This window comes from Podarcis pityusensis (assembly GCF_964106645.2).
Source record: "Podarcis pityusensis genome assembly, chromosome: 5".
Classification (NCBI taxonomy): domain Eukaryota; kingdom Metazoa; phylum Chordata; class Lepidosauria; order Squamata; family Lacertidae; genus Podarcis; species Podarcis pityusensis.
The window spans coordinates 25,854,730-25,910,823 of NC_138032.1; the positions used below are offsets into that span (position 1 = coordinate 25,854,730).

General features: G+C 44.2%; 1 protein-coding gene across 1 annotated transcript; it reads left to right on the forward strand.

Annotated features, from left to right (window-relative positions):
* Positions 1-23,683: 23,683 nt before the first annotated feature.
* LOC308478468 (phospholipid scramblase 2-like) lies at positions 23,684-47,933 on the forward strand. The gene is made up of 9 exons (XM_081008284.1): positions 23,684-23,852; positions 30,553-30,585; positions 34,276-34,425; positions 40,223-40,380; positions 41,373-41,415; positions 43,284-43,504; positions 44,768-44,929; positions 45,335-45,496; positions 46,443-47,933. The coding sequence occupies exons 2-9, from the start codon at positions 30,573-30,575 to the stop codon at positions 46,500-46,502; spliced, it is 969 nt and encodes a 322-aa protein (XP_080864410.1). The 5' UTR covers positions 23,684-23,852; positions 30,553-30,572; the 3' UTR covers positions 46,503-47,933.
* The last annotated feature ends 8,161 nt before the right edge of the window (positions 47,934-56,094 follow it).

Sequence of the window (56,094 nt, forward strand, 5' to 3'; positions counted from 1 at the left end):
AGCTGAAAAGGAAAAAGCAAAAGAACGAGGTTTATTATTATATCCCAAGAAGCTTTCAGATTTAGAGTTCAATTAACAGTAACTAACAGAGACATCATCCACTGGGAAAGCTAAAGAGAGATGTCTGAAGGGACGCTTGTGGGTGATGGTGTTAATTGTTCAGATTTAAGAGGTACTTAAACAACATAGTTAAAATTTATGGGCTCACTGATGGCAATTGTCTGTTTCCTGCAACAGGTGATGTATCAGAACATACCAAGCCAAATCCTTTGAAATGCATACGGCCGTGATTGATTTTAAAGCTGGGAGTCTGAAATAAGCTTCCACTTGCATTCATGGGCTACATGCACGTGATATTTATGGCTGGATTAGGCCCTCTGAAGTTAGGGGGGCAGCTCTTCCCTCATTATGAAAGCGGTTAGCTATGGTTAATGGCTAGCTGGGCTTCACCTTACAGATTTTCTTCCAGTGACTATGGCAAAGGCATTAAAGTTTCGCTAAAGGAGAATTAAGGAGATTGCAGAAAAGCTGAGTGATAATAATATTACAATAACCATCAGTGCTTTTTTCTTTAAAAAAAAAAAGGTCTCATTAAACGCTCGCTTCCATCTGAGACTCAGGAAACACCATGACAGGAAATGAGGCTGAAATTGGGGGTAGCAACAGAACTGACGATTCTCTCTGCTAGAGAATTTTTTTTTTAAAAAAAATTAGTTTCCTCTCCCATTAGATTCACAAAATGTTTAGGTCTATGCGTACCCCTGCATCCCCCCCCCCCCAGAAAAAGCACTGATGATAATAATAATTTATTATTTATACCCCGCCCATCTGGTTGGGTGAATTCCTTCCATTGTGGAAGATGCAGGCTAGATCCCTGGGCCTGAACCTCCTCAGAAAGGGAGTTTGAAGAACAGAGATATATAGTGATAACAAGTGACCAAATTCTAAACCGTATTATGTAGACAGCAGACCTCTGAATTACCAGTTAATGGACAGTGATGGCGGGAGAGGGATTTTGCCCTCACATCCTTCTTGTGCGCTCCCTGTAGGCATTTATTTCCTTTCTGAAAATACAAGCAGAGTTTAAAATGGAAACAAAAATGCCTGGGTAAGGGGGGGGGGGATGCCTGGCTCCAGGAAGATTGAACTGCAGGTTATCTGAGGGGAGGTCTTCTATATATGAGGCTCAAGTACTTTAAAAAAACAACAACCCTCTCCCTCGTGATTGAATTAGGGATGGGCAAATTGGTCAATTATGGTTTCTCTCAGTCTCTCATTTTTCCAATCTTGTTCAGTTCTCCAAATTTCTGCATCAGTTTGATTTTTCTTTTTTCTTTTTAAAAAAAGTGCTCCTGAAAATCATTTCAGTGAAAATTTCTCCTCATATGACATACATCCACAGATACATATATATTGGCAGGGAACTTCCCTAATACACACATTTTTGCACATCTCTAATGTAATGTATTTTGTATGGTATTGTCAATGGTATATGCATTTTTATGTATACTTTTGTATATATATGCATTTCTGGATGCATTACAGTGGTACCTTGGGTTAAGTACTTAATTCGTTCCGGAGGTCTATTCTTAACCTGAAACTGTTCTTAACCTGAAGCACCACTTTGCTTCTCATCCTGAAGCAAAATTCTTAATCTGAAGTACTATTTCTGGGTTAGCGGAGACTGTAACCTGAAGTGAATGTAACCTGAAGCGTATGAAATCCGAGGTACCACTGTACTTGACTGGAGAACTACATTACAAAATTCACATCTGTACGAATTTCAAAGGCTGAATTTCACTTCCCATTTTGTTTCGGAAAGGTGAACTACACCAAATTTCTCCCCCAGCCCTAGACTAAATAGCACACTGCTGATAAAGAGACTACCCAGATAAAGGCCTCAGAAGATTTTAAATATGTATAAAAATATTGGACATGGTTTGCATGCCAATTAATTCTTGTCCCATCACCTCAAAAACTAAAATGTAGCTAGAAACAGTATGACTGACATTTTCAACAAAATTCAGGAAAAAAGCCTTAAAATAGTCAAGGCATTTATTTATTTAACAATGACTTCTGAAAACATGACAGAGAATTGTCCTTGCAAATAAACACACAGAAACAACCCAAAGGTTCAAATCTATAACCATACAGTGGTGCCTCGCAAGACGAAATTAATCCGTTCTGCAAGTGTCTTCGTCTAGCGGTTTTTTTGTCTTGCGAAGCAACCCTATTAGCGGCTTAGCGGATTAGCGCTATTAGCGGTTTAGCGGCTATTAAAGGCTTAGCGGATTAGCGGATTAGCTGCTAAAAGGCTATTAGCGGCTTAGCGGCTTAGAAAAAGGGGGGGGAGCGGAAAAAAATCTCAAGACTCGCAAGACATTTTCGTCTTGCGAAGCAAGCCCATAGGGAAATTCGTCCTGTGAAGCAACTCAAAAACGGAAAACCCTTTTGTCTAGCGGGTTTTCCGTCTTGCGAGGCATTCGTCTTGCGGGGCACCACTGTATGTTTATCTAACAGTGTGGTGTGCATTTCTGAGCATGACCACCAGGCGGCAGCTTACCTTCATGACTGCAATATTGTCTATGTCAGTACACTTGGATCTCTGCTAGCAGCGTTAAGAAACAGCAGCAAAAACCCAGTGTCAACCTAAATTTGGTTCTTATCAATATGGGGTCCCGAATTCATACAAAGCTGGCAGGAAAATGTGAAATTGTTTTGTCGCTGCTTTATACTGAAAATTTGGCACAGGTTTTGGAGTGTCTGAAAAGCTCTTCCTGGTTCATCAGTTATCATCGTGTATACCTGACCTTTACGCAATTCCACTGTTTGCTGAAGAAAAGGAGATTCAGCCAACAGTTAGCCAAGTGACCCTAGCCTTTTCCTAAGGCAGTGCTTAGGCACAGAACATTTGCTATGATAGCTGATGAAAGTCCTTCTCCAGAGCCAACTAGTTGCATGTACTTCTGCAACACAGCAACAGTCACAATGTTGCAAAGATTTTTATAAAGGTACCAGTGACCAACTCAAATAGAGTCCAAGAATTGACAGACGCAGCAATTGGAGAAAAAGAAGGTGAGATTTTATTGCTGAGCAATAATTGACCCAGCTGGAATCCTTTCCAAAAGACTGGGCCTCGAGCCCTATTGCCCAGGGGCTTTTATACCTGAGTACATACATCACAGATCATGACATAATAGGATGCAATTGCAAACAGCAGCAAAGTAAGCTAATGAGCGCATTCAAGCCTTGCTCCTGGCCGTACTAAGAGTTCTTCTCCCAACTTCTGCTTTTTCTAGTTTGAACATGCAGTTTTGAGGCAGACTTGACCTTTCTCCTAGATTTACTGCAAGAAGAATAGAAACTTAAAGCAAGGAGTAACTCTAACTGTACTCCCAGTGACCATCTGTTCATTTAAGGACATTTGCACTTAGCACCTTCCTGTTTCTCTGTACAGACTTAGTCTGGACGGGGGGGGGGGGGAGAGATGTACCAGCATAACAGATTTATCGCTTCCTCTCTTGTAGAGAGAGCAAGAAAATACTAGGGCAAAGTTCTTTTAAGACTTTGCAGATTCAGGCAATTTGCTGTTAGGCTAAGCAGAGGCTTTCATGATTCAAACATGGATTATAAAATCATTGTAAAAATCTCTGGTTATATGTGAATATATGTGAATATATTGATAACTGATACCTGATTATATGAAAAGCATAAGGGTAAAATTCCTCCAGAACTTGCATCAACAAAGAAGAGGAGAGCAGGACAGAAAGGTAGAGAAAGGGGAGGAGAACCAATAAATGAACAAATAGAGCTGTGCTAGCTTATGACTGCTATAGATCAGGGATGGGGGAACCTGTGGCCCCCTAGATGTTGTTGGACTGCAATTCCCATCAGCCTCAGACAACATGGCCAAGGGTCAGGGTGAGAGGAGCCAGAGTCCAGCCCTTTTTCAGGGCTTATGCCAGTTTAAGATGCAGAATGATGGAGGTATGCCAGCGTAGCCTGGCTGAACCTGGAACCTCCCAGCTCAGCCACAAAGTGCACTGTGTGTGTACATGGTATGTACTGTAGCTGGCTGCTTTTCCTCTGAAGATGGCTAAACAATTCATTTTTTTTTTCATCCCTCCATGGACACTATGGAAATATAGACAGGGTAACTGGAGGCCCTGCGGTTTCTATAGTTATCCCTGCAGTACAGGGACGCAGGTGGCGCTGTGGGTTAAACCACAGAGCCTAGGACTTGCCAATCAGAAGGTCGGCGGTTCGAATCCCCACAACAGGGTGAGCTCCTGTTGCTCGGTCCCGACTCCTGCCAATCTAGCAGTTCGAAAGCACGTCAAAGTGAAGGTAGGTAAATAGGTACCGCTCCAGCGGGAAGGTAAACGGTGTTTCCGTGCACTGCTCTGGTTCGCCAGAAGTGGCTTAGTCATGCTGGCCACATGACCCGGAAGCTGGACGCCAGCTCCCTCGGCCAATAAAGCAAGATGAGCGCCGCAACCCCAGAGTTGTCCGTGACTGGACCTAAGGGTCAGGGGTCCCTTTTTACCTTACAGAAAAAAAGTGTTTGAGCTGACCGGCCGGGTCTGGTTGGCAAAGGGAAATGTCCAGTTGACCTGCTCACTGAGCATTCATCCTAATTTGTTTTCAGGGAGATTAGATGGTTTGGGCTGTTTCATGCACATCCACTTTGATTTGTCTGGAGGGGAGTTAGATGACGTTGTATCGAAGCAAGTGTCACCCCACAATTTCCAGTCATTCCCCCCTCCCGTTACTTCCATTACCATGCAAAGCTCAGTCTTTTGGAAGGAAACGGGTTTGCTGCACAAGGCCTCCCAATTCACTATAAATGTGGGACCTGAATTTGCTGGTATCTGTCTGAACCCCACTCGAAAATGGCAAACATTCTGGAACTGCCCAAGGCTGTGCTACAAAACATAGCTAGGCTGCAATCCTAGGCGTTCACTTACCTGGGAGTATGCATCATTTAACGCACTGGGGATTTATCTTCTGAGTAGACGTGAGTTAGACTGCACCGTAAGTGGCCTTGAATAAAAGCTTGGAAGTGCCAAAGAAATGTAAAACACGAGAAATAGCTTAAAGGCACCACGAGGTGGCAGTGTGAGAGTATTAAATAGGAATACTTCCACACATTTCCAATAAACTGTGGATACCAGATCCACCCAGCAGATGAAAACAGGATGTAAGATTTACATAATTTGTTGTGTATATTCTTGAAGTTTGAATAGGCTGTGGAAAAGACACAGTGTTGTAGCTCATTCTCCTGCTTCACACCGAGCTTAAAATATAATGTTAAATTTAAGGAAACAACCCCCCTCAACTTTTCATACCTTTGCCTTCTATTCAAAAGGGCTTTCACTGTTCTACTTTTGAGCCTCCTTATATTATACTGGCTTGCGTTGTTTGTGTATTTTCACTTAGATAAATGATCTAAACAATGCTGCTTGCTTTGCTTACAAGGAATTCTGGGGACTTCATTTGCTGGGCCATGGGTAGGCAAACTAAGGCCTGGGGGCTGGATCCGGCCCAATCTCCTTCTAAATCTGGCCTGTGGACTGTCTGGGAATCAGCATGTTTTTACATGAGCAGAATGTGTGCTTTTATTTAAAATGCACCTCTGGGTTATTTGTGGGGCATAGGAATTCGTTCATTTCCCCCCAAAAAATATAGTCTGTCCCCCCGCAAGGTCTGAGGGACATTGGACCAGCCCACGGCTGAAAAAAATTGCTGACCCTACTGCAAACAATTCTTTCTGCATATTTGTTTACTGAGTATGCATCTCATGAAGCCAATTCCCATTATTGTAGTGTCCTCTAGGATTGCCAGATTAAAACTTGGAAAGGAGACTTATTATATACCCAGTAGTGGGTGGTATTATTTAAAGGAGGGAGCCCAACATAGATTTTATTGGACACCACTTCCTCTCACCCCAGGCAATGGTCATGGATGACAGGAGTTGTAATCCAGCTACCTTTGGGGGACCACAGGTTCCTCTTCCATGCTCTAAGGAAAAGTGGTTTGTAGAGCAAACAGATGACTAATCATGGGAACAAAGTCCCATGACGGGGAGGGAGGGCGGCAGAGAAAAGAAGGGGAAACCCCCATCACCGGGTTTAATAGCCAGTAAATGGAAGAACCTCTCTCCACTGGGAATGGCAGGGGCATGGCTCCAAAAATTTCCACCACAGAGTCAGTTGAAATGCTATATGAGTTCATTTTGCAAGTTTTGTTTGCTTCCAGCTGTAGCCACTCTCCATTCCTCCATCTTGTGTGTGCGCTTTCCCCTCATTCTTTTCTTCATCTCTTCCCTTCCTATTTCTCCTTTTCCTTCTCTGTCTCTCTCCCTCCCCCTCCCCTTCTTCTTCTTCTTCTTCTTCTTCTTCTTCTTCTTCTTCTTCTTCTTCTTATTATTATTATTATTATTTTATTTTTACCAACCACCAAAACACAAACAGTGAAACCCCCCAGGCAGCTGATACATTGGGTATACAATATTCAATAATATACATATTCAATAATATTCAATAATAACATATTCAACCATATTAACCATATGTACACTTCTATATACCTTAACACTCCTCCTTCCACAAGGTTTATTTAACTTTTAACATTTTAATTGTCCCAAATTGTTCAAACCTGCTCAAATAATTCAATATCTTCTCAAACCAATCCTCCTCTTTCTCACTGACCTTAAACCCTTTCATTCTATGTATTTAGGTATTATAAAATTATAGTATTATTCAGTTTTTTCCTCCATTGGTTCACCCCTAGGCTCTTCTGCATTTTTCCAATTACTCGCTATAACCTGTCTGGCTGCAATTACCATCAATTTTACCCATTTGCATTCCTCTTTTGTTTTTAACTCGGTGCTACTCAGGGTAATAAGAACCATTAATTTAGTTATTTCCACGTTCCTTCCCACTATTCCCGATATTTCTATACCAATCTGTTTCCAAAATTCATTAACTAATGGACGATCCCACCACATATGACTGTACGTTCCCATCACTCCACATTTTCCCCAGCAATTCTTACTTCCAGATTTTGTAATATGATATAACCTTACTGGTGTATAATACCATTTTTGTACCAGCTTCAACCCCTGTTCCTGGATTATCCTAGAGGTGGCAGCAAAGGGTGGTTGTCAAAATATTCTTTCCCAATCTTCATCTAAAATTTATCATTCCTCATACTCTCCCTGGTGTGTACCACCCAGCCTAGGTTGTGTTGGAGTCTTTCCTTGCAAGTGGGGCTCCTCTGCTGCTCAAACCCCACCCCCCAAAAAGGTGTTTGGGGCAGTCATGGAGCATTTTGCAAAAGACTCTTGAGAAGACACAACTTTTGCCTTCTGTTGCATTGCTCTTTGTCAGAAGTGGTACGGGGGGGGGGAGTGGGCAAAGTTTAGTCTAGGGCAGGCATAGGCAAACTCTGGCCCTCCAGATGTTTGGGACTACAATTCCTATCATCCCTAGCTAACAGGACCAGTGGTTGGGGATGATGGGAACTGTAGTCCCAAACATCTGGAGGGCCGGAGTTTGCCTGTGCCTGGTCTAGAGGGCACTCTGTTTTTCTGTAATGGTTGTTTTTATTATAATACTGATACCAATGATAATTGATGGTCATTCCTTTTGGAATCTAGTGGTAATTTTCTTGGAACTCCCACTAGTTGTCGTGTACATGCTGTTTTTCTAACCTGATTTGCAGCATAAAGAACAGAAATAGGGCAGGTGGGGAAATTTATAGTCTGTGTACCTTTGCTGGCTTTGGATCCTGGCATTTTAATAGAGGGGTCTCTGGCAAAGCCGAGTTGGCTATCTCTTCCCAGTCAGGCTTCCATGTATGGTGGTGTGCTCCTGTCTCACCCTTAATCTGCCCAGCAGGGCATAAACTTCCCAGGCTAAAAAAAGGTGTGGGGTAAACAATTGAACGGCAGGAAAATGTACAACCTCTGCACAGGCAAATCCAGATGGATGCTCTTGGTTGAATCACATCCCCACAAACAGATCAGAATGAAGGCTCACTAAAGAATGGGGACCATACAGCTTTCACATAAGCTGTGGGCAAGCAAATCTGGATAAATGCTCAGATAAACATGTTGAATGGCTGTTGTGTTTTGGTCTCTCCCACAAACACGAGATGGCTCTGGCTGTTAATTATTTCAGATTTATTGCTAAAACAACAAACTAAGATGGAACTTCTCGACTCATCGTCTCTGCCACTTTTGAAATCCTATGAGATTTGGCAGAGTGTATTTCCTGCATTCCAACATCTTGCCCACTATCGTAGTTCTCAACATCTGTCTGTCCCCTTCGTCAGAGCTCAGATTACAGCTGCTCTCCCCCTTCTCTCTGTTTTCTGCTGTTAACTGTTCTCTCCCTGTGCTTTCTTCTTCTCCTCCAGTCAGCATTTGAGCTTCACTGACAATGGCATAGGAGATAGAATAGACCCTTGTAGGACCCAACAACTTAAAAGCCACAGGGCCCAGCAACCATCTACTACTTTGTGATGACAACCCTCCCATTAGGAGTGGAACCACTGTATAACATGCCTCCAGCTCCCATCCCACTTGAGTTATTCCAGACATGATCAAGGGGGTCAAAAGCCTCTGAGAGACTGAGGATAATCTACTGGATCACACATCCTGTCTCTCTCCCAACAACCAGGGCTGTATATGATTCCCCCCATCTCTTTCTTTTTTCCTGTAAGTCCTGTTCTCTCTTTATAATTTAAAATTCAATAAAAACTATCTGGGCGAGAACCCCTCAAATGTCTGATTTTTGCAGGGGAAGTAGGTTTCTTGCACAAGAGTGGCAAGTCAACTTTAATTGTGCAGCCTGAATTTGCTGGTAAATAATTATTCATTAAAGGTATCCCACCCCAAACAGTGTTGGTCTGGAAGTGATGGCTGTCAGAGACCCAGCCATCTTTTGATTTCATTTTTGAGTTTTGGATTTGATATCCCGCTTTATCACTACCCGAAGGAGTCTCAAAGCGGCTAAGAATCTCCTTTCCCTTCCTCCCCCACAACAAACACTCTGTGAGGTGAGTGGGGCTGAGAGACTTCAAAGAAGTGTGACTAGCCCAAGGTCACCCAGCAGCTGCATGTGGAGGAGCGGGGAATCGAACCCAGTTCACCAGATTATGAGTCCACTGCTCTTAACCACTATACCACACTGGCTCTCCTGGCAGGTCTTCTGTGATATTTCCCTCTGGGTTGCTGCACAAGTAATGGCCACCGTCCTCGGTCCCCATGTGATGGACAGTTTCCCTCCCACGCATGGTTAAGAACTTTGAGGAAGAAAAGAATTTCATCAGTTTGGGCCTTCAAGAACTTGACTTCCCCTTGTGACTAAATGTTCTTTTATCAGTGCCCGCACAGAGGACTGTTTTCGACGTTGAAGAAGCAAAGCTTCGCTGTGAAACAGGCCAACGGTCAGGAGTTGGAAGCGACTGGATTTGGGACTGTATATCTTGGGAGTCTGAACTTGACTATAAGCAATGTTTACCTGGTTCCAGAACTGAGATTTAATCTGCTGAGCGTGTCGCAGATTGCAAAGAAAGGACTGAAACTGTCCTATGATGCTAAAAGCTGCAAGATCTACAAAGATGGAGAACTGTTTCTTACTGCCAAAGAGAAAGATGGACTGTATTTGTTGACTTTTGATCAAAGTGATTACATGAAATGTACTTCTTCTGATGTTTCTAACGAAATCTCTCTTGCAGGTGTGACCAGTGTGAGCACCAGGAAGGTGACGAAGAAGGTCGACAGAGCATTTCAGCGGGTGTATGCTGATGTGATTGGTCCTCTAGAACCATCTAGAGGCGGTGCAAAGTATTACCTTGTGTGTGTGGATTGTTTCACTAATTATTCTTGGGTTTATATGATGGAGAAACCGCAAGAAACTTTAGAAAAGTTTCAGGAGTTTTGTGACAAGGTTAAAAGTATGCATGATGCTAACATTGATTGTCTTTTCACAGATGAGAAGCAAGTTTTTCTGTTACAGAAGTTTCAGAAGTTCTTGGATGGAAAAGGGATAGACCACAAAGTGGCAGTTTCGCAAGAAGCGTGGAACAGGGGGGTCTGTGTAAAAGTGAACAAAGAATTGCAAAAGGGAATGAATGCACAATTGCTGAGTTCACATTTGCCACATGAATATTGGGCCGAATCGCTAGCGTCCTATCTTCATGTGTGGCTGAGAAAAGTCTCAACAGAGTTGGGATGTTCTCCTTTTGAGAAGCTGTTCAATAGAAAACCTTCTGTTGCCTATTTTAAGGTTTTCGGGTCTCAAGTGAGAACAGAAGCTCCAGGTGGAGTAAAGAATGCCAGAGGCATTTTTGTGGGTTATGAAAAGGGTCTCTACAGAGTAATTTTGTCTGAATCTGGTCAGGTGATTCTCACAAAGTTCCTAGAGAGTGCTCCAAAGCAAGAGCGGATAGTACAGACATTTCCCACAGGAAACGATTCAGATGATGATGATGAGTTTGATCTTATTGAGTTCAGTAGTACTGATGATGACAGCGATAGCTCAGACAGCTCAGTTGTCACAGTCATTGAGAGGAAATCTCACATAATGACTAGACCCTCAGAAGAGGAGGATGAACCACTGATTGCTACTGGTTCTCAACAGAGTCCAAAGGTTGAACCAGTGAGCACAGAGGATCAGAACCTCATACGTAGGTCTGAGAGAGCAACGAAGGGTGTACCACCCAAGAGGTATTCAAAGGAGTTTGCTAACCTTGCATATGTTGCTATTGTAAACGACCAAGGACAGATTGAAGCTGTGTCTGAGTCAGAGACAAAGGCACAACAGAGAGTTGTTAACCGAGGTAATGCGAAGTCACACAACCAGAGAGGTACATTGTTTAAACCAGTGGTGGGTAGTTCCAAGGGTGGAACTGAAACAACAGGGGAATGTTATAAATATAACAACTGTTTGTTTTCTTCTCTGGATGACGCTTTGCTCGCAGCACACATTGATACTTTAGGGGGAGTATGTTACCATAAAGCACCAATGCTGCAGCAAGCAAAGGCTTTAGCAGCTCAGCCAGCTGCTTGTGGCTGGAAAGCCAGACAGGATGTTTGTGACTGTTGCCATGGGAACAAAGGGGCAGTCCATTCTGTACTGAGCACCGGATGTTAGCTCAGTGTGTGTGTGTGTCATATGACCCGTACTGGATGTACTTGGGAGGAGTTTATTCTTGCTGTTGTTGAGTGCAGACATGATTCTCTGTACTGATGTAAGAGGCAGAAATAAATGATGTAAATAGTTTTCTGTCTGCTTCTTTCCCCTCCCTGGGGACACCAAAGGGGAGAGAGGAAGAACGGTGTGTTCCTCTCATACATCTGAGAAGAATCGCCGGACCTCGCCTGCTTATCAGCAGAGGTTGGGAGACGCGGGGAGGTCGACAGGAATATCTGCCGGTGCCTGCTTGTGGCACATTCCTCTGACCCAGGCAGAATTCCAACAGTTCACCAGATTATGAGTCCACTGCTCTTAACCACTATACCACACTGGCTCTCCTGGCAGGTCTTCTGTGATATTTCCCTCTGGGTTGCTGCACAAGTAATGGCCACCATCCTCGGTCCCCATGTGATGGACAGTTTCCCTCCCACGCATGGTTAAGAACTTTGAGGAAGAAAAGAATTTCATCAGTTTGGGCCTTCAAGAACTTGACTTCCCCTTGTGACTAAATGTTCTTTTATCAGTACACGCCTACATGGAAGAGATTGTAAAGTTGTATCATGGGCTGTACTGGCTCAGACCAAAGGTCCATCTCAGGCCTGGTGCCAGCATGCAGTATACTAGGACAACAGCTGATCTGAGTGCCACTGCCATAGGGCCCAACACCATCACTGTCCCTGCAGCTTGCCACCTCTGGAAGCTAGGACATGAAGTTAAAAGAACAGAGATGTTGACTAAACACCAGGAAGAACTTTCTGACAGTAAGAGCTGTTCAACAGCGGAACAGACTCCCATGAGACTCCCCTCCCTTGGAGGTTTTTAAGAAGAGGTTGGATGGCCATCTGTCATGTATGATCTAACTGAGATCCCTGCCTGGCAGGGGCTTGGACTAGATCCCCCTGGGTCGCTTCCAACTTTACAGTTCTATGATTCTATGAAACATGAGTTGCGGTAGAAGAATAAATAATGCTCATCATGACTCAGAGTTGCATGAAGGTCACGTTACTCTTAATAGGTTGATAGCCACTATAAAAGCTCAACGTGATGCTGCTGACATCATATTTCCCTCTCAGTTCTTTGCGTGCTTTTGTTGCACCTTGTAAGATAAGGGAGCTGTATGTTCCAGGGACAGCTGGAGCCCTTGAGCACAGCTGATAAGCTGCTTTTCTGCAGCTAGGTTGAAATGGAAGAGGCCCATGCTGTCCACTCCAGATAGGGTGCATGGATATCTTCACCCGATGTGCATTACCTGCTTGGTTTCCGCAAGCCTGCAACTCCCCAAACTCCTATTCATGAAGCTGTTGTCTGCACATTCACTATCTGCACATGTGCAATGGCTTTCTTAAATGTACACACCTCAGCTTAACTGCAAAGTGAATGTGGCTTACAATTTCAAATCAGATAGAAGCTGATTTGAGGGAACATGCATCAAACAGCGGTATTTCTCAACAACCTACAGGATCCATATGGATTGTGACTAACATCATGTGTACACAGCTGCAAACATGAGCAGTGGGAGCACACTAGAGCCACAGTAAATGGCAATGTGTACGCAACCACAGACCCCCAGAGAGCTGAAGGCCCTTTGAAAGAAGCGTTGTTGCTTGCGGGTTGCATGTTCACCTCTCTTTGGCCTCTTGTAATAGGGACGCGGGTGGCGCTGTGGTCTAAACCACTGAGCCTAGGGCTTGCCAATCAGAAGGTCAGCGGTTCGAATCCCCACAACGGGGTGAGCTCCTGTTGCTCGGTCCCAGCTCCTGCCAACCTAGCAGTTCGAAAGCACATCAAAGTGCAAGTAGATAAATAGGTACCACTCCTGCGGGAAGGTAAACGGCGTTTCCGTGCACTGCTCTGGTTTCACCAGAAGCGGCTTAGTCATGCTGGTCACATGACCTGGAAAAACTGTCTGAGGACAAACGTTGGCTCCCTCAGCCAGTAAAGTGAGATGAGCACCGCAACCCCAGAGTCAGGGGGTCCTTCACCTTTAATATGGTCTTATAGTCTCATTTCTATTGCTTACAAAGCTTGAGAAACTTGCTATGGTATGAAGTTTACGGCATGTAATGCCCTAAGAGAGAATATTATGAAAATGATATACAGGTGGTACATGACCCCAGTCAGGCTTGCAAAAATCTATCATTTGCCCGATAATAAATGCTGGAAATGTAAGGAAACTGATGGTACATTCTTTCAACTTTGGTGGACATGCCCAAAGATTAAGGCTTTCTGGGAAATGATATATAATGAATTGAAAAAGGTATTTAAATATACCTTCTTGAAGAAACCAGAGGCCTTCCTCCTGGGCATAGTCGGCCAATTGGTGTTAAAGAGGGACAGAACTTTCTTTATGTATGCCACAGCAGCAGCAAGAATTCTTATTGCAAAGTATTGGAAGACACAAGATCTACCCACCTTGGAAGAATGGCAGATGAAGCTGATGGACTATATGGAATTGGCGGAAATGACTGGCAGAATCCGAGACCAGGGAGAAGAGTCGGTGGAAGAAGATTGGAAGAAATTTAAAGATTATCTACAGAAATATTGTAAAATTAATGAATGTTAGAATGATGTTCGATAAAAACTAAGTGGTTCTTAGCTGAAATGTTATAAGGGAAGATGAAAAAAGGGTTTACTATGTAATATGTAAAAAATCTAAAAGTACAATATCTTTATGATTATTGATTGGGATATTTAAAAGAGGGGAGGGAACTGTTGAACAAAATATGTGAACTGGAATACAAAAAAGGGAGGTGCGAGGAGGTCGAGGAAACAAGTAAATGAAGGATAAGACATAGAAAGACTAATCTGTTTGTTAAACTGCTTTTATTTTGTATTTTGTATTTTTCTATTTTTCCATTTTTTTCTTTTTTATCTGTTTTTCTTTTTCTTTTTTCACTTGTTTTTGTAATATGTTGAAATTTTAATAAATATCTTTAAAAAAAAGAGAGAAACTTGCTTGAATGGGGCAATGGTGGGAGTTGAACAAATCAGGTTCTGTTTACACTGACTGCAGAAAGGAAGTGAGACCTATGAAAGCAAGGTCAGAGGCAGTAATGCTTCTGAACAGCCATGTCTGGAAACCACAGGAGGGGTAAGTGCCTTTGTGCTTGGGTTTCCCAAAGGCATCAGGTTGGCCTCTGTGAGAACAGGATACTGGAGGAGATGATCAGGGATGGTGGTGGGAGTTGGACTAATAAGGTGCTGTGTACACTGCATTGCAGAAGGAAAGTGAAACAGACTGAACACAATCCTTCTGTAACAAGGCAGGTATAAATCTATAGCTTAGCCCTAAGTGCTGTTACTTCAATGCATGTCTCACCAAATTGAAGAGCACATTTCCTGGTAAGAATGCAAACATGGCATTGCCTCACAATGTCAAGGACACAGCTTTATCACTGCTGTCACATAATTTGTTGCTTCATTCTGGAGAGGCAAGTAGATTATAAAAGTGCATGCAAGAGGAAACTGTGACAAAAATGGAAAATACCAAAGCATATGAGTAATTATGCCTGTTCAACATTTGGGTTTACTCTGTATCTTCCCTTCACTAAAGGCCCAGTTTTGTTTCTGCGGTCTACTGTGCTTGTATTTAGAATGATCCTTTTCAGTTTGGAATTTACCTTCTGTGAGGCAATGGAATGTTGTCATTTTGGCTGGTCGAAAAGAAGAACCAATGTGAAATCAGAACAAAACCACACAGAGGGCTTAGAAAGGGAACACTGTGTACTATTCACAGGAATGATGCAGGAAGAGAAAGAGTGAAAACCAAGGTTGAAAGGGTTGGGTCTAAAGCAGCTGCCTTCCCCAACCTGGTGCCCTCCATATTTGGCTAACATGGCCAAATATATATTTCTCGTCCATGAATTTTCCTAAAATCCATTGTTAAGCCATCAGTACTTCTTGGGATAATGAATTCTACAGATGGGGGGGGGTGGCTTTAGAGGAGACAAGTCTGCTGGAAAACAGCAGCACAATGATTTAAATTTCATTTGATGAAGCACTTCAGTTCTGTCTAGGCATCTGAAACCATGGAGAATCACGAACTTCTCCCTTTGGCTTCTTCCAGTCTAGTTCATCATGACCCACTTCTGTGGCAAGACACTCTCTAGCTTCCTGCAATGTGTTCTCCTCCCTATCTTCTTAATAAAGTTGCTACATGTTCTTTTTCTTTCAAGAGTCTACCTGCCTTTAGTAGTGATTACGTAATATATCAGGCTCCAGTACTCCAAAGTACTGGAGCTAATGCTCCAGTACTTTGGCCACCTCATGAGAAGAGAAGACTCCCTGGAAAAGACCCTGATGTTGGGAAAGATAGAGGGCACAAGGAGAAGGGGACGACAGAGGACAAGATGGTTGGAAAGTGTTCGGGATGCTACCAGCATGAGTTTGAGGAAACTGCAGGAGGCAGTGGAGGACAGAAGTGCCTGGCGTGCTCTGGTCCATGGGGTCACGAAGAGTTGGACACGACTAAACGACTAAACAACAACAATATATCAGGTGGTATTTTCTCCTACCCAAAGCCTGCATGAAAAACACCTATATGCATAATAGCTACACTGATTCAATGTCAGCCTTTCTTTTTTTAAAAAAAGACACAGAATACCTAGAGTGACTTTGGTAAGTTTTCAATTGCTCAATTTTAGCAATATCCTGTTTTTTATGAGGTTCTTGACTTCCAGTCACAATGATGCAAGTTAAGTTTCTTCTTTTATCTTCCTCCTTCTACAGGTGTGGGTATTTAACTAAGCACAAATGGGCACACTGCCATTACATCCTGTGAGTCAGCTTTATTGCATAACTAAGCATTTGTCCTCAGAAGTAAGCCCCACAGCATTCAATGGGACTTACCCTCTAGTAGTTGTGATTAGGGATGCAGATTTAATGGACTAACTTGGATTTAAGAATGAATTCTTTACTAGATCTGGAGCTAAGGTGGCTGGGTGAAAGAGAGGACAGGTCCTGAGGACAGTGGTTGTGTAGTAGAAGTGGGAACTGTAGCAGGTTTCGTTCACATGAAATGAACTGTTAACCAGTGCAGATCTCTTTGAACTTGTGAGACAATATCAAAATGGCATAGACTTATCAAAACTCTGGCCGCTGCTGTATCCTTTGTCTTATTTGAATGAGAATGTCCCTCTTTAGATGCTGCTGGATAGACAAGTTGCTAGAAATTGCAGGGAGGGAGAATCCTGTTGCACTAAGGTCTTTGCAGGATTCCCATGGGCGCCTGGTTGTCCCTTGTGAGAACAGGATGGACTGATCCGGCAGGGCTATGCTTATGGTCTTATGATGTTAATGTGAGTTACTTCACTTACTTCAAAATGTGGTAAGCCAAACTTGCTGCATTTTCAGGCCCTCTTACACATTCTGCTGAGTGGGGCTCTGGATCTCTGCCCTAAAATTCTGCCCTATTTCTGTATGGGGGGTGGTGTCTTCAGCAATCACTCGTAGCTGAGTAAGATTGCTTTCCATAAACACGGTTTTAACAGTCAGTCTGTAAGTGACTGTGGAGGCCAATTCCACACATCCTTCCGCAGTGGGGACATTGGTTTCCAGGTGGGAGTTGATCACGGTGTGGATTTGCCAAGCGTGCCTTCCTCTTAGCATGTTTCTCCCTTGCGTCCTGAGTTCGAGTGTCTTCAAAGCCCATGACACCTTTGGTAAAGGCTGTTCTCCAACTGGAGTGCTCGCAGGCCAGTGTTTCCCAGTTGTCAGTGTGTATACTACATTTTTTAAGATTTGCCTTGAGACAGTCTTTAAACCTCTTTTGTTGACCACCAGCATTACGCTTTCCATTTTTAAGTTCGGAATAGAGTAGTTGCTTTGGAAGACGATCATCGGGCATCCGCACAACATGACCAGTCCAATGAAGTTGATGTTAAAGAATCATTGCTTCAATACTGGTGATCTTTGCTTCTTCCAGTACACTGATATTAGTTCGCCTGTCTTCCCAAGTGATGTATATAATTTTTCGGAGACACCATTGATGGAATCTTTCGAGAAGCTGGAGATGGCATTTATAAGTGGTCCATGTTTCACAAGCATATAGTAAGGTTGGCAGTACAATAGCTTTGTAAGCAAGCATTTTGGTTTCCCTGCGAATGTCCCGGTCCTCAAACACTTTGCACTTCAATTGGGAGAAAGCCGCACTCGCAGAGCTCAGGCAGTGCTGGATTTTGGCATCAATGTTGGCCCTTGTGGAAAGTTAGGAGAAGTGATCAACATTTTCCAACGTTACACCATTGAGTACACCATTACCTTGTGTAGCAGTTACCACCCTGACCTGAGTATCTAATGCAAAACCCCAATCTAACCACTCTTTAAGGGAGAATACAACCTAGTCCAGAGCAGGGTGTTGTTTACTGTCACTGTTCTATTGAAACAGCTTTCAATAGTATTCTTGTTTGAATGTTAGTTTTTTCACCTTTACCCAGCCTGTTACAGCTTCCTGGCACCTGTTCAGCACTTCCACTGCCACACCTGGTTAAAACATCAAGGTGAAACAGAGCTGAGTGTCAGCAGGTGCAATGCAAACAGGTGAAAACTTGATGAAAAGAAAGGGGGAGGATTCACTTTCTGAGAATATTGTTGTTGTGGTCCTTTGTTACAGGGACACTGATGCAAACAGAAGTTGGCAATAGCCTTGTGTTTTTCAGCCCAAGAATTTGATCCAGCAACCAATATGAAAAAACATGGGGAAGGCGAGAGAGGGAAATGGCAACTGAAAGCAGAAATACAGACAGGTGGAACGTGCAGCAAAATGTTACCATGTGAAGTTCAGGAATTCAGCCACATTGTTTCATTCTCTCTTCCCCAATTTGCAATTTTCCATGTCCAACCCCACATCCCCATCCAGCAGATATTATTCTTGCACCAAAGAGCACACACAGTCTTTATTAGGCTATTTTGGGGGGTACTTGTGGACTTTTAATGGTGGACTTTCTTCCCTCCCCCAAGCCCTGTTGATACCTCCCTCTTGTCTATGAGTGGCTCTAGTGACAACAACCAGTCGGAAGAACTGAGATAGCCATTTGAATATGAAAGTACTATTTGTTCAGGATTCCAGTGCTCCATTCCATTCACCATCTCCACCAACCACATGCACCACACAACAGCATTCTGTCCCCTTCACCCATTCCTTGTCTTGTTTTGTTTTTACTTTTGAGTTTTGGGGAATGGGAAGGGGGATAAACTTGGGCTCAGCCACAGCTACATTAAATGCTTCAATTTCTCCAGTGATGTATATGGGCAGCTGTCTCTTCCATCTCTGAGTATACTGAAATATACATATTCTGTAGCTCTTCAGACATGGATACAAGTACAAGCTATTTCTACACAACTACAAGTGTTGGTGCAAAAGAATGTGGCACATGTTCATCTGTACAACTATTGTGCACAGATGCACACTTGTTGAACTTTACGTGTGAATAACTGTATGAATATACAGGTATATGGATGCACAGACTGTTAAATGCTGTGTGTGAACACTCATGTTGTGAAACCAGGAAGTGACCTATGGAGGCAATGAGATGCCTATTTCTCCACCTTTATAAGCATTTAGCTGTTGCTCTACTACAACAAATATGTTCAATTCCTCTTTCCTACTGAGCTGTCAATATTCTTTCTCCTCTCCAGTACTCTTCAGGCATTCAATATTTGTGTGAACATAGCATGGGTGTGTGGAGGGGTGAGTCAGCTGTGTCCATCATATCTATTCCGTCCGCCATCCAAATTCCTGAAGTAGGGCACTTTCTGTACTTATGGGACCTCTTAGCATTTATTTTTCCCCTTCAGATTTTGTGTACCCGAGTCAGCTGATCTCCCTCTCTCATGTATAGGTGGTGTGGTTTTCGCTATGTAAACATGGTAAAGGTAAAGGACCCCTGACTGTTAAGTCCAGTCATGAATGACTCTGGGGTTGCGGCGCTCATCTTGCTTTACTGGCTGAAGCAGCTAACATTTGTCCGCAGACAGTTTTTCTGAGTCATGTGGCCAGCATGACTAAGCCGCTTCTGGCGAAGCCAGAGCAGCACATGGAAACGCTGTTTACTTATTTATCTACTTGCACTTGCTTTCGAACTGCTAGGTTGGCAGGAGCTGGGACTGAACAACGGGAGCTCACCCTGTCATGGGGATTCGAACCGCCTACCTTCCGATCAGCAAGCCCTAGGCTCAGTGGTTTAGACCACAGCTCCACCCGGGTCCCTTATGTAAACATGGGCATAGCCTCAAATCTGTATTGGTAGGTAGATCTCTATTGCAGATCACTCTTTTTTGTTGTTTTTAATGCTCCTCCTCCTGTGCTTTTAAACAGCAAATCATAATACTTTCTTTGTAGAAAATGATGCTTCCTATTTCCATGCATGCAAAGCCTCTCCTTACTGCTTTGGTTTATTTGTTTTGCATAGCAAATTGTTAAAGCCAGAGGGGGAGGAGGGCAGGCTGGTTTTGTTGCATTTCTGGTCAGTTGACAACATCAGTGTGCAGTGCCTGCAAGGTGAAAACATTTTACTTCAAGGTTACCTCATATCAGCCAAATTTTCCAGACATCAGTTACTAGAAACAACCTGCATAGCCTCTGACCTTTTTACATACTCTCACTGAGGAATTCAAATGATGTACACATCTTCCCTGAGCAGATAGCAGAACAAAGACAAAATCTCATTCCAATATTCCCCTCCATGAAGAGCAAATGTGTAGCGACAGAAACAGGACTGCCCTGTCCCTGATGTTCCTGTGCCCCACTGATGCAACTCCAAAATCCCAAAGTCTGAAAACGGGCATCTGCATTCATGTATCCATTCACTGAATGCCTTGCTGAATGAAGAAGGTTCAAGAGACTGCACATCTGTGCCTTTTCATTTTCATTTCATTCCATTCATCATCCTTCTTACTGCTAAGCTTGGCAGTATCATTAAAGCCCTTCTTTACATTGGTGTTTGGTGTTTTGTTGTGTTCTGGAACAGTGAATGAGGTGTGTATTGTCCCTCTCGAGAGCAGCTGAGCCTTGAGATAGGATGACCATATGTCCTATTTTACAGAGGAGAGTCCTCTGTTTGACGGACTGCCTTGGTCCTAGTCCACATTAAGGATGTAGCACCCTAAGAAGGGAATTTGGGGGACCTGAAGATGGCCATCAGCAGTTTGCATTGGGGCAGCAAAGTGAGGGCAGCATTCAATTAAAGTTACGCTAGTGCAACGCTTTAGCTGCACAATGTCATTTTCCTGTTGTCTCCTCTCCCCACCTGTCCCTGAAACCTGCTCCGTCTGTTCCCCCAACCCTCCAGAGCAGATTGGGGAGAGGAGAAGGTGGGAAAGTCAAACTGCACAACTTAAATCTGCTGAGCTAGCACAACTCCTGTAGTTGAATATTGCTCTGAGCAGCCCCACAAGGTCACTTGGTTATGGTCCTTCCTTGCTGTGAGGAGAAAGAGAGAGAGAATGAGAGGGGAGAGAGGGGTTTATTGCAGTGCTTGCTGATATGGAGTACTGACACCTCTTCTTTTGCCACCCATGGCAGCCACTTTGTGCTGACACCCATGCCATTTTTGTCAATATATGATTGCTGGCAACATTATCTGTCCAATATACAGTACATTATCACCTTGCCAACAAAGGTCCATATAGTTAAAGCTATGGTTTTCCCAGTAGTGATGTATGGAAGTGAGAGCTGGACCATAAAGAAGGCTGATCACTGAAGAATTGATGCTTTTGAATTATGGTGCTGGAGGAGATTCTTGAGAATCCCATGGACTGCAAGAAGATCAAACCTATCCATTCTTAAGGAAATCAGCCCTGAATGCTCACTGGAAGGACAGATCCTGAAGCTGACACTCCAGTACTTTGGCCACCTCATGAGAAGAGAAGACTTCCTGGAAAAGACCCTGATGTTGGGAAAGATGGAGGGCACAAGAAGAAGGGGACGACAGAGGATGAGATGGTTGGACAGTGTTCTTGAAGCTACCAGCATGAGATTGACCAAACTGCGGGAGGCAGTGGAAGACAGGAATGCCTGGCGTGCTCAGGTCCATGGGGTCACGAAGAGTTGGACACGACTAAATGACTAAACAACAACAACAACAGATATACATATAAAGTAGCACATGTAATTTTTATGCAAAAATTTGCCCTATTTTTTGTGATGTATTTCTTCTCTTTGTCCAGGCATAGCCAAACTCGGCCCTCCAGATGTTTTGGGACTACAACTCCCATCATACCTAGCTAACAGGACCAGTGATCAGGGATGATGGGAACTGTAGTCTCAAAACATCTGGAGGGCCGAGTTTGCCTATGCCTGTCTTTGTCAGTACATAACTGGACACCTTGTCTTTAGATTCCCCGCCTTCCTTTCTTCCCATAAATGAGAAGAAACCCTGCAGCAAGTCTGTGTGAAGAGCCCTTCCAGGAATCTGTAACTAACTATTTAATAAATGTATCCTATGACCCACACCAGTATGGGCATGAATGAATATTCAGGTTTCAACAGATTACACAGGTATAAGGAAATAAGCTGTACACTGATGGAACTTAACAGTTAGAGCTGAAGGCAACCAGCCACATATTGAGCACTCTGGATACAAATTGAGCCCACAATAATACAGACTTTTTACGTCATTTCTGTATCTTGGCTGACCACTTAGATTGCTACATTCTTTCCCAATCTTCCTTTTCAGACTATTGCTTGTACTGGATGCATAACACAAAAATGGGGGGGGGGGGGAGAGAAAGAGAGAGAGGGAGTTAAACATGAGAAAAATGATTTAACAAAATAACAAAACGAAGTGTTCTTCCAAGAAGTATTTTTAATCCTACATTGTATACATATATGAAACACATTACAAAGAATTTGGGGGGTGCCACTAAAAATGGCAACCTCAGGTTAGCTTCCCTGAGCTGTAAAGAAACTCAATTATTACAGTCCTTGGGATACCATACGTTAGGAACAAATGAGGAGAACCATGTGTCCCTTTTTGAGCTCCTTGGAGGAAAAAGTGGAATATAAATGTGACAAATAAAGCAAACAAACAACCCCTATTGTAGGCTTGTTTTCACCCTGCTGATGCTGGTAGCCCCACACATACTGTAAGTTACGCAAGTGTAAATTACGCTGGCTTTCTAGTTTGCATTGCTCTTCCTGAAGAAAGGCAGCTTCCTACAGAAAATGAACATTTTGTTCATATGAGAACAAAAAGGAACACATTGGCCAAAGTAATAAAAGCTGGCAGTAAGGTACACAATACTCAATATAATAGATGCATTATACAAATACTGTGGTTATGTCATCATTATATACACAGTACACCCTGCTTAAGCACTCAATATCTGAACTGCACTTATTCTGGCAATTGGCAAACCAAGTTACATAGCTATAATAATACATCATACAAACAATATCAGGAAAGTATACATTTTTGAAAACAGTTTATTGTAATGGATGATCCAACCCTGTTTAAATTAACATCTGTACTGAGTATATAGAGACGTGGGTGGCGCTGTGGGTTAAACCACAGAGTCTAGGGCTTGCCGATCAGAAGGTCAGCGGTTCGAATCCCCGCAGCAGGATGAACACCCGTTGCTCTGTCCCAGCTCCTGCCAGCCTAGCAGTTCAAAAGCACATCAAAAGTGCAAGTAGATAAATAGGTACCACTCTGGTGGGAAGGTAAAGGGCGTTTCTGTGTGCTGCTCTGGTTCGCCAGAAGTGGCTTAGTCATGCTGGCCAAATGACCCGGAAGCTGTACGCCGGCTTCCTCAGCCAATAAAGCGAGATGAGTGCCGCAACCCCAGAGTCGTCTGTGACTGGACCTAATAGTCAGGGGTCCCTTTACCTTTACTGAGTATATATTATGGTTGGATGCCACAGTATTTGTTTGTTGACGTCTGTGTTTCATTATGTCTTTGTACTGGTGTTGTAACTGTACAAGTATTATTCTGGAAATGATTTTACATAAGCTTTTCTGTTGAAAAATAATTTATTTTAGAATAATAGAAACAACAGCCATCTCTCTAGCCAACTGTTTTGTTTTTGGTTTCTCTCTCCCTATGGTCCTCTCTTGTTCTGTTCACTTCACTTTTCACTTACATACTGCTGCTCTTCATCAGAAGATCACATAAAAATACCCCACCCCTCAAAAAGGTAGGAGCAAACTAGATAGACAAATCACTCTTTATTTGCAGACCTAGCGGCTGGGCGAAATCTCCATTCCGAAGGCGCGTATTTAGCATGGAAAATAAAAAGCCAAGCCCCCAGACCTCATGGCACGTGGCTCCCTCTCCATAGCCTTTGCAAGGCACAACCTAGTTTTCAGTTCCTTTAAATCTAAACCCCGCTTAGCCCCCGGAGACGGGCGGGCAAGTGAAGGTGTTCTGAGCAGGGGCGCTCCCAGGTACAAATTCCCCCACTTGTGGGCGTCGGCCGGGGTTGCGGTTCCACTTCCTCCTCGCCAGAGGCTGCTCGCTTTGCTCTCGCCGCTGCTGACGTCGCCGCTCCCGGCCGACCCCCGCCCCTTCCCGGAGCCCCGATCTCGCTTTTATCCCCACCCCCAAGTCCGCCCTGCCAGTCCAGAGCGGCTGGGAGACGATTTGTTAGGCAACAGCGCGAGGCGATCAGCTGCGAAGGGACGCGTCCGGCGCGCGAGGCTGCTAATCCAGGTACGTCAGGCGCTTCCTGCGTTAGAGACGCTGGACTGAATAAAGACAGGAGCGCGGGGGAGGCAGAGAGAATTACGGCCGCTTAAGAAAAGACGCGACGCCTACCCATCCTCGGGTGCTGTTCACTCGTGGGCGGGCAGCCCCACAGGTGTGCGGCTGCGGCTAAACCCGGGGAATTGTTCTAGGGGGAAACTGCGGGGAGACGAGAGCTGCGTCGTGGTTTCGCTTTCGTTTCCGACGGGCTTGCTCTCCGTGTTCTTGGCGGAGGTCGTTTTGCAGCTCTGGTCTTAGTGGTCCTCTTTCTGTCGTCCTTCTTTCTTCCTGCTTCAAATGGGCCTCTCGTTCAACAGGGATGTGTATTTCTTCCCTTCCCTCGGTAAAGATGTTTGTTCCTGTGCGGCTAGGTAGTGCTGTTTTTGACGGGGGCGCGTTCTGCCCTGATAGCACCGCTATGAGGATCTTAATTTCAGGGTCGAGGGTTCGAGCCTCATATTGGACAAGGAGTTGGACTAGATGACTCGCGGGATCCCTTCCAACACTACAATGCTATGATTCTACGTAACACTCCCCCCTCCCGCTGCCATCTTTCATTTTGGCAGCCTTTGCAAGTCTCCACCTGTGACCTGTGTCCGTCTGAACTGCAGCTGTATTGATGTATTCCTTTGCCTTTCTTCCAAAGATCTCATGGCCCTGCTAATGGTTCAAAATGTAAATGGTTCACCCTCCATTTTATCATCACAACAACCAGTGCTATTTTTCTAGAAAAAGAGGTGTCGGTACTCAGTATGAACGCCTCCTTTGCTCTCTTAAAATGGCAATGGCGCCCACCTGAGAGGTGCCGGAACTGAGTTCTGGCTAAAAGAAAGAAAGAAAACAACCTTGCAAGGTAGGTTAGGCTGAGAAGCGGTGATTGGCCCAAGGTAACCCAGGGAGCTTCGTGGCTGTGTGGATTTGAACCTAAGTCTGGAGTCTAACCACCACCTTTGTGTTATCCCTCACCATTGGTCACGCTGGTTGGGGCTAATGGGAGTTGCAGTCCATCAACAGCTGGAGTGCTACAGGTTCCTCATCCCTCCTCTACACCTTCAAATGCATTGAAACCGCTTTCAGAACTTCTGTTGAAATTGCCAAGATCAGGAGGGGGTGGGCAGTGAGTACGATCCTGCTCTGCCCTTGACCTGTTCACCCCAATGGTGGGTGGTGGCGACACATGTGGTGCACACCAATCCCACTCCTAACCTGCATGGGGGCTTTTTGGAGAAGCTTTGATACCTGTATGCAGATAGGAACAAATATCTTTCAGACATTGCGCTGAACATGAAGAAGTCGGGGTGGAAAATCTTGACAAGTCACAAGAGGTTGTGAGATGCCTTCCAAATTGGACAGTATTCATAATTTTTCTATACCACTTCATCATTGCACATTCTCGGCTTATTAGCCCTGTCTTGTGCAGTAGGGTTCTCCTATCCTTTGAGTGGTTCACGAGGCCACAGGGAAGTTGGGAAAGTAGGAAACTTGTCTGCTATGGATTTGCAAAGTTAACTAACCTTAGGATCTAAGTCACCTACTTGCTGATTTCTGCTCAGACACTGAGGTCCAGCACCGAGGGCCTTCTGGTGGTTCCCTCACTGCGACAAGCTAAGCTACAGGGAACCAGGCAGAGGGCCTTCTCGGTAGTGGCGCCCGCCCTGTGGTACACCCTCCCAGCAAATGTCAAAGAGATAAACAACTACCTGACATTTAGAAGACCTCTGAAGGCAGCCCTGTTCAGGGAAGTTTTTAATGTGTGACATTTTAATGTATTTTTAATCTTTGTTGGAAGCCTCCAAGAGTGGCTGGGGAAACCCAGCCAGATGGGCGGGGTACAAATAATAAATTACTATTACTATTACCACAGTTGTAGGGTTTTTCTAGTTGGTGAATATTGCAGATTTTGTAGTTGCAACAGCCCTACAGCAAAATCTGCATCATGATAGCTTGTGTTCATAGTATTAGGCTGATGTGGTCAGCCTTGTTGCTGTGCTTGAAATCTCCCTCCCTCCCTAAATGCAGTCTAGATGAGAGTTGCCTTAGTAGCACTGACGTAATTGATGCCAGGAATTGATGCCAGCAAAGTGTGGGGAAGGCTGAAGAGTTCAAAAAAGAACTGGAAAAAATACTCCCTTTCACCTTTTGACCTATATCTTGCATCAGTGTTCCTTGGTTCATTGTACAATGTAGGAAATGCTTTCTGTCAATTAAGTAAAAGGAAGGAAAACTAGCAGAAAGTATTTCCTACATTGTACAAAGAAAAAAGTGACGCAATTTCTAAACTTCGTGTAATCTAGATCATGTTAGTGTGAAACACACTTTTGCTCTGCTTTGGTTTTCTAGAGCAAAACAGAACAAATTAGGCAGATCCCGCCCCCCCCCCTTCACTGATATATAATCTTAGATTGCATGATCAATAATTGCCCAGTGTTTTGTAGCCTGGAGAAAAGTTGGAAGTCAGTTTTAGGCATCCATGTGCAAGTGGGAACTTCTTTTTTCAAGAAAGCTCAAAACAAACACTGCAGCCCAACCCCCCTTTGGTGCCTCTGCCCAGCTCTGCCAGGGAAAAAAAAACAAACTCTTTTGGATATCAGATTGCAAAGTCCCATTAACTTCAGTGGTACTTACTCAGTAAGAGTAGGCTCAGGATAGCAGACTTACTTGTGTGTTTTCCAACGTTTTAAAAGATCATTATAATAAATTTACTTGGAATTGTGCTAAAAATCAGAGTGCACAAGGCAGCCAACAAAAAAAAAAATGAGTTCATCATAGTAACAAAGAAATGAAGAATGTGGTAGCAAACAAGAACTGATCGAGTCCTGGGTTTACAAGTCTATTCAGTTATAATTAATATTGCATCATTTAGATCTCCCGATGGACATTGGGTAACTGCAATCCTGCCAGCAGTTTCCCACAGTATCTGGGCAGGACCCAAGTAAATGTAAGCACATTTCAAGTCCTAAGGAAACCAGTAGGAATGCCAAGCACATTCTTAACCCTTTCCCACTGGAATCCATGGAGCTTATTTTTTTTAAGGTGGATCCCGTTAGGATTTGTTTTGGCATTTTGTTGAACGAGGAAGCTGTTGTGGTTTGGGGGGGTCTACAAATTTGTGGCTTTTTCTTTTCAGCCTGTTTCTGTGAGTAGGTGACACCTCATTGTGGGATACTTTGCTGAAACTTGTTAGTCCTCAGCATTCTCAAATACCTCCTCCCCTGGCCAGGCTCTCTGCCTCGGGGACCACGTTGTCTTGGGTGCTGCTAGCACCTTCCATCAGTGACCGTCAACACAGCCCTGCAAAAGCATCAGGTTGAGTGACGGCATGGAGCACTGGTGCTTGGATGTGCATCTTCCAGCCACAGCATACAAGCATGCCTGTCTGCCATTCTGGCTATGGGGCAGGAAAAGCTGGCAGGTGTGTTGGGCAGTGGTCCATTAGGGCAAATGGGGGCACTACCCCACCCACCTCAGTCTGCCTTCAAGCAAGCCTTCACCTGCCTAGCATCTTACTTGCGACCAGTAAGGTTTGCCTGTCACTGACCCTGCCTCCATCTATTGCTTGTCTCCTTGCCTTCTGCCCTACAGTTCTAATGGTACCAGCCACCATTTCTGTGTTGTGTGGGCTTTTTCTGGGAGGGGGTGCAGTTTATCTCTGTATTGCAAAGGCTCTCTAGGTACCTCGGTCATACACCTGCCAAATGACATCTATCCTTCCTCCCAGTTCAGCAGCATGTATCTCCATTTGTAACAAAAGATTAAAAAATTGTATAAAGTAAATTCAGTTTGTAATTATTGTCTGAATTAACTGTACTTGAATATACTAAAAACGATAATTTCATGGCAGACCATTTGGTGAAACTACATGTTAAGTAAGGAGCACGAAAACTGCAATTCTACTTCTTTCAGAATTGCTGCTGAACATAATCTCATACATAAAAAGCAAAGGTAGTCATGTTTGTCCATAAGAAAACACTTCAAAGTTGGTCCAAACATTTATTAAAAGGTAAAGGGACCCCTGACCATTAGGTCCAGTCGTGGCCGACTCTGGGGTTGCGGCACTCATCTCGCTTTATTGGCCGAGGGAGCTGGCGTACAGCTTCCGGGTCATGTGGCCAGCATGACTGAGCCGCTTCTGGCGAGCCAGAGCAGCGCATGGAAACGCCGTTTACCTTCCCGCTGGAGCAGTACTTTTTATCTACTTGCACTTTGACATGCTTTCGAACTGCTAGGTTGGCAAGAGCAGGGACCCAGCAACGGGAGCTCACCCTGTCGCGGGGATTCAAACCGCGACCTTCCGATCGGCAAGTCCGAGGCTCTGTGGTTTAACCCACAGCACCACCTGCGCCCCTAAACATTTATTAGGCCAATCAAAATGTAACAAAATTTGTGTTCTCCAGAACTATTTTGTGACATTAAAGGTATGACCCAATTGTGGATTTGGGAGTTCCATGCAGGCTTTAAAACAGGAAATTTCTTCGTGAGCTAAGAGGAAAATCTTCCATACCATGAAATTCACTTGAAAGTGGGTTTTCATGAAACCACAGTAGATCTTGATGGAAAGTTTGCCAATATAGAACTTGGCCTTGAACAAACACAAAAGCAGGAAGATTGATGGTAATCTCTGGACTACAAAAGGGCCTCCCAAAGTAAATAAAAGTTTCTGTGTGTTCGTGGGCAGCTGTTGCACTGCAGCTTTTGATTAAGAGAAAAATGACCTGGTAGATTTGTGTTTGGTTGTAAACCTATATCACCCGATACAATGCGTAAAACCCATTGAACAAGATGGGACTCGCTTCTGTGTAGGCACGCATTGGATTGCACGGTAAAAAAATCAGTGCAAATATTCAATAGAACTAATATTGTATATCACTTCCTGGGGTCCAAGTTCTCTCTGTTTTTCTCCTCCAGAGGGAGGAGCATTTTTGTTGCATTGATTTTCATCTGACTCTGAATCTGAATCTGCTCTTTCTTGTACATAAGTATTTGGTTTTCATTTGAATTCATGCACCTTCAACATTTTTTATGCCATGTACTGGAAAGACCTGGGGGAGTTGGGATATTGAAACTGGTGAGGTCTAGAATGATGAAGTGGCTGAGCTTATTTTAAAGCGACTGTGCTTTAAAATAAAGAAAATAAAAAGATTCCTGTGGTGATTTCTTGGAGGGTTAAAGTGGATTTGTGTTGGGTTTTTTAAAAGGTTGAAGTCAAATAGTGGACAGTATATGAAGTTCTAGGGCTGATCAACATATTTAAGTTTAATAAGCTACTGAGGTCCCTACATCTGTAGGTCTTTAAATACCTCAAATATCAAATGCAAAATATATAACTTATCACTAAAATGGAGACTGGAAAAAGCCAACATGATACAGGTTTTTTTAAAGGGGCTTGTACAATATTAGAACCCAGATAGCCCAATGTCTGTTCTGGATAGATTGGTGTAAAGCATTGTTAAAGACAGACTTGCTAAGAACAAGGAAGTATCCATGTGGTTTCTGCAAAGGGAAGTCCTTCCATGCCAACCTTTTGGAGGTATTGAGAGTGTAATCAATCCTATTCATGTGCTTGGTTTTTTCTCAAACCGAAAGCTTCCACAGAAAAGGTCTGTTTTTGTGTTGGCACCCCCTAAATCTCTTGTGGGGTAGGTACCTGAAGAAGGGCCTCAGATTATGATTTCAGGGTCTGGGTCGGTTCCTATGAGGAGAGGAGTGGTATTGTGGTCCAAAGGCTTAGTAAATATTTGATTGGATCCCAACTTGCCCTTCCATTTGCAGAACTCCTGCCATTCAAGAAAAGGACTGGAATCCCTTCCCTGTTCTCCAGTAGCAGTTCCCAATGAGCAGAGCTCTACCCACAGAAACTTTGGATCCAACCCATTATTTAACTGTTTCCAGAAAGGTTTTTGACAGGAGCCCCTTCATATGTTCAAAGAGTGTGTAGAGGAAGAAGTACCACTTTTCTTTCTGCCTCCAGTTCTAAGGGGGTGCCATCCTCCCCACCTCCAAGACAAAAATCCTAAGGGGAAGCCTATGTTTGCTAGGTTGTGAGTAGCCAGAAAAGAGACCATGATAAATAGCTGAATGGACATGTCGACTTGATGTGCGGTAATGATGTAAAAGGCAAATTCCATGCTAGGAATTGTTAGGAAAGAACCATTTCGTTTTCAAAAATTATAATGCCTTGATATAAATATGGTATTGCCTTCATATAAATCTATAGCACAGCTACATTTTGTAATGCAGAAAGGAGCAACCAGATTGCCCTCAGGCCCTGCATTTGAGCTTCCTCAGACATCTTATGGGCCACTGTGAGAACAGGATACTGGACTAGATGGGCCACTGGTCTGATCCAGCAGGCCTATTCTGATATTCTTAATTAGTGAGGTCAGACCATCTTCCTACCAGGACTGGTGAAATCATTTTGAGCCTTTTAGTTCAGGCAAGTGGTTACTGTGACTGTTCTTACAAGTGGACACATTGAGGCAAACTCAGTAATTTATAATAATATATTTGCTAAGGAGCCAGGCTCCAATCATGAATGGGGATGAGCTGGGATTTATAACTTTGGTAATGCCAAAGTGAATAATACAAAATTAGGAGGGAGAGAGGAGGATATGGCAATGTTGCTTTTTATTTAAAAAAAACAGCAACCATCTTATTTTGTTTTTTTCAGAAACGAGTATACAAAGATTCATGGAACCCCAGGGTGAGTAATATCTTTCTGCTTTAATTCTGCGAATGTTCATTTTTGACACGGACCATCTATAAAGCGTTGTTTTCCTATTTGCCTACTGTGTGCCTGTTTTGGCTGCTCTTGTTGGACACCAGAGGTGGTAAAATAGGGTACCTGCAGAAACAGGAACCTTGTGGCTGGTATGTTCTTGTGAGGTAGAAGTACAACTAGACTTCACTTTCATCTCCATGAGCCCTCAACATTTGCTGCAAAGGGTTGCAGATTGTGGGTGTGTGCTGGTGGCTGCAGGAAGCAGAAAACGAAGTCCACTCAGACATTGTATGCTCAACTCTTCAAACACGGGTTAACTATTCCATTGGGAGTTTAAATAATTTGGAATGAACATTACCAAGGTTCTCATCAAATGTTCTAGAAAAATCAATTGAATATTCATTTATTTTCTTTTTGCTTTATTGTTCAAATATTTGCTTTATTCAGATGTTGTTGTTTTGCTTTAGTATTTTTCCTAAACTGGGTTGCCTTCCCCAAATCATGTACAAAGTGAATCTTTCAACATAAAATATATGTGGAAAGTGGGGAATGAGAGTAGCAGCCCATTAAACAAGCATTCAGGATAGCCCTATAGACCCACAAAAGAAAAGGTAAATTCCAAATACAGTAGTACCTCAGGTTACAAACGCTTCAGGTTACATACGCTTCAGGTTACATATGCTTCAGGTTACAGACTCCGCTAACCCAGAAATAGTGCTTCAGGTTAAGAACTTTGCTTCAGGATGAGAACAGAAATCTTGCTCCGGCGGCGTGGCGGCAGCAGGATGCCCCATTAGCTAAAGTGGTGCTTCAGGTTAAGAACAGTTTCAGGCTAAGTACGGACCTCCGGAACGAATTAAGTACTTAACCTCAGGTACCACTGTACCTTTTAGGATTGTGTTGAAATCATGTTAGTTCTTGTTGAACAATAAAGTGTATGCAGGATTCCAAGCTTTTAAAGATATACTGTATTTTTCGCTCTATAAGACGCACCAGACCACAAGAAGCACCTAGTTTTTGGAGGAGGAAAACAAGAAAAAAAATATTCTGAATCTCAGAAGCCAGAACAGAAAGAGGGATCGCTGCGCAGTGAAAGCAGCAATCCCTCTTGCTATTCTGGCTTCTGTGATAGCTGCGCAGCCTGCATTCGCTCCATAAGATGCACACACATTTCCCCTTACTTTTTAGGAGGGAAAAAGTGAGTCTTATAGAGCAAAAAATACGGTATTTCCTGCCAGAGTTCCATGGCTGTAGAAACTGAAAGACAGGCAGAAATTCAGAAGGTGTACTGTTCCCCTCACTGTATTGCTGTGGTGGTAGAAGTTTTGCCTATTTAGTTTTCTTCTCCATGCATTTCAGCTGTTGAAGGGTGTGGAACCTATGACTCTCCAGCTGCTTTTAGACTCTGGAGGCCAATGCTCAGGGATTATGGGAGTTACAGGTTCCCCGCCCCTGTGTCAAAAGCACATAACCTCTGGCAGGAAAAGAAAGCAGCATCCCTAGTAAGTGAAAATAGCACTCCAAAGGAGGGGTGGCTAACACCCCAGAGGACAGGATCACACTTCAAAACGACCTTGACAGATTAGAGAACTGGGCCAAAACAAACAAGATGAATTTTAACAGGGAGGAATGTAAAGTATTGCACTTTACATTAACAGGGAGAAATGTAAAGTATTGCACTTGGGCAAAAAAAATGAGAGGCACAAATACAAGATGGGGGACACCTGGCTTGAGAGCAGTACATGTGAAAAGGATCTAGGAGTCTTGGTTGACCACAAACTTGACATGAGCCAACAGTGTGACGCGGCAGCTAAAAAAGCCAATGCAATTCTGGGCTGCATCAATAGGAGTATAGCATCTAGATCAAGGGAAGTAATAGTGCCACTGTATTCTGCTCTGGTCAGACCTCACCTGGAATACTGTGTCCAGTTCTGGGCACCACAGTTCAAGAAGGACATTGACAAACTGGAACGTGTCCAGAGGAGGGCAACCAAAATGGTCAAAGGCCTGGAAACGATGCCTTATGAGGAACGGCTAAGAGAGCTGGGCATGTTTAGCCTGGAGAAGAGGAGGTTAAGGGGTGATATGATAGCCATGTTCAAATATATAAAAGGATGTCACCTAGAGGAGGGAGAAAGGTTGTTTTCTGCTGCTCCAGAGAAGCGGACACGGAGCAATGGATCCAAACTACAAGAAAGAAGATTCCACCTAAACATTAGGAAGAACTTCCTGACAGTAAGAGCTGTTCGACAGTGGAATTTGCTGCCAAGGAGTGTGGTGGAGTCTCCTTCTTTGGAGGTCTTTAAGCAGAGGCTTGACAACCATATGTCAGGAGTGCTCTGATGGTGTTCCTGCTTGGCAGGGGGTTGGACTCGATGGCCCTTGTGGTCTCTTCCAACTCTATGATTCTATGATTCTATGATTCTATGAAAGGGTATTACTTTTGGAAATTATACAATTTATATGATTCAGACCTAGGAAGCTGCCTTATACCAATTTAGACCATTGGTCTACCTAAAGCATTGGCTGCTGACAGATCTCCATGATTTCAGACAGGGGCCTTCCCTAGCCCAATCTGTTTGCACATATTTTATACAAGTAGATATTCTGGTCGCATTCTGCAAGTGCTATACTTTTCAAGAGAGAAATCTCAGAATAGGGAATCTGGTAAACTCTCCACTTGAGAATTATTATCAAGAGAGTAAGGTTGTATTCATTGGGTTTATGGAAATGTTGGTGTAGGAATATTGCCACTTACCTGGCAGGTACATTGGCTTGATGCATTGATGCTGTTTTTACCACCCAGCAGAATGCAGCAACATCAGGAGGGTGGCTGCACCCCAATACGTTGGCTTTTGTAAAATGATCTGGTGGTTGCCCGTTTTGTTTTGTCTTTTAAATAGAATTTGCCTAAAAGTAAAGCTGAATTAGTGGGACGCGGGTGGCGCTGTGGGTTAAACCACAAAGCCTAGGACTTGCCGATCAGAAGGTTGGCGGTTCGAATCCCCGCGACGGGGTGACTGGTCCTAATGGTCAGGGGTCCCTTTACCTTTACTTAAAGCTGAATTAAGGGACAAATCCTATACACTAGAAACTGCCATAGAGCAAACCTGGCATAAATTAAGCTGGCATAAAGTTCACCAGATCCAAACTTCATTCAGGAGCAGGGCAACAGCTGGTTGAGTTGGTCTAAGCCTGGCAAGGGGGAAACAAGCCTTTGAAAAAGCTTTTGCCAGGTTTCCAGGTCATGTGGTCAAGCTGAATGGACTTGGGATCTGGCCTAAATCTCTCCCCCACCCCCACTCTGGTCTTGCTCTCCACCACACTCCCAGAACACCCTTTTTTCAGGGCTTACATGGGTTTAAGATCCAGGATGGGGGAGATAGATTGGCATATCTGGCTGAACTGCGGATAAAGCAGTTGAGCCATCTTAGCCTGACGGTGCCAGGAACCTCCCATCTCAGCCAGAGTTCGTCTGAATCCTAACCCCACTAAATCCTGGAAGATCTTGCAAACAGGATTGATCCCTAAATAAGGAGTGAAACTCAAACAGTATAATGTCATGTTTTGCCTTTATGTTTTCTGCTCCTCTCTGCATAAATGTAAATGATATATATATTTGCCAGTGTTCCAGAAGTGAGGCATTGAAATGTGTTTCCATTCTTCCAACAGATAAATCTGCACCTGTCCCACCAGCTCCTGGGTACCCTGGTTCTGCTCCTGGCTACCCTGGAGCACAGCCACCTTATGGATACCCTCAGTACCCCCCTGGGCCTGGTCAGTATGCCCCAGGGCCGGGCCAATATCCCGCTGGTTTTCCAGGTAAGCAGTTATTATGCACGTAAACTTGTATTTTACATTGTTGTGACACTTCCCAACATCACTTGCACTGATGCGCTGTATGTAAATTCTATACATTAAAAAAGCATCTATATATTTATTCTAGTGAATAAATTTCTATACCACCCTTCATATGAGGACCACAGGGCAGTTCACAATCAAAAGTACATGACATAACAGGCAAAACTATACCCTCCAGTTTAAAAGGCCATAGATTTGTTTAATAAGCCAAAGGCCTGGGAGAAGAGGGATGTTTTTGCTGTGCTCCTAAAGATATATCACAAAGGTGCGAGGCAAGCCTCCCAGGCAAGCACTCCACAAATGGAAAGACACCACACAAAAGGCCCGTTCCTGTGTTTCTACCCTCCAGACCTCTCGTGGAGGGGGACACCTCAGATGTTGATCATAGGGTCCAGGTCAGGACGCAAGGGAGAAACATGCTAAGAGGAAGGCACGCTTGGCAAATCCACACCGTGATCAACTCCCACCCGGAAACCAGTGTCCCCACTGTGGAAGGACGTGTGGATCCAGAATTGGCCTCTACAGCCACTTACGGACTCATTGTTAAAACCGTGTTTATGGAAGACAATCTTACTCAGCTACAAGTGATCGCCAAAGAAGAAGAAGATATGGGAAGAGGCGATCTTTGAAATATTGCAGTCCTGAGATGGCTTTATAGGTCAAAACCAGCACTATGAATTGGGCCCAGAAACTGTTTGGCAGTCAGGCCAGGGTTGGTGTTATGTGCTCAAACCGTCTTGCCCCAGAGAACAACTGACTATTGAATGCTGCACCAGCTGAAGTTTTTGAACCATCTTCAGAGGCAGCCCCTTGTATAATGTATTGCAGAAATCGAACCTAGAGGTGACCACAATATAGACCGCAGGTGTTAGGCTATCCCGGTCCAGATAAGGGCCAAAGCTGATGGGAAGCACTCTGCAACATCAAGGCCACCTGAGCATCAGGTGACAGCAATGGACCCAGAAGTACCTGCAAGCTAAGGACCTGCTCTTTCAGAGGGAGTATAACCCTATCAAGAGCAGGCCACCTTCCATGCATTTGGTTAAGGGAACCACCCACTAACAGTGCCTCATGAGCCTTGCCGATCAGAGGGTTGCGGTTCAAATCCCCGCTACAGTGTGAGCTCCGGTTGCTCTGTCCCAGCTCCTGCCAACCTAGCAGTTCGAAAGCACATCAAAGTGCAAGTAGATAAATAGGTACCAGTGCGACAGGAAGGTAAATGGCATTTCCATGCACTCTGGCTTCCGTCACGTTGTCCCGTTGCTCCAGAAGCAGTTTAGTCATGCTAGCATGATGTGGAAAGCTGTCTGTGGACAAACGCCGGCTCCCTCGGCCTGAAAGCGAGATGAGCGCCACAACCTCATAGTCGCCTTTGACTGGACTTAACCATCCAGGGGTCCTTTACCTTTTTACCTTTACCTCTCGGCAAGTCATTACTGAGGCAGAACAACGATCCAGCACATCCACTGCCTCATCTGCAGATGTAACGGAGAAGCAAAGCTTGACCATAGAAATGTAGACCATTTGAGGAAAGGTCCATATTCTGTTCAGCTTCATGTTTTGGTCTCAGTTCAGGATTTCTTTTGGTGGACCTGTTCTGGGTCTCCATACAGTGTTACTATGTATGCATAAAATGAAACAGAAAGCATTTTTCCACCAGCAGAAAATATATTCTGCCCAAAGTCCTATATTTGTAAGAAGCAAAATGTTCCTGTATTGAAATGAATCTAAATTATGGGCTCATTACACTTTTGAATGGAAACTGGTGAGGGGTATGTTGGTTTGTGTTTGCCATGCATACAAAGCAACAGCAGGTGCTTTTTTTTAAAAAAGAAAGAGATTGTTCATCTATTTTCCCAGTCTGCATGTGCCCTGCAAATGCTCTGTGCAGGCTCTAGTAGTAGATCATTAGCTTCCTTGTGTTCAAGCTAATCCTAAAATCTGTGGACACACTTGATAACTATTCCCATTGAATTTACCTCTCTGGGGTAACCGCAAGACATTTTGGTGGTTGAAGCTGAAAATACAAATTGCTCTTATTAATATAGGACACAATCTGTATGGTTCTGTAGTTCTTAAACATCAGTCTCATCAAAGCAAGTGGGGTGGGCTGTTGCTGATTGTTCTAGATGTTCTATATTGTCAGAAAAGAGACTTTTGTTTTTAATTTTGAAACTATGATTGAATTAAAGGACAGCTCTTTCAATGCTGTAGCCTGTGTCCATTTCTTGCTTACGAAAATGCCCACAAAGGAGAACGCAAATGAATGGTAGAACCTCATGGCTTCTCAGATATTCCGCCAATACTTTACAGAGGGAGTGGAAAATCAGAAGCATATAAGAAAATCAGTTCTTGGGCATATAGAGTTGTAATGTTATCACCTGAAGTCTTTCAGTCTGTCCATGGCTGGCTATTTTTTAATTTATCTTCAGACTAATTTCTTCTTCTTCTTCTACTTCTACTTCTTCTTCTTCTTCTTCTTCTTCTTCTTCTTCTTCTTCTTCTCCTCCTCCTCCTCCTCCTCCTCCTCCTCCTCCTCCTCCTCCTCGTCTTCCTCCTCCTCCTCCTCCTCCTTCTTCTTCTTCCCCTCAACTACATGGACTTTATGTTTGCTAACCTAATTTAATAAATCTAAAGCTGCTTTAATCCATTCAATGCTGTCTGAACATATTTCTTATTTGTTTGTTTGTGTGATTTGATTTACATACTGCCCTCCATCAGAATATTTCAGGTGGGTTCACATGGCTAAGTTGCAGAGTTCAGGCCCTGTGCAGCAGTGCTATTTAAGTAAGAACAGCAATAATAGCAGTGGGAGAGGTACTCTTTTGCCTCTAACAAAGCTCTTCCAAATCCCATTAATTCCGCTGGCACACTGCGTAATGCAAGATGATGTTAATGTGAATGATGGTCCCTTCTGATGCAGGCCTTTAAATTAAAACAATGAAAGGGATGTGTTTATCCCTTGGAACATGCGTGCATCCAGCTTACGCATCCGTTAGATCATTTGAACTTGAAAAGCCATGCTGGGAAGGCAGTACACAATTGCTTCCCTGATTGCAGTTGCAGAAAGGTCACCTTGTGCAAACCGAAGGATGATGCTCGTGGGGCGGGGTATGTTGGGCATGGGATGGGGCAAAGACTGCTGATTAGGCAGGGTTGTAAGGGCCACAGTTCAGCCATCAATTGCGTGTTTTGCTTGCACAAAGTCCATAGTCGAGGCACTTTTTGCTTTTAGATTGATTTTCATTTTAAACTTTAAGAAAGGTTTTGTGCCAGAGTGGATTTGATTTAAATCAAATTGATTTAAATCAAATTGATGTATTTGCTGCCTGTGTTGCTGTCCCTTCCCTTCTGTTAACACCTTCCTGCCCAGCATATGTTCCTGAAACCTGAGATCCATTGGGGGCATGCAGGAAGGTATCTGTTTACTCTGCCTCTCTCCCTCCTTCTATGTGTGTATGAAATGCAAGTTTCTTTTTATAGACCAGATTTGCAGAAAAGTGCAGGGCTTGGTTGTTTCTTAAAAAGCTGTATCACTCCAAGCACCGCAAGGATTTGGAGCATGGGCAGGCAGACTAAGGCCTGGGGGCCAGATCCGGCGCAGGCGCTTTCTCAATCCGGCCCGTGGACAGTCTGGGAATCAGCGTGTTTTTACATGCATAGAATGTGTCCTTTTATTTAAAATGCATCTCTGGGTTATTTGTGGGGCATAGGAATTCGTTCTCCCCCCCAATATATATATATATATATATATATAGTCTGGCCCCCACAAGGTTTGAGGGACAGTGGACTGGGCCCCTGCTGAAAAAGTTTGCTGACCCCTGATTTGGAGTAACTTTCATGAAAGGCTGCTGCTTCCTTTCCTCTCTTTTATTTTCCGTCCCACCTCCAGTACCAGCAAGGGCCAATTGTATTTAAATTTTCAATAATAATAATAATAATAATTTTGTATTATTTATACCCCGCCCATCTGGCTGGGTTTCCCCAGCCACTCTGGGCAGTTTCCAACAGAATATTAAAATACAATGACCTATTAAACATTAAAAGCTTCCCTAAACAGGGCTGCATTCAAATGTCTTCTAAAATTCTGGTAGTTGTTTTTCTCTTTGACATCTGGTGGGAGGGCATTCCACAGGGCGGCTGCCACTACGGAGAAGGCCCTCTGCCTGGTTCCCTGTAACCTCACTTCTCACAGTAAGGGAACCGCCAGAAGGCCCTTGGCACTGGACATCAGTGTCCGGGCAGAACAATGGGGGTGGAGACACTCCTTCAGGTATACTGGACCGAGGCCATTTAGGGCTTTAAAGGTCAGCACCAACACTTTGAATTGTGCTCGACAACGTACTGGGAGCCAGTGTAGGTCTTTCAAGACCGGTGTTATATGGTCTCGGCAGCTGCTCCCAGTCACCAGTCTAGCTGCCACATTCCCCACATTAAATGGGGAGCGCCCTTTGTGTGGTCACACGCAGCCCCCTGGACCCTATGCATCACCATTAGCACAGGCTTGGCTTTGCCTTCCCCAGTTGGGATACCTGGAGGTCTCCGCCTACCTCAGCCAGTTACCCAATCGCGCCTGGGGAGGCGTTGCCAAGGTGATCAGGCCAAGGTAGGAGGTGGGACCACCCTGCGACACAATAGGGGGAGGATCTTACCTGGGAATCATCAGTTAGCTCCAGAGCTTCTCCCACCCTACCCACCCTCAGTTAAGACTTCTTTTGCAGGTTAACCTTTTCTCCACAGGTACGCGGGGCGCTGCTACGTCAAGGTCGCTGTTGAAGGGCCGGAAAGGAATTCTCCTGCATTGGCAGGTTTGCCTTTCCCGTAGCAAAACGTCACAACTTTGGCGGTATCAGGCCTTGGGCGGAATCCTTTAGTCTATCTTCCCTAAATGGGGGTGGGCGTGTAGCGGTGACCCACGCACCCTTCTCTTTGTGGTGGCGATCCCAGGGTTCCCCGTTAAAGGGGTTGTTTTGAGGGAAGGCTTTGGCCATATGCCTAGAGGTTGTCATTGCTCTCCCCTGTGACGGGGGCATAACAGGGGCGGGCTCTCTCTGCTTGAACATATGTTCTCCAGAACCAGCCCACCCCCCCCACACTCTAGATAACCCTGATGTTCCCCAGATCCCCGGCAGGGGACTAGGAGGGATAAACACCCAATGTCTGAGCCAAGGTCTACCCACATGTGAAACATAATAAAGTTGTGATCAATTCTTAATCCCATAGCACGTTGACTTGAGTCGTTATTCCACACGGAGTCCACCCAGGTTTGGGGGACTCCGACTGTCCATGCAATAAAGCACAGCTGGCTTGTGTGAATGCTGTTCTGTGCAAAAGAGCTGTTCTAAAAACATAAGATACCACAAATGTGCCTTCAACAACAAATGGCGGGACCAGAGCATTGCAGGACTACCTGCTTTCAGACTGCTTCTGAGTCTTGCTTCTGAGTAGACACCTACTCACAGAACTGTGAGTCCAGTATGCCCCAACATGTGGCTCTTGCCAGGAAAAAAAATGCATTGCATTGCCAATGGTGCAATCGCATGCACATGTTTTCTAATTTCTGTGTAATGCTGCAGAGGGAGAGCATTTTCTTTTACTTGTTTGTTATATTCACACCCTACGTTTTCATTTTAAAAATGCCATGGTTGGAATTTAATGTAAATTATTGCACCAAATCTGTTAGTGTAGGGGTTTGTTTTTTTAAAAGATTTTTATAATACAAAAGGTAAAAATTGTCATTTTGCATTCCCCTTCCAAGGTGCTCCTGGACAGCCACCCTACGGATTCCAGCCTGTTCAGCAAGCTTATGGAGTTCCCCCAGTTGCAGGCCAGCCCAATGGACCTCCTGGTGCTATGTGGATGCCAGCGCCACCTTCAATTCCCAATTGCCCTCCTGGATTGGAATATTTAAGCCAGGTACTTCTCTTTATGTCCAGCTTCTTCAGGAAAGCATACAAGTAATACTTCAGTGATGCTACACAATTTTTTCTCCCCCATAGATCCAATTGCATGTAGGGAGATGCGAAAGCATTTGGGATCCATTTAATAACCATTGAAATTGCTCCTAAATGTTGAAATATATATTCAAAGAGGTACAAAGGGGCATTTTTTCCTAACTGGGGGTGGTATTTGCCACTGCCATCGCTCGTCACCCGAAGAATCAGCAGTTTGCAAAAATGAAACTTGAGACTCAAAAGGTACACATACTTCACATGTGTGCAGCCACATGTACATCTCTCCCCCTCACGTACACACATTTCTCTCACACAGACCACACACACGTGCAAAACTCCCTACACTCTCGCTCGCACATGTACCCCGTTCTTCTCTTCCCAAGTGTATCTCTCCCTCTGTCCCTCCCTCCTTGCCCATATGCATTTTTCTCCATTGCACACGCATGGAGCATCCTCGAGCAGCTCCCACAGATTCAGAAAAGCCCCTCCACGGGTGAAGGAAGCCCCTTCCAAACAAACAACAACAAAACCCCACAAAAATCAGTTGTTCAGAAATTAAGTCCCCCAAAATACAAGGGCCACCAGCCCTGATTTAGAGACTTTTCACCATATGGAGGGTTACCTGACCACATGAAGGGGCTTATGAATTCCATTTGCTGATTTGTGAAATTTCTTAGCAGCATTATATTTGCTCTATAACTATAAGCAACTATAGTTACTTTCCAGATCTAAATTTTGACACATTTGCCAGGAAGCAAATTATATTGATTGGTTTTTGCTTTTCTTCATTAAAGAGGATTCTAAATTTATGTGTTTCGAAATGCAAGGAATACCTAAAACAGCAGTCCCTCGGGTTTTGTGAATAATGTAAACAGGTTGCAAGATAATTACTTGTGTAATTTTATTATTATTTGCCAGTTTTAACATGTTGGGTTTTTTTAATCTCTGTCATAGATTGATCAGATATTAGTTCATCAGCAGATTGAGCTCCTGGAAGGTACGTATCTTATGCTACTTAATATTGTTCATGCATTGAAAGATATTTCAGATAATTATGCCTCAACTGAAGTTGATGTTCAGTGTGTTTACTACAGGGTGAGGATTGGATGGTTGGACTTTATTTTACGGTGTTGCTGGAGAAACACCTGTTTTTAAAAATATGTGACTTATGAAATTCAATTTGTAATTAACCAAACATACATGTATATAAAAGAGAATGTGATTTATAGCCAGTTAGGATTCATAGAATTGTAGAGTTAAAAGGGATCCCAAGGGTCATCTAATCTAATGCAGGAATCACAGCTAAAGAATTCCTGATTGCTTTGGTGGTTATATGTATCAAGGTATAGTTCTGACAGGGAACAGTTTACTGCAGGGGTGGCTAACCTGTGCCCTTCCTGCAAGATGTTGTTGGATTCCAATTCCCACCAGACCCAGCATGACCAGTAGTAGTAGTAGTAGTAGTAGTAATAATAATAATAATAATAATAATAATAATAATAATAATAATTTATTATTTATACCCTGCCCATCTGGCTGGGTTTCCCCAGCCACTCTGGGCGGCTTCCAACCGAATATTAAAAACAACACAGCGTCAGGCATTAAAAATTTCCCTAAGCAGGGCTGCCTTCAGTTGTCTTTTAAAAGTAAAATAGTTGTTTATTTCCTTGACATCTGATGGGAGGGTGTTCCACAGGACAGGCACCACTACCGAGAAGGCCCTCTGCCTGGTTCCCTGTAACCTCACTTCTCACAGCGAGGGAACCACCAGAAGGCCCTCAGCGCTGGACCTCAGTGTCCGGGCTGGATGATAGGGGTGGAGACGCTCCTTCAGGTATACAGGACCGAGACAGTTTAGGGATTTAAAGGCACTTTGAATTGTGCTCAGAAACGTCAGTAAGTTATGGGACTTGCAGTCCAGCAACATCTGCAGAGCCCTAAGTTCCCCATCCCTGGCTTGTGCTACACAGAAATAGCCAACAGTGTGGTTTTTGAGGGCTGGGGGTGGGAATAACTATTGCTTTCATGTCAGTCCCTTTCTGTTAAAGACTTAAGTCCACACCAATACACGTTTCACACTTGATTTGTTCAAATGGACAAAAAAATCATTGTTTTAAGATCTCCTCAGGCATTACAAGAATGAGGAAGTTACCACATAGGAGATTGAGCAGTGGGGAGTGCCCAGGAAACCTTTGTGGCTCTGGGTGGCATCCTGCTGCACTTAGAAGAAGAAGAAGAAGAGTTTGGATTTGATATCCCGCCTTTCACTCCCCTTCAGGAGTCTCAAAGCGGCTAACATTCTCCTTTCCCTTCCTCCCCCACAACAAACACTCTGCGAGGTGAGTGGGGCTGAGAGACTTCAAAGAAGTGTAACTGGCCCAAGGTCACCCAGCAGCTGCATGTGGAGGAGCGGGGAATCGAACCCGGTTCCCCAGATTACGAGTCCACCACTCTTAACCACTACACCACACTGGCTCTGAGAAGCTGTTTACACAGGCCTGGCTGACCATACTGTTTAGCCAGGACCAGTGGATGCACCTCTGCTCCCTCTTCCCAGTACTGCATTCACCGAATCTGAATAAGTCTTGTAAACTGAGCTTTTGTGTCTTCAGGGGTGGGAAAATCACAGGATCTTCTTGAGGGCCAAAGTGGTGACATGCAGCTGTCATCACACAGGACTGCTTTGCATCCAGTAGAAGTGGTATCTTTGTAATCCTGGTAGAACTTGCCTAATGTTGTGACATTATGAAGTTCTTCAGGTTTTTCCTGCCCCACAACATGGGGCTGGAATTGGGAAGGGGGCCGTAGCTCAGCAGGGAATGCATTTGGATCAAAAGAACTGGACTTCTCTTCCTTCTCTTTCAGTACTCACTGGCTTTGAAACAGCCAACAAATATGAAATAAAAAATGCAATGGGGCAAAGGGTGTACTTTGCAGCCGAGGAAAATGACTGCTGTACACTGAACTGCTGTGGAACATCCCGGCCATTTACAATGAAAATCCTTGACAACGTGGGTCAGGAAGTCATTGAGCTCAGGCGACCTCTCAGGTGCTCCAGTTGTTGCTGTCCTTGCTGTTTGCAAGAGGTAAATGGCTTCTTGCTCCTTGAGTCCTTTGGCTTGTCTCAGTTTAAAACCACCAAGATGTGGATATTTACTTGGGGTGCTTTCTCATTTCTCTGACCGTGTGAGATGCCCCTCCTTAAATTCTTACACTGGCTTCCTGTCCAGCTCTAATTTCCTCAGGTGAGAAGAAGATCCCTGCTGGTTCAGGCCAGTAGCCCATCCTGCTCTCACAGTGGCCAGCCAGAAGACCATGGAAAGCCCCAAATCCAAGACCTGAGTGCAACATTTGAAATCCCCAGCAACTGGAATTCAGAGGCAAAGGGCTTCTGACAGCCATTGCCACTAGTAGCCGCTGATAGCTCTTCTCCTCCATGAATTTGTCCAATCCTCTTTTAATGTCTTCAGAGTTGGTAGTTAGTGATGCACTGTGAGAAGGAAGTGCTTTCTTAAGTTCTCACCCTTATTATTAGTTGCATTTGTTGGTTGCTTTGTACAAAAAACAACAACGTGTGGAAGTAACTCAACAAATATAAAATGAACAGATGAAATAACTTAAAACCCATAAAATTTAAAAAGTCATGTACCTTTGAGGCTAACTTAACCACTAAAAACTTGGGTTAATAAAAAATGTCTTTGCCTGGCACCAGGAAACTATGGGGCCAGACATATTGTCCTGGGGAGAGGATTCCACATATGGCAGGGTTTGGGGGTGGGAGGGAGGAGACACTACTGAAAAAGGCCATGCTCTTATAGTCACCCTTGGATGATGAAGAAGAAGAAGAGTTTGGATTTGATATCCCGCCTTTCACTCCCCTTCAGGAGTCTCAAAGCGGCTAACATTCTCCTTTCCCTCCCCCCCCCACAACAAACACTCTGTGAGGTGAGTGGAGCTGAGAGACTTCAAAGAAGTGTGACTGGCCCAAGGTCACCCAGCAGCTGCATGTGGAGGAGCGGAGACGCGAACCCGGTTCCCCAGATTATGAGACTACCGTTCTTAACCACTGCACCACACTGGCTCTCACCAGAGAGAAGGGCCTCTAATGAAGGCTGCAGGGTTTGGGGCGGTTTTTATGGGGAGAGGGGTTCCTTGAGGTACTGGGGTTCCTGAGCAACATAAGCCTTTGTACGTTAAAACCGACTCTTTGAACGGAGCCCAGACATTAATTGGTAGCCAGAGCAGTTGTTTTGCTTTAACATGTCTTTTTCACAGATTTTGCGACTTGGCTTAAAAAAACTGAAGCGCCTCCTTCTGACTCAGCTCTGTTTGTTCCTTGTTTTTTTTAGCTGGAAGTTCATGCCCCACCAGGCACACCAGTTGGTTATATTAAACAGCTCTGGGATCCCTGTCTACCTAAATTTGCTATCCAAAATGAAACCCAAGAAGAAATACTGAGAGTCGTCGGGCCCTGCATAGTATGCAGCTGCTGTGAAGATATTAACTTTGAGGCAAGTTAACAATATGACCGTGTCCTGTGAAATTTTATCACGTTGGCCAGGGGCCTGCATCACGGCACAAGCCATCGTGTCTACTTGTTGTTTAGCATTGGGAGAAATCTAGTAATCTGTAATCTGGTGTTGCCAGTTCATGGAGAAGCAAGTTAACCTGTAGTGTTAACTTGTTTTCTGTATTTTTTACCCTGAGGCTGTAGAGAAGTGGGGTCTGGCCTCCACCATTGGCCGGGAGACCAAAAAAACAAAAACACTGGGAGGCTGCACACTCTGTCTCCCTTCAACAAGTTATATAAAATGTTGACATTAGCCTCATGCCTTTTAAATACTTTGCAAATGTGAAGATTTAAAATGTCTTAAATTTCCAATTATAATGATCTCTTTTTTAAAAACAACAACTAGGTCAAGTCAAAAGATGAGAAAAACAACGTTGGAAGAATTTCCAAGCAGTGGACTGGCTTTGTGAGGGAGGCCTTTACAGATGCAGACAACTTTGGAATCCAGTTCCCACAAGACCTCGATGTTAAAATGAAAGCCGTCATGATTGGGGCTTGCTTCCTCATAGTGAGTCTGATAGTCTCAAATGTTGTGCCATTGGGAATTTTGGAGTCTAATTTAATGGACTTTATATGTATGCTCCTTACAGGGCACTTTGAGTCCTGTAGGACTTTCTGGTTCCTTTTGGCTGATAAGGACAGTCATGTAAAATTCCCAAGTGCCTTATGTTAATTAAAGAGCTGCAGAGATTTGCTGGCACTTCTTGGAATGATTATTGGCAATTTTAGCTTTGGCGCAAGTCATTGCTTTCATTGCTGCAGCACTGAGTGGCATGCATCCAGGAGGTAGATGGAGGAAGGAAAGCCATGCTAAATCAAATTAAATATTTAAGGTGATGGAATCTACCAGATTGTTCAATCTACTCAGGTCACTTCCAGGTTGTTACATTTTTCAGGTGGGATTCAGTCACATACTGGCAGATTTGGGTTGTGCAATTAAAGTAGATTTGGAGTTATTGCACAACAAACCTGCTCCCCCCCCAAAAAAAAAGTTTGTCTCCCTGTGAACAAATCAGGATGAATGCCAAACAGACAGGTTGTCTGGAAGCAACCGAAATTGCAGCTTAATGACACAGTGCCAGTTTTTACAAACATGGAAGCAGGAAAATGATGAACATGAAAGAGCCCAGTTGGATCAGACCAAAGGTCTAACTTGCCCAGGTTTATGTTCTCACCTATGTGAAGCCCATAAGCAGCACATGAGTGCAATAGCATTGTCTCTCATTTATATTCCCCCGTGGCTAGTATTTGGGATCTCTTTGATCCTGGAGGTAATAAAGGTCTATCTTGATTAGTAACCATTCCTTCTAATGACTTTCCTCATTAAAATGGCATTGGTTTTCAAAAACTTCTGTAAAATGGAATAAGTAGAAAAGTGTCTGAATATTGGTTTGCAGTTGCCTAACTGCTGTCTGTTTTGTTTGGTCTCTGTCCCCTCCCCCCCTCCTTTGTAGGATTTCATGTTTTTCGAACACTCTGGACAAAATCGGCAGCAGCGAGCTGGGGTCTGGTAGCAGAGCAGATTTCTGGATTATAAATACTTCTGAGAAAGCCTTCATCCTCATGTCACTTCTAGTCTTGCCTCGCTATCATTGTCAAGCCTGCTTTGAAGGATTCCCCCACCACACACACACACATTAAAACTACTTATTTTTGTATTGTGATTGCAGCTTTCACACCTATGTTGGAATAGTCCCATTTATTAGAGGCTGCTCAATTCTTGAAATATATACTGATTTTATTTTTTTAGTTTTTGATATATATATATACTTTTGGTGCGAGATCCTTCTTTGTGTATGTGCCAGTGCTCAGAGAGTAAACTGCATTTTGTGTGAGGAAAGGGGCAGTATCTGTAACTTGTGGCTATTAATTAAGGCAGGGATTCATATCTGTTCTTTGTATGTAGGGCTAATATACTGCTAAACTTTTGTTTTGTTTTGAGCCAAGAATACTGGACTGCAACTCCCATCATCCCTGACCAATGGTCATGCTGACTGGTGCTCTTGGGAGTTGTGAATCCACAACATCTGGAGGGTTTCCATCCCTTCCCTAGTAACTAAGGAGCTGATGCCATACCTCCCAAGTGCCTGGGGTTTTCCCTGCTGATGTTCGGTGTTCCCAGTGCAAATGCAAACATTTTATGTATTGCTTCTATAATCTCCAGTCCAAGATTGGGACTCATGAACCTGCATCTGGAAATTTAGATGCAGCACCCACGAACCAGTGCCTGGAACTTAAACGCATGCCTTGCTCCCACAACTTGTATATTTGCTGTAGAAAACACCAAAGCATTCACTCAGCAATCATAACATATAGTGCTGCCAACATGAGTTACTGAGGGAAATGGGGGCGTGAAGGAAAGATGGATTTACCAATCAGAGGGTGCTATTTAACCAAGTCACACTTGGAACAGACCCAGCAAAATCATTCACCTTACGTTATGACTGTTGTTGAATATCAATCAGAATGTATGTAAGAAACTGTATTAAGTGGTCCAATGTTTTAGGGGTAGCAAATAGCTCCTTCCAAAAATAAACTCTTGCTATGTTATGGTGCCTATATAGCCAAAGAGGGGCTACGAAAGGAGAAGAGAGGGAGATATTAAAGGTTTGCAGATATAGAAAAAATCATGGGGGGGGGGATACCCTAAGAGAAACCCCCCCCCCCATTTGATTTCTTTTTTAAAAAAAGCACTATGCTCTGTAGTCAGAAAATGCCAAGTGCCTGTATGGGGGGGGTGTGTGTGAAAGAATTATCCTGACAGAAGGCAAAGCTATATGGCTGGAGCACTCAATACTGCAACAATTGGTTGCAGATTGTACCTCACACAGAAATAGATGATGCTGTTGTATTTTTGACTGAATTTCGAAAAGGAAAGGAAAAAAATGTGTTAGCCTTTATATGTATGTGTGAAAAATTAAATTATAAAGACACATAAAAAGGAATCTGGCTTTTTGTACTTCTTCTTTTTTAAGTCAGTTTCTGAGGAGTTGTGTCCTGTTTGTGGGCTTCCCCTAGGCATTTGGCTGGCCACTGCCAGATCAAGAGGCTGGACTATTTGAGCCTTTGGCCAGATGCAGCAGGTCTTTCTTAAATTCTCAGGGGTTAACCACTGAGATCCTTCTAGGAAACCACCGAAAAAATGTGCAATAACTTCCCATAACTGTCATGGTCTGCGGTTGAAGTACACGCAAATACTCAGGTGTGTGTGCAGAAGGGATTAATTTCTGCAGGCGCTCAGGCAAGAGCCTCTTGGCCATCAGCCCTGACAACATCGACGTGCCCTTAAGCAAGCAAGAGAGGTCGCTTCCCTCATCACTGAGCAACTGCCCACAGCCCACCCTGGGAAGAAGGGGCCTTCAAGCGGGCCCCAAATCCCCGGTGTCCTAATTTTAGACGCCTGACGACCGCTTTGAAAGATGCGTCGGGAAATGGATTAAACTGGACGAGAGGCAAGGGGAGAAATCGAGCCAGCAGAGGGCGCAGGGGCGGCCCTTCCTTGCTTCGTCCGTGCTGCCCCGAGTTTGGCTGTCTTTTATCTCTGGCTGTTGTTTTCCATCCGGCTATTGTCCTTCTGGCTGTCGTCCTTCACGATCCGCTCCTTTCCTCCCCTTCCCATGCCGTGCAGAGCAAGGGCGGCTCTCTACACAACTTCCCCCGATTGTCTTTCCAGCCTGCGAAACTCCAGCGGATTCCGCCCCCAAGAAGGAGAAACTGAGAGAAGCGGGCAAGACGGTGCGAAGGGGCTCTTCGTGTCTTTTAACTCGCTGGCGGGCATCTTTTCTGGCCGCCAGCTGCAAGTTCGCTCCTCCCAGAAAGTTGGGGAGGAGACGCTGGGTGCAAAGCAGGAACCTCTTCGTATTACACAGAGAGCGGATCGGCCCCCTTCGCCTCCCCCTTGCATGACTGGCAAGCAAAACGAGGAGAGCCGACTGACGAAGCTCTCCCGTTTCCTTGCATGGTGGGATGCTATTTTATAGATAGATAGATGATAGATAGATAGATAGATAGATAGATAGATAGATATAGATATAAAATTAAATTTTCATTTTTATCCTTTGGCACATTCATATCGAATCATATCCTCACATAATAATAATAATAATAATAATAATAATAATTTATTTTTATCCCGCCCTCCCCTCCCCAGCCAAAACCGGGCTCAGGGCAGCTGACACCAGGTAAAAACAATTGATTAAAATACAACTTAAAAACAAGATTAAGTCCAACATTAAAATGCAGCCTCTTTTCAGTAGAAACTCAAATCAAAAACTTGTTGGGGATGAAAACGTCAAATCTTCACCAAGGCCAACTATCCAGACTGGTTCTACATGGGCCAGAAAAAAGCCAGGGAAGTCCCCAACTTTACTCATACCAAGCATCGACTCCCCGCCCTCCCTGGCTTTCTTAAGTAATCACAACCATCTTAGCATTTCTATATTGCCCTATTTACCTTCTTTCTATATTTCGTAAAATTTACTTTAGTATTTGTAAAGCAATTTCCAAAATTAGCATTGCAAAATATTTAAGTCAAACCTGCAAATGTTTTCAAACGTTTAAAATGTTCTTTCATGTATTGTATAAATTTACTCCAGTCCTTCTCAAAACAGTTCTTCACACTGGTTTCCGATTTTCCCTGTCAACTTTGCCACTTCTGCATATTCAATCATTTTTGCCTGCCTTTGTTCCAAAGTTGGAAGTTCCTGCTGCTTCCATTTCTGGGCTAAAAGTGTCCTTGCAGCTGTAGTGGCATCCTATAATACCCAATAAGAAAGCCTCCGGTTTTTTTTAATAAATGTATTTTTTAAAATCCTTTTCAATTTATTGTATATCATATCCCAGTAGGCTTTGACTATCCACCAAATATGGAAGAAATTCCCTTCCTTCTCCTTGCATTTTCAACGTGCCTTATCTTGAGTTCTATACATTTTAGAAAGTTTAGTCGGCGTCAAATACCATCTATATATCATCTTCATTAAATTTTCCTTAAGTGCCATACATGCAGTAAATTTAATTGTTTTTGTCCATAATCTTTCCCATGTATCAGATTCAATATTATGACCAAGATCTTGAGCCCATTTAATCATAACCAACTTAACTTCTTCATTGTTTGTATACCATTCAAATAATAACTTATATATTTTTGACAAAACTTTACTGGATGCTTTTGAGACGTTCGTTGTAAAGCACGGCTCTTCCGTTTTGAGGACAGGGTGGAAACGGCAGCTCAGAAGGACCACCATAGTTCTGGTTTCTTTCATAGTAAAGGTAAAGGGACCCCTGACCATTAGGTCCAGTCATGGCCGACTCTGGAGTTGCAGCGCTTATCTTACTGTATTGGCCGAGGGAGCCACCTTCTGGGTCATGTGGCCAGCATGACTAAGCCGCTTCTGGCGAACCAGAGCAGCGCACGGAAACGCCGTTTACCTTCCCGCCGGAGCGGTACCTATTTATCTACTTGCACTTTGACGTGCTTTTGAACTGCTAGGTTGGCAGGAGCAGGGATCGAGCAATGGGAGCTCACCCCGTTGCGGGGGTTTGAACCGCCGACCTTCTGATCGGCAACTCCTAGGCTCTGTGGTTTAACCCACAGCCCCACCTGCATCCTGGTTTCTTTCACAGGCTTTCACGACAACAACATTGGCTTGGCTCCTGAAGTAAATTCACCTCAGGAAGCTCGTGGAAGGAAAGTTCTCCTTTCCTCCTGCTGCCCTTCCTGCTTTTCATATTTAGTTTCACATGCTTTTTGGAAGGTCTCCCCCCCCCCCCCTTCTCACTATGCTTTGAGACACTTTGATATAAAGCGTGACAAATAAATAGATATTAATAGTAATAAAATAACAATGACCCCTGCACTGGTGTCCTATCCCAGTTGCTTAGGAGGGCCCACAACGCACCCCAGAGACTTCTGGGAGGCCTGAGAGAGGCACTTTGGGGAGCGGAGGGGAAGCTTCCTGTCCATGAACTTCCTTGAGGTGAGTTATATCAGGATCCAAGCCAGTTGCTTTTCTTTGAGAGAGAGATACTGTAAAGCAGGGACGTCCAACAGGTAGATCATGATCTACTGGTAGATCGTGAGGGGTACGTGGTAGATCGTGGAACACACACCCCACCCCAAAATTTTTTGGGGAAAAGAAAAGGAAAGCTCAACCACTTTGGCTTCCTAAAAAAACCCAACTTTGGTAGATCACTGCCAGTTATTTTATAGTGGGAGTAGATCTCAGTCTCTTGAAAGTTGGACATGCCTGCTGTATAGCAAAACAAAACAAGGCAGCCTGCTTTGTTTCCTCTGAGGGCATTGGCTTTGAACAGAAAAGCTAAGAAGGAAAGGATTAAACACACACAAATCCCTGAAATCTATGGCAGCTGTTGAGTCACAATAAAGCCTTTCCATGGGATGTGTGCAGACTGATCCTTCTTTCAGAGGAAGGGTAGGTAGAATGGAAATTATATGTCTATGTGTGTGGAGAGTGAGAGAGAGTGCTGGAAGCAGCTCAGATGGACGGGGTGTAAGTAATAAAAAGATTAAAATTATATATATATTTTAATATTAGCTCAGATGTAGGGCTCATTTGAGTGGCTCAAACCTAAGTACTGTGTGTGTGTGTGTGTGTGTGTGTGTGTGTAAGAGCCACCTTCTCTATATGCTGCTGGACTACAATTCCTAGGATTTTTCCTGATACAAAATGGAAAAATATATAGCTGGTTGTAGATAAATGCAGGAACAATATAGTACAGTTGTACCTTGGTTGACGAACAGAATGCTTTCCGGAAACGACTCCCGGAACCATTCTAAAACCAAGGCACAGCTTCCGATTGGCTGCAGAAGGTTCCTGCAGCCAATCAGAAGCTGTGTAAGCCTTGCTGGACATTTGGCTTCCAAAAATCGTTCAAAAACTGGAACGCTCACTTTCGGTTTTCGATTGTTCGGGAGCCAAAATGTTCGGCAAGTAAGCCGTTCGTCAACCAAGGTATGACTGTACTTAATATTGTTTTCTCAGAGGGCTGATAGCATCATTGTGGGGAGGGACTATTTTGGAATGGAAACATTTCTCTTCATGAGAGTTGGGATTGAACTGAACACAAAAGCTGCCTTGGTCCTTCCAGCTCAATAAGATCTGCATCGGGGATCCACATCCACCAAATGTTTCTGCACTACAGGCCCCATCATCCCTGCCCATTGGTCATGCTGGCTGGGGCTGACCAGAGCTGGAAGCAACAACACATGGGGAACTACAGTTTTTTCCACCTTTACCCAGGCCTTTGCCACCTGATACCCCCCCCCCGACCTACCCTATTTCTGTGGCTTTAACATGTTTTAAACTGATTTTAATATTGAGTTTTAAATTGCTGTAACCCACTCTGGGACACAAATGTGACAGGTGAGTATGTAAACAATTGAATTGATGATGATAAATCCTTAGTATAGGGTTGCAGACTTTTTGATGAGGACTGGGGCCCTTATGTTTTCCCCGTGGCTCTGAATGAGGACTTTGGTACTGATGTTTCATAGTAGACCTATTAGCTAGCAAAGATATTTAAACCATTGTTCAATAAAACTTCTTAACATGGAGCAAGGTGGTACAAGTGTTGCTGCCTTTATATTAAACAGTGTATTTTATATGGAGCAGCTTTCCATGCACTAATAAGTACTGCTGCACTGTCTGAATCTTACAAATGCATGGGTGCATTAGTATTGTGGAGTGGGTTCACTTTTGGCACCCTTGAGCAGCTGCCATGGTAGGTAATGACTCACCTGATCCATCCTTTAGAAAAGCTTCCAGCCAAGCACTACAAGCACCACCTGGAAGATGGGTTTACCTGCCCATTAAATTCCCCACCATGTTTGTGGTGTAAATGGGCATTGTTGTCTTGGAAGATGTTTAGTAGGGCCAATTCTGGGGTGATTTCTAATACTTGCTTCGATATTTTACATATTTCTCGAATGGCTGTTGTCCAGAATAGTTGGATTTTGGGGCACTCCCACCACATGTGGAGGTATGTGCCTGTGGAGATGCACCCTCTCCAGCATTTGGATGAGGTTCCTGGGCATATTAGTGCTAGTTTTCTTGGTGTTAGGTACATAAGCCACCTACTTTCAGCAGCCAGAAAGCCCATAACCAGACACTGGAGAGACCTGTCAGGAGTAAGCATGGACCAATGGTACCAAATAGTATGGGAAACAGCCCTACTAGAAAAATTAACCAATAAACTGAAACTGACACGGGGACAAACAGAAGAAGACGCCTTTACCCCGGTATGGCTCCCCTTTATCACATACACAGCCCAACAAGTCAAGGACAATAATCCACCTGGATTATTCAATATGGCTAACCTGATCCAAAACACCCACCCACCCCACTCACACACGAAAACAAAGATCACCACAGCCAATCACAAACAAACAACCACACCCTAGGCCAACCCCAACCTCTCTCACCACCACAGGAACACAAGTGAATAGCAAAGAACCTGCACAAGCAAAGCTGACACCAAACCCTACATACATTAAGCAAAATAGAAACATTGCCACCTGACCCCACCCCCACCCATCTTCCCCCCCTCCACCCCTCTCCCCCTTTTCTTCCTAATGTATCAACAAATGAAACTGATTTGTAAAAATGCTACATGGAAAAAATATGAGAGACATTACACATACCTCTGTAGATCAAGAAAATATTTAATAAAAAAAACAAAAAAAAAATCAACAACAATCCCCACCATCTCATATAGGAGACACTATTCCCTTTAGAGAATTGTAATTCCTATAGTGATAGAAGGATCACTCCCTCTCTCTGGGAACTGTAGCTCTGTGAGGGGAATAGGGATTTCCCAACAACTCCCAACAACTCACTCTAAAAACAAAACAAAAAACTGCAGTTCCCAGGATTCTGAATGAAAAGCCATGACAGTTAGAAGTGGTATGATACTGCTTTAAAAGTATAGTGCAGATGGAACCATAATCCTGGTTTCCTTCCAGATTTTCTGCCTAGCCACATAGAATACAAGATAATTTGTCAGAAAAGCAAGGGTTGGTGAGAATCCCAAAGTAATAAGAAAATGGACACTTGAGGCCTGAATGTACCGTATTTTTCGCACCATAGGACGCACCGGACAATAGGACGCACTTTGTTTTAGAGGGGGGAGAACAAGAAAAAAAAAATTTCCCCTCTCTGCCCAGCGCCCCTTCAGTGAAGCAGCAGGAGGCACTGCACAGAGAGGGGGAGAACTTTCCCCCTTTTGTTTTCCCGCTCTAAAACAAGGTGCCGTTTAAGGTGCACTGACCCCTCTCGCTCTCCAGGCTTCAGGTTCCTTTCGACCTGCTCTTTGGGGCTGGCGGGGGGAAGCCCACCACCAGCCCCAAAGAGCAGGTCAGGGAGCAGCGGAAAGGCGCAGCGGAGAGGCTCCTGCCATAGCTGCGCGTCACCTCTCCAGCCGGGAGAGGGTCGCAGGGCTATGGCTTCTTTAGCCCCGCGCGCGCTCTCCCGGCTGGGGAGGTGACGCGTGGCTATAGAGGCTCCTGCCATAGCCGCGCGTCACCTCTCCAGCCGGGAGAGGGTCGCGGGGCTATGGCTTCTTTAGCCCCGCGGCCGCTGTCCCGGCTGCAGAGGTGACGCGGGGCTGTAGAGGCTCCTGCCATAGCCGCGCGTCACCTCTCCAGCCGGGAGAGGGTCGCGGGGGGCTGCTTTAGCCCCCCGCGTGCACTCTCCCGGCTGGAGAGGTGACACGGGGCTATGGCAGGAGCCTCTATAGCCGCGCATCACCTCTGCAGCCGGGAGAGGGTCGCGGGGGGCTGCTTTAGCCCCGCGCGCGCACTCTCCCGGCTGGAGAGGTGACACGGGGCTGTAGAGGTTCCTCCCATAGCCGCGCGTCACCTCTCCAGCCGGGAGAGGGTCGCGGGGCTATGGCATCTTTGCTCCATAGGACGCACACACATTTTCCCTTCATTTTTGAAGGGGAAAAAGTGCATCCTATAGAGCGAAAAATACGGTAATCCATTGGTTTCTCCAAGAAGATCATTTGCACTCACTTGCAGGTATGGAAATGGACTGCATGGGGCTACTGAGAGTAGTTTCATATGAAAGCAATTTGACTTGATTTTTGCTATTCTGTCTAAAAACCTTTTTCACTGAGAATATGACTTCATGCAGCAGCAGTGGCTGGCTTAGTATTGTAATGGATTTGTGGGTGCCCACGTTTCAGGGTTCCCTGCCTCCTCTTCGATTCCTAGGTGTTGAGGTTCAAGCGGTGTTTAGATGATTAAGGTGAGCTTACCGACATTAAAATTAGCAGTGTAAAAATGCAATCTATGCTGGTTTATTATTATTATTCCTGTTCAGGAAATTGGCTGATAGAGGTGCCATTGATTAAGAAACAAAGGGAGCAGTAGAGGACCAGGCCATTAAGAGCAATTGGCAATGCAAATACTGCCCCCCCCCCCGCCTTGCCCCACTCTGAGCAATGGACAGAGACAGAATAATTGAGAAGGGGAGGTTGCCAGGGTTACAGCATGCATGCACGCATGCATGCATGATGATAATAAAATAATAATAAATAATAAATAACAATAATAGTTTGCCCCAGTCACTACAGGAAAAAGTGTCCTTTTCCAGGAGGTCCTCTGCTTATTTATTGAAGAACCAGCTAACACCTTTGTTTTCAGGATGTTTGCCCTTAAAGGCCTCTACATAAACTATACACAGGTAAATGGGAAATGGTTCCATTTGGCAAACATTTGTTCATGGAGGTAACCTTTCTTCCATTTACTAAACAAACAGAACTTTGTCTCTTCAAAAAGGAAATGTACTCCGTATTTTCCTATACTGAGTGAAACACCATAATTTTACTCCAAATAATGAACCTAATAACCACATTCCTCTGGAAACACATATTTTGGAAACAGAACTGTTTCTATTGGGTATCATGCAGTTCAGGGAAAGAGCCACTTTGGATGTAGGACATTTTGATCAAAGAAATCAGCGTGAATCCTCAAAATGCAAATCTCTTTAATGGCAGCCTATATAATTGCAAAAAGAAGTCATACAGAATCCATTTAATTTTGATACAAGCTTTCTGCAAATCCAGGTAAGGAGGAGTGAGGGAAGA

Coding starts and splice junctions, on each gene's coding strand:
- LOC308478468 (XM_081008284.1), top strand. Junction 40,381..41,372: donor GATTGGAATATTTAAGCCAG/GTACTTCTCTTT, acceptor TCTCTGTCATAG/ATTGATCAGATATTAGTTCA. Junction 41,416..43,283: donor GCAGATTGAGCTCCTGGAAG/GTACGTATCTTA, acceptor CTTCTCTTTCAG/TACTCACTGGCTTTGAAACA.